Genomic DNA, 72,089 nt, shown 5'->3' on the forward strand with positions numbered 1-72,089 from the left:
TTCACATGCAACACACAAATGATCTCTATCGAACTTGAGCAATGGAAGATCTCGAACATGACCTCCAGTGACAAGTTTGTTGATATCTTTAAAGTTGAGATGAGAGAGTCTTCGGTGCCACAACCAGCTTTCGTCAGATTGTGCTTTTTATAACAGGCATATAGCTGGGTTTCCTTTAATGGGTTTGAGGTTTAGAGGAAACATTTCACCCTTACGCTCCGATTTGAGAATAACTTTCTTTGTTTTCTTCTCAATAATTTCAGAACCTTCATCGTCGAATGAGAATTTGAGACCTATACCTCCAACAAGCTGAGATACACTGATGAGGTTGTGTTGTAGCCCTTCCACGTATGCCACCTTCCTTATAGTGAAATCACCATTGGTAATCATTCCGTATCCCTTTATGGTGCCGAAGGAGTTATTTCCAAACTTGACGTTGCCACCATTTGTAAGAGACCTGTATTCCCTGAGCTCTTCTTTCCTCCTTGTCATGTGACGCGAGCAGCCACTATCGATGTACCATTTTTCGTCAAACTACTCGTCACTTATAACCTGCAAAAATTAAGCAGATTTAGGAACCCAAAGTTTCTTGGGTCCACGTGAGCCTTTCACAGGTATAGGAATAGTAAGAGAGATGTCAACAAGATATGTTCATTTTATTAGTGTTGTTTCATCTTTCTTTTTGATGGTAAAAACTTTGATTTTATTAGGATTAGGTGCGTTCGGTTTAGACTCTGGTTTGGATGCAGAAACCTTCTGCCTTTTTGTTCAGCTGACGAATGAGATTTTTGAGAATGAACATAATGAACTTTAGAGCGAGATGGAGATGAATTGGAAGAATTAGAAGAATTAGATGAGTGAGATTGAGAGGGCTTAGATTGAGATGACTTCTTGGCTGGAGACTCTAGGTGGCCTTTTTGCCTTTGATTATTGGTGGAACTGACCTTAGATTTTTTATCTCTTTTGATTTCAGAACCGAACCTTTGCTTTCGGTTGGAGTCATCCTCAGAACCGAACCTTTGCTTTCGGTTGGTATTCTTTTCTGAACCGAACCTTGGCTTTCGGTTTTTGTGGCTCTCGTGCTTTTTAACAGGATTATTCTCAAACTTTAGATTCTTGTCTTGATGTGAGAAATATGCATTCTGGGATTGCCAGAATTGTTTCCTTTCGGAGAGATTCTTCCTGTATCTCTGGTTCCTTTGACGTTTCTGATTCCTCATCTGCTTCGGTTGATGATGGATGTTGGCTTTCATTTTCGGTTTCTCTTTGGCTGGTTCACTTTGAACTGTGGAAGTTTCACTTTGAACTGAGGAAATAGAGGGAATGTCTTCTTTTACCAAACTTCCATTTTCTTAAGGAATGTCTTTCTTACCACTGGTACTTGGCACATCGAAATTATCTGGCTTGTTCAAGGGTTCTGGTACGTATCTACCTTTACTTTTCCATGAGGTCCTTTCAGATAAGCCTACCGTTTCATCAGCATTATCGATAGGAGCTGACCAGAAGAACTCATCACAGCCATCAGCATTGTCTTCGTTTACAATTGCTATGAGTTCAGCAGTCTGATGTTCGGTTACTCCTGTGACCTTGTACACTTGATTTGGAGTGGTCCTAACCTTTTGATATACAACAACTTTCTTTGCTAAGGTCGGAGACTTTTGTTGGGACAATCGAGCGAACTCCACTGAATTTTCTGAAATTAGATTCTTGTGGTTTTCAGGTTCGCTTTTCACAAATTCTGAGCAGTCAACCATGTCCTCTACCGAAATTTCACTCATATTGTCGTCCTCATTAAGCTCAGATGCATTTTCAACATCAATTTTGTTTTCTGAGCTCAAGTTGGTGTTTAAAGAGTCAAATTTTTGTATGGTTTCGGTTCTCAGTTTAAGTCTATCATTTTCATCCAAAAGGTTTTTAAGCATGTCCTTATGGTCCTTGGATTTAATGAAAGATTCTATTTTGTCCAGTCCATACATATAGGTCAGATTGACGTCATCAGATGATATCACACTCTTACAATTATAAGCTTCAGCATCAATTTCATCCTCCTTAAACTCAAGGAAGGGCAAAATCATGCGATGAATCTTTTGTCCTATTTCACAATCCAAGTGAAGCTGAGTAATATTAGTGTAAAGACGTTTGGCAATCAAACAAAAAACATTTCGCTGTTTTAAAAGCTTTAAATTGTCTCTTTGTAAATAAATGTTTTCATCTTTTATTTTGACTAATTCTGACTCCTTCAATTCGATCCACATGCGCCGTTCCTCACTCTTCGAAGACACCCTGCTTAATTGATCAGTTAGGTTAGAATTGGTGACTCGAGTTTGAGTTAAACTACTATCTAGATGAGAGATTCGTGAATTAACACTTTTTAGTTCTTTTTCATATGAGCATTGTGGTACTTTAAATGAAACAAAAACCGACTGTACCTTTTTGATCAGTTCATCGAGTTCGTTGAACTGCACACTGAGCGGTTTGGCTGTAAAGCACATATCCTGCTGCTCCTTCGGTTCATTGCTTCCACCATCAGTGTTGTATCCCCTCATCTGAGATACTTCGGACACCATCAAGCACCTTCCTCCACTGCTCTCCTCTTTTGCCACACAAGCCTTTCCATGAGAAGGCTTCCTCACTTCATCGTCTTCAGAGTCGGTTGACCAAACTTCCACGCCACCGAACTCGTCATCAGCAACCGAACCCTGCACAATTAGAGCATTCATGGAAGGGTTAGCGGTAGATTTCTTCTTCCTCATCTCATCAAGCTTTTTCTGCAGCAAAGCTTCCTCATCCTTTTCCTCATCCTTTTCAGCCATCTTTTTGAGGACACAATCCTTTGCATAGTGGTTTTTCCCTCCACAGTAGTAACAACTTACTCCAGAATCACCCTCTGCCTTCGGTTCCTTCTTAGACTCATCAACCTTCGGTTCATCTTTAACCTTTTCTGAACTATAACTCCCCTGCCAGTTTCGGTTTTTGTTGCTGGGGAATCTCTTCTTAATGAACCTCTTGGGGTTAGACACCATCATAGCATAATCCTCAGCCGTGAGGTCATACTCCTCCAAGTTGAGGTCTTCGTCCTCCATCACAGCTTTACTTTTTGACAAGAGGGCCAGCGAACCTAGGCTTGAGACAACATTCTTTTCCTGCAGCATAATTTTCTCCTGAGACTTGAGAATACCCACCAGTTTCGCCAAAGAATATGATTTAAACTGCTCATGGGCTTTAACTGTAGACACCACTGCTCTCCACTCTGATCTTAGACCATTTAAAAACGTAACCTTCTGCTCGATAAGCTTCCTTTCGATGTCATGTTTGATCATCTTGCTGAGAAGATGATTGAAGCGATCGAACGTTTGGGTCACAGTTTCTTCGGCTCCTTGCCTGAATTCTCCAAACTCAGATAAGAGTAAGGTTTGGATAGAGTGTTCAAGATCCTCTTCTGTAGAGTACAGTTCACGAAGTCTATCCCAAACTTCCTTTGCCGTCGTGCATGAACTTACTAACCTGAAAGTGTCGGACTGAAGGGCGAATCTGATCAATCTTAACGCCTTGATATTGCACTGGAATTTATCCTTTTCATCTTGCGCAATATCTTTAACATCCTTCAGTAGATCATTATACTCCTTTTGAGTTTTAATAATCCTTGACGTTGCAGAGTGAGAAAACAGTCCATTAATAATTGCTTCCCAAATGAGGTATCCATTATCCTCAGATCCTATAACATAGTCTTCAAAGTGATGCGCCCAGACTTCATAATCATGGGTGTATAGGATGGGAATCTTCGTGGTTGATCCAATGCTGTTGGAAATATTGATAGGATTCGATTGCGACTCGTCCATAATGATCGAATAACCTGTTCAAAGATCAGACTTGTAATAAATCAGATTAGGGCAAAACAATAAATATCAAGATACATCAATGATGAGATGACGGCTCAATAAATATCAGTAATTTCGGAAAAACCCTAATTGAAACCTTTTCACAGAAAAGAAGTGTATCGATTACACAGCCTCCTGCTTTGATACCAATTGATGAGATTAAAACTTAATCTTGAAGATCGATTAGATCTTAAACAGGTAAATAAAGATTAAACAGCAAGAACACGAAAACAATAAACAACTCAAGAATGAATCAAACGTGTCGAATGATTATAAAACAACCCTCAGAAGAGCTCGACAAAGAACATCAACTGTAGAGGGTTAAAAGGTTTACAGGAACGATAAAGAAAATCAAAGCTATCGTAATTCTCTTCTATTGTATTCTAGATCGTTAACCTAATATGCATGCAAGCATATACTTATATAGTAAACCTAACAAGCTCACGGTTGGACAGGCCCAAACCGGAGTACAAAATAATTGGACAAATAGCCGAGCCCAATGACGCAATACTTAAACGAATCTTCAACCCAACAGGTTGCTTGTTTGATGCTTGCTAAATTCGAATTTTATGTTTCTGTCTGATGGACTCGGCGAGTAGGCTCGACTCGGCGAGTCCATTGGGGTACTCGGCGAGTCCAAGCGTCAGAAAGAGCAAATATCGGGATTTCTTGTTGTTTATCTTTGAGATACTTGCCATTATCATATTAGATCAATATAAATCCGATTTTATGATATATATGAGTATATTCTTGATCTAACTGAAGATATTTATCAATTAATAAAATATTTATTTCCTTATGTGATAATTGATTAATTATTTTGATTAAATTGGTAAATTGTTTTGCAAGAAATTATTAAATAAATAAAATATGGATAATTATGTGATTAAATGTTAATTTAGATTATTTGTTATTTGATCCCCTATGTTTTGAAAAGTTTAAAACTTGCCCTCAAGTTTTGAAATTTATGTTTTGTGATTAAAAGTTTAATTTAGACAATTTAAATTTCAAACCCTAGAATTTTACAAGTTTAAAATTCAACCATATACTAATATAATATTACAAGATTAATATATATATATATATATATATATATATATATATATATATATATATATATATATATATATATGTGTGTGTGTGTGTGTATAATTAAAACGCTAGTCTTACTGTTAGTAGGCCTCATTCACGAAGCCGATCTATAAGGTGGGTATAAGGTTGCTGCCTATAAAATGACGCTTAATGGGTGTACACTCACACCCACCACTTGCTTGATCGGTGGAGGGTCGTTAGCCGAACGGGTAGGATATGGCAACCTAATCTTCTCATTAAAAGTATAATATGAAATACAAAGTAACTACATGTTTTTCAAAATTCCCAATCTTAGTTACTTTAGGAAAAGTGAATTGATGCAATCCCATGAAATTACACTTTGCATCCTTGCTAAGAAGTTAGTGGAGGATGTGTGGTTTACCGGCACACTAATTGGTTCTAAACAAAGGTGGCAAAGGGTGATTCATTGTTTATCATTGTTTGATGGAGCGTGTGTGGTTTACCGGCACATCGAATAGGTGATTGTTACAATGAAGGCACCATGTGAATTTGCATGGTAATTCACACCCACTTTGTGATCCTCGGTATCCCAGTCACAAACGAGAGGGGCATATCGAGATTTAAACATGCCATTGAAAAGTTTTAATGAATCTCATCTAAAACTAGGAATTCTCAATACATTTAGAACTTAAAGTTATGTTTTCATGGTGGAGAATTAGTGAATCGTCATTCACTTACCTTCAAATTGTTTGCATGTTAGATTACGGCATCCCTTTTCTAATATGTAAATATTGTTGTTGGATCCTAGCCCTAATTTTCTTATTGGGTGATTATTAGGGATTCAAATTCTAATCTATCTTTGTCATTTCTATTTGTAGATGTCGAACGCGAACAACGCTGCTGCTAGCTCGTTCACATTGATGAGGCTTTGCCAAAAGGTGACTTTCGATGGGACGAACTTTAGCGAATGGATAAGATACATTCGCACAAGTGCTCGCTACGAGGACAAGGAGTATGTCCTCGATGAGAAGCTCGAGAAAATCAACCCAGAAATCGCTACTCCGGCTGAAATGACTGCTTTTGAGACTCATGAACGTGATGCAATGAAGGTCCATTGCATCATGATAGCCACAATGAACGCCGAATTCCAAAAGTCCTATGAGGACATGTATCCGTACGAAATGCACCAGGACTTGTTGGAGAGATACCACCAAAACGCGAGGCAGGAGCATTACGAGATTTTCACTAACATGATTTCCGCCAAAATGGGTCATGGAGAATCTCTAACCGTGCACCTGCAAAAGATACAAAGGTATGTCGATCGTCTTCGCAAGTTGAATTTTGACTTTGGGGAAGACTTGGCGATTGACATGGTGCTTCACTCTTTGCCTCCGTGTTACAATCAATTTAGGATGACCTACCACATGAACAAAGAAGAGGTCACCCTAAGTAAGCTCCAAGGTCTCCTTAGGGTTGCTAAAAGCAACCTCAAGGACAAGTCTATTGCACCCACTCCTAATCCACCCGCTGCTCCTGTTTTGGCCATTGGGCAAGGAAGAGGCAGGAAGAGGAAGGCTCCGTCTAAGAGCCACGGAAAGGGCAAGTCCCGAGATGGTTCCTCTTCTAGCGGGACCAAATTTGATCCCGCTAAGCCTAACCATAACCCGAAGGAGGCAGAGTGCCATCATTGCCATAAAATAGGGCATTTGAAGAGAAGCTGCCCAGACTACCTGCAAGCCATAAAGGAAGGAAAGATCAATCCGTCTTTTGCAGGTATATATACAATTAAATCTAATGATTCATCTCATGCTCTTTCTTGGGTCCTTGATACCGGTTGTTGTTACCACATTTGTTCTGAATTGCAGGGACTAAGAAGAAATAGGGATGTGGAGCATGGAAGAATAAATCTAATCATGGGGAACAAAAGATCGTCGCCTGTGACCAAGATTGGAGTGTATTTTTTAGTTCTTAGGAATGGTTTGTGTTTAGATTTGAACAATTGTTGCTATTTGCCAGAAATGGCAAGAAACATCATTTCATTTCATGGTTTGTTTAGACAAGGATTTGGATTTTCTTTTAATAATGAGAATAGTTCTATTTGTGCTTATCTAAATGGTGTCTTATGTTTTGAAGCAATACCATGTAATGGAATTTATGAAACTGTTATGATTGTAGATAACTTAGGAAATGATGTTTTATACATGGATTCTTCCAATGGTATGGATAGAGCATCCTTGTGGCATTGTTGTCTTGGACATATCAACAAGAAACACATAGCCCAACTCCAAAAGAATGGAGTGTTGGAGTCATTCGACCTTAGGGAAGATGACACATGCGAGTCTTGTTTGCTTGGAAAGATGACTAAGGCACCCTTCACTAGTACGTGTGAAAGGGGTGAGGGTCTATTGGACCTCATACTAACCGATGTATGTGGACCGTTTAGATCAACCACAAAGGATGGGAACCGCTTCTATGTGACTTTTACCGATGACTATAGTAGATATGGGTATATTTACTTAATCAAGCAAAAGTCAGAAACGTTTGAAAAGTTCAAAGAGTTCAAAAATGAAGTGGAGAATCAATTGGGCAGGAAAATCAAGATGTTTCGATCCGATCGAGGAGGAGAGTACCTAAGTCTTGAATTCCATGACTATCTCAAGGAGTGTGGAATAGTTTCACAATTGACGCCACCTAGGACACCACAATTGAATGGTGTGGCAAAAAGGTGTAATCGAACCTTGTTAGACATGGTCCGCTCTATGATGAGTCGTGCTTCACTAACTATCTCATTCTGGGGGTATGCCTTAGAGACTGCCGCCCATATCCTTAACCGAGTCCCTACTAAGAAGGTTGCCAAAACACCTCACGAGATGTGGATAGGGAAAGCTCCCTCATTGGCACATATCAAGGTTTAGGGTTTTGAGGCTTTCATAAGACGAGATACTCACGTCAAGCTCGAACCTTGTAGTGAGCGATGTATTTTCATCGGCTACCGTAGAAATCCTTTGGATATTTCTTCTATAGACCGAAGGACAATGTTGTATTTGTTGCGAGGAGAGGAGTTTTCCGAGAGCAAGAACTCATAAGCCAAGGAGACAGTGGGAGGCAAATCGAGCTTGAAGAGATTCAAGAGTCGATAGATGAAGGAACCTATACCGATGGCACTCAACCCGAGGAGGAAACTCCGGTTGAACCGATTGACGTGTCATTACCTTTTAGACGTTCCGAAAGAGTTAGAGTTCAACCCTAGTTGTACGGTTTTCATATTACTACCGAAGGGGACACGTATATTAGTGATAGTACACTAATAAATTTAGATGAACCTAATAGCTATAAGGAAGCCATGGCAGGCCCGGAGTCTGCGAAATGGAAAGAGGCAATGGACAACGAGATCCAATCCATGTATGACAACCAAGTTTGGAATTTTGTTGATAATGTGCCCGGATGTAAGACCGTTGGGTGCAAATGGATCTTCAAGAAGAAGACCGACGTGGATGGAAACGTACACACATATAAGGCATGATTGGTTGCGAAGGGCTTTACTCAAACTCCCGGAGTTGACTATGATGAGACCTTCTCACCAGTTGCGAAGATAAAGTCTATTAGAGTGATGCTAGCTATTGCCGCATTTCATGATTATGAGATTTGGCAAATGGATGACAAAACCGCTTTCCTTAATGGGAAGTTGGCTGAGGATGTTTACATGGCTCAGCCAGAGGGTTTTGTCGATCCGAAACATCCAAATAGAGTGTGTAAGCTTGCGAAGTCCATTTATGGACTTAAGCAAGCATCTCGCAGATGGAATCTTTGCTTCGATGAGAAAGTCAAAGAGTTTGGATTTGTACGAAGCGAAGATGAATCATGTGTATATGTCAAAGCCAGTGGGAGTATAGTAAGCTTCCTCGTTCTGTATGTCGATGACATACTACTCATAGGAAACGACGTCCCGACTCTGCAGGAGGTTAAGTACTCGCTCGGGAAGTGCTTAGCTATGAAGGACCTCAGAGAGGCTTCCTATATTCTGGGAATAAGGATAGTGAGAGAACGAAGTAAGAGACTAATAGGACTTAGTCAGAACACTTACTTAGATAAAGTACTGAAACGTTTTAGTATGGAAAACTCGAAGAAGGGAGAATTACCGATACAAAGTAATGCCAAATTGAGTAAGACTCAAAGTCCGAGTACCAAAGCTGAAATAGCAGAAATGAGCCGAGTACCATACGCTTCCGCAGTTGGCTCAATCATGTGTGCTATGACTTGTACACGCCCTGATGTAGCCTTTGCTTTGAGCATGGTTAGTAGATATCAAGGGAACCCTGGCAGAGCCCATTGGATTGCGGTTAAGAATATCCTCAAGTACCTTCGGAGGACAAAGGAATGGTTCTTGGTCCTCGGAGTGAATGATGACTTGAAGGTGCGAGGGTATAGTGACGCCAGCTTTCAGACCGACAGGGACAACTACCGTTCGCAGTCGGGCTGGGTCTTTACCCTGAATGGAGGAGCAGTAACTTGGAAAAATTCCAAGCAGGAAACCGTAGCTGATTCAACGTGTGAATCAGAGTACATTGTAGCGAGCGAAGTGTCGAAAAAGGCAATATGGTTGAATAACTTCATCGGTGATCTTGGAGTTGTATCTTCCATAAAGGAGCCCATGGAGATTTTCTGTGATAATGAAGGAGCGGTCGCCTTGACCAAGGAACCGAGGGATCATGGGAGATCTCGACATATCGATAGAAAATATCACTTTATTAGACATCGTGTATAATAAGGACAACTCGTGGTGAAGAGGATATCATCAAAAGATAACCCAACAGATCCGCTTACGAAGGGACTGAGCAGGGTTAAGCACTTGCAGCATGCTAGGAGTATTGGGCTGAAGGATGATATTAGTATAGATTAGATAGTAGTAGAAACGTGTAATAGATAAATGTAATTAACATTTGATGACTAAATAAAAGAGTATTATTTATGAGTAATGTGACTGTCTTATGTTAATTGTTTAACTATTGTTTCATTTTGCATGTTTTGACTTCTAGAATAATTGAGCTTATTAAGAATAATCGAATTATTCAAATTGTCCACAATCGTTCATATGTTGGAAGTAGATATGAATGAAGATTGTCATGAATTGGTGTGTAGATTGTCTAAATGGTATTAGACATAGCAAAAGGTTGCTGCAACGTTTATGAGTGCTTATGAACTAGTTTTGAGCATTGGAACAAACCCGCGCTTGCTGGAATCACCTTATGGAATGTGATAAAAAGGGTGATCGCATGACGATAATATCATATGGTCTTAAAACCAAGATATATGATTTGTTATTTGTTAATTGGTTGTACATTGATAATGCGAAACCGCATCAGTAACTTGATGTTATAAAATGCATTATTGTGTATAGTTGATTGATGAATAAGTAAATGCATATAAGTCGAAGTTTATTTGTTACTTTTATCCTAAGAGGGTAAAAGCGATATCTCGTCCGCTCGATGATTTGATTTGACTTATGTGTCGGGCCCGGTCAGAACTGAATTGATGTGTTCGATTAAGTTCTATGTCAAATAAATCTGAGATCGAGAAACCAAATGCTAGACAAATTGGTTCCATAGAATTGTCAGCATGATATCTAAACAGAGGACTGTACGATCCCTTATCTGAAGGAGAAGATTGATTAGATCAGAGTTTGACAACATCTTTGAGAGCTACGATTGCTAATCGGATTATACTTGTATATATAGTTACTAGACTTCTCCAAGTGGGAGACCGTTGGAATAGTGTCTAAGGTTGCAACTATATTAGGCAAGTATTTGACCCGGTTGTGCATGGTCCTTTTGGGTTGCCTTCACCATAGCAACTTGACAGGATGATTTATTGTGAGAGAAGAAATATTATTAATATATTATGAGAATAATATAAGGAATAATAATATCATTATTTGATTAATATAAGTCATAAATTAATTAGGAATTAATTTGGTGACTTAAAGAGATTAATTGAATAAAGGGGCATAAACTGTCAAATGTTTGATAGTTGTACTTTGGGCTATAAATCCCTTATGGATAAAGGGGGATGGTTTTAAGGACTATGGATAGGCCTTGAAATCGTCCAAAGGCTTATCAATTAGGGTATTGGATTGCTTAGGGCCTAAGTTATCCAATTAGGGTTTAAGGGTGAAATCCTAGGAGCCTCACTAGTATAAATAGACCCTAAGGGTCAAGGGAAGTCGGCACTTATGTTTTAGAAGAAACCCTGGCCGATTTTGATCCCCTCTCCTCTCTCTCAAATCATCCTCTTGCTAGTTGGTGTTTGTAAGCCATTAGAGGAGTGACAATTGTGACTCTAAAGGTCCAAGGACAAGAAGATCACGCAAGTGATTCAAGGTAAACTTCTAATTCTGATTTATTATTGTTTTTATAATCTATTAGCCATTAGAAGTCTTGGATTCAATGCATGTTCAATTAGAGAAACCTAGATCCAAGCATTAGGGTTTGCATGTGCACATAGGAATGTTCATATGGCTAAAACCCATCATTAATATCATCAATATTATTTAAATGTAATAGGATTAAATTTGTTGACCAAAAATGATATTCTTAAATATTGAACAAGTTAGGATGGTGCAGAGTGCACATTTGTTCAAGTTTTCAAGATTCAAAGTACACTGTTATTTAGGGGTGAGGCCCCTGAACGAATGGGGTCCAGGGGCTCTTAGCTGGTTTTGTTATGTTGCTATATTAAAAAATGCATCAAAAATCTGATTTTTAGAAATTGAACTCATTTTGACCCTTTTCACTGAGATTCGTTTTTTATGACAGGTTTTGGTAGTTTTATGATAGTTTGTAATTGTCTTGTGACAGTTTTCAGACAGGAATCATATAGCCATTTTTTGGTCATTTTTCTGGTACACTTCTTTAAGAACATTTTACATACATTCTCTGATTTCGTAATCTCTAAATTTCATCCAACTGAGTGTTCGATTTGTACCATCGAAATACTTCAATTTGATAGTGATTCACGACTTTCAGAGAATCCAAGCAATATGTTCATCCCCTATTTCTAACAATATCTTTCTTTTTCCCTAAGATCGACCTTATGAGCGGTTGAATTTCCCATGAACAATTAATTATCATTTTCAAAAACTTAGAAGTTCTTGAACATCTCCTTATTTAAGCATACATGCAAGATTGCACTTGTGTCAACACTACTCAGGTTTGAATCCATGATTGTAACTTTAGAACATAATACTGTAAGTTTTGATGATATACACATCTTGAGTGATGTTTTCCACAATGTTAGCCATGCACCTTAGCTTTTTCCTAAAACATAGACTTGAAATTTGCATAATGGTGGCCCTATCAGTCACGCATGTAGAAATTTACTTGGAACTTGTTTTTGAAATTTTCTTATTTTTGGTCTTGAATTCGTACCTTTTCATATCTCTAGGTTTTTCCATCTACAAACTCTTTCTTTAGCGATGATTATGTTGGAATTTCAATAAATATAGGAGTCATAGGACTTTCCTTATTTACATGTTTCCTTTGCATATTAGAAGTTATCTAATATTAGGAAACATCTCTCTATATATGCATTACCGAGTTAGGGATAATACATAGAACCAACTGTAATTTGAGTTTTGAGTTATTTTCTCAATAAAATTATAGTCATTCTAGTTATACTTCTTCCAAGTTATTTATTCTAGCTCTTTAATTGGTATCAGAGCCTCAAAGATCACCACCAACATTGATAAGCCATGATTAGTGATGTACCTCCTTCAAGTGGGAAAGAACGTGGAACGACTTCCGTCCAGTGTCCCATGCTTATGTCTACGAACTACATCGTCTAGGCAATACGTATGAAGGTTGTACTGCGAATCCACAAGGCATGGGATACGATTGATCCAGGTACCAGCACTGCTAATGTCGAGAAGAATGATCTGGCGATGGGTTTGTTATATCAATCTATTCCAAATGCTTTGATCATGCACTTCGGTGAACAAGCAACGTCGAAAAACCTTTGGGAAGCGATCAAGGCACGACATGTTGGAGCTGATTGTGCGAAAGGGGCCCGTTTACAAACCCTAATGTCTGACTTTGACGATCTCAATATGATAGACAATGAGACAATAGATCAGTATGCTGGAAAAATGTGACGCCCGTGTTCTAGTTAGGCATTAATGATGATGTAATAGTCTAGGCCAACCTTTGTAGCTTTTTTTTGAAGTAATAAAGATGTATTATTTGATTATTATGTGTTATATGTTTAACTATTATAATATAATGAATTAAGGGTAAAATAAGCGTCGAAAATAAATGTTAGATAAAGCCGATATCTATGAAGAAAGTTGTGGTGGTTAAAATAAGGATTCCGGAGATATAAAGAATACTGAAATCCGAGTTATAACGAAGAAGTTATAACTTGTTGAAGTTTCGCGACAGAACCGACCTGACGCTGTGTGACGTAAAAAGTGAATTTACGATAAAGTGCTTTTTAGCCTTAGCGATCTAAATGAAAGTCGTAGTGTTCGTTAAACCGAGAGCGTGCATAGAAAGAATGCCTAAATCTGAATTCGTATGAGGAAGTTATGATTTTTCTAAGTTTCAGCTTAGCAGTAGACAACTAAAAACTCGAATTTTAGATTGAATGATTTTTAGCCGACACAATCTAAACGAGAATCGAAGGTCTCGTCAATAGTAGTACAACGGTAAAAAGATAGACAAAAATGGATGTCGGATGAAGAAGTTATGAATTTTTAACGGATTTTCCTGTACCGGTCTGTAAAAAATAATACTATTAAAAATAAATTCAAAATTAGCCGACAGAGTCTAAACGAAAGTTGTAGAATTTAATCTCGCCTACGCGTGCATATAAAGAACGTCGAAAACGAAAATCATATGCGAAAGTTATGAATTTTTGAAGTTTGGGACACAAAATCCAAGAATTTTCGCAAGGACTAGGCCAAGGTTCAGCCACGTCGCCTCGCATGCGAGCCTGCTCCATGTCCGCCTGCTGATTCGATCAAAGTGAGGTCCAGTCCGAAGTTGCCGCGTGTCTCGGTATCGCCACCTGCCTCGGTTCACTGTCCAACACACGCTTCTCCCTTCCCCCTTCGATCCGAGGCTTCACCCTATATAAGGGAGGTGCAAGCCCTCCCGATTTTGGTTGGACTTTTACATAGTTTTGCATCCTTTTTCACTTCTTTCACCTCCCTAAACTTCCTTACAACCCCCCAAAGACCTGATATCATACCCAACACCCAAAGAACGTCCCGAAGTGTCCGAAGACCCCGAGAAATTTATCTTTTCGGTTTGAAGCCCAACCTTCGCAAGGCCCAGTTTTCATTAAAGCCCCCGATTTCATCGGAGACGATCATTTTATGAAACGAAGTGCTACCCGATTATCGTTAAATCAAGTGAGTGTGTAGTCACTTTCATTTTACACATGGATATGAAGTATTTTCTATAAAATACATGCTATGTGAAGTATTTTCTATAAAATACGTGCTATGTATAATTATATTGTTTGTTTATTTGAGATGGGTGTTGAATAAATGTTTTATACAAGTTTTAAACTGTATATGTATTTTTATCTACAAATATGTTGGGTAAAACATGGGTAGATGAAATAGTTGATGTGTGTTAAAATGATGAGAGGCCTCGTTGTTGTTGTTGTAGTCATCTAGCGGAGTATAGATGACGATCACATACCTTTCTAGATAGTCCAGTGGAACGCTAGCAGGTTCGTAGCCTGTAGGTGTTGGTGAACTGTATGTTCGCTGGTGTACTCCATCCCCCTCATGGTTGCCTTAAGGACATGTATGGTTGAGGAATCCCCTTTGTAGTAGTGTCCCTCCCGATGATGATCCTTAGGGTAGGTCCCTTATGATAGGTGTTTAGGGACGTAAAGTGAGGATATTGGGAACAGGTAATCAGGGTTATTGTTGGTTGATGAAATTAATAAATTTATTGTTGTTTGATTAAATTAATAAATTTATTATTTGTGGGTTGAAAACCCTATATGCTCACCAGACTCCCAAACTTGACCCACTCAACTTTTTATATTACAGGTAGTGGACCTAGAGCATAGTTCGGATGATGAAGGGGGATTTTTTGGTTTATAGGCCAGTAGTTATAAATAACTGTTGTAAGACTTATAATGTACTATTTATGCTTTTGGTCTGTATCGGAACAGGACATCCCGAAGTTTTGATATATAATGAAAATACTTATTTCTTTAAGAAATGTTTTAATAAATATTTATCATGTTTTGTTTTGGGGACAAATTTCGAAACATCTTTTAAAAGATTACTCTGTTTTCTTATTTTAAAAGCATAAATTAAATCTGTCTTTTTAGGCCGAGAAACTTGGGGATGTCACAGTTGGTATCAGAGCATTAGTTTAAGCGAAGTAGGAATTTGTAGGATTTCTAGACTTAAACTTAGAATGCTAAGTGATGATCGTGAGATGAATGTCTACCATATTTTAGACACGAGCACTAGTATATTTTAGGAAAGATGCCTAAAATGCTTTAATTTGCGAAATGCTATATGTTTTCCATATATAATATTATTTGTTCGGATCCATGGTCTGTTGCCGACCAGATCTAGAAACCTTATGTGTTTAGGATTCTAAGCATATTACTACGATATTAGAACTAGCATGTAAACATTTAGGAGTGATAAGGATAATTTAAATATCTATCGTGAATAAAGTGTTGGTTATGAGCATAACATCATTCATATGGTGTTCATGCAACCCTAATTGCTTTGATCTAGGTTTTTCTAATTAAACATACAACATTGAATACCAAAGAAATAAACCCTAGATCTAGCATTCAATAATCAATATTATCATAATATAGGGTTTATATCTTACCTTTGATTGTTATGTAGCAATAATAATCTAATCCTTCTTGTAATTGGCTTCTGAAAGCTTAGTGTCATAAGTGTCATACCTCTAATGGCTCACAAACACCAAGAGCAAGAGGATGACTTAGGAGAGGAGAAAAATGGCACCAAAAACGTCCAAGAGAATCCAAGGAATGCTTAGCCACGTTTTTGGGTGCCCTAGGGGTCTTTATATAGTGAGGCTATTAGGGTTTTGAGCTAGGAAACCCTAATTTGACTGCTTAGGCCCTAAGTAGCCCATGGACTCCCTCCTTAGAGGCCTTGGACGAATTCTCATGGGTTTCCCCATAGATTTCGTCCACTCCAACTTCTATGGAGTCCATTAGCCCAATATCCAACTATCACACAATTGACAGTTCTAGCCCTCTTTATTTAATTAATGTCTTTTAGCCACACAATTAATTCTTATTAATTATTGACTAATATTAATTAAACAATATGATTTCTCTTTTAATATATTATTCATATAATATATTAATAAATCATAATTAATCTCTTTCTCCACAAATCATCCTATCAAGTTGCTTTGGTGAAGGCAACCCAAAAGGACCATGCTCACAATTAGGTCAAGTACATACCAAAATAGTTATGGACTTAGACACTAATCCAACAGTCTCCCACTTGGATAAGTCTAACAACTATTCTGCGTATGACTTCAAATCTGACCAGCAATCGTAGCTTTCAAAAGCCGTTGTCAACTCTGATCTTATCTGAAGCGTGTCCTTTATATAAGGGATCATATATTCCCCCATTCTAGATATCGTATGAACAGAGACATGGATTTTAATCATAATCTCAGTTCATATATTGTTTCCCGACTTCCGATTTATGACGATTGACAACAGACTACAATTGAACACATCAACTTAGTCCCGGCTTGGCCAAGCACTTAGGGTATCATCACTAAATCATCGAGGGGCCAATAGAAATCGCTTTTATCCCACTTTGGGTAAAAGGAACGGATAAACTTTGACTCAATGCTCTCTTGTACTCACTCACCGAATCACACACAACAATACGTTTTATAACACCAAGTTACTGGTGTGTTTACATATTATCAATGTGTAACCGACTCGTCAGATACAACTCACACATCTCTGTTTCAAGAATATAAGATATTACTCTCTCACAAATCACTCGTGATAAATCCATGAAGCGATCCAAGTGAGCGTGGGTTTAATCCAATACTCTAATCTTATAGCAGCACTCATGAACTCTGCAACAAACTTGTGCTATGTCTAAACACTTTAGACAATCTACAGACGGATTCATGGCAGTCTTCTTTCATACCTATTTCCAAAGTATGAGAGACTGTGGAGGGTTTGAATAATCTTATTATTCGGGAATTCAAAACATGCAAAGTGAAACACAAGAATAATACTAATACTATATGGCCTCAAACCTTTGAGCATAAATAAAACACTTTTATTTAAACACAATATTGATTACTCATTATTTGTTGTTTCGGGTAATCAACCTCTTACTTGAATTATAAAAATAATTGTCCCATGTTCTTAGCATGCACACTATGTTTTCCTATGGTCTTTACTTTGTGAAATAGATCAAATGAACACATTTCAGAATGATGCTCATGTGGCCCGGCTGTGTAATACCCCGACTCCCAGGTATAAAAATTTAAAGCTTATAGTCATATTCTTAGACCTACTCGGCGAGTTGGATGCCCCTAACTCGTCGTGTAGAAATGATTCAGGCCACGTGAATTTAAGGGGTCTACTCTACGAGTTGGAGGACCCCAACTCGACGAGTAGGAGCTGGAAAATAAAACCCTAATTTCTAGGGTTTTGCCCCCTATTTAAAGGGGCATTAGCCTCCCTCAGCCTCCCTTACCGTCCCTCTTGAGCTCAAAAAACCCTAATCTCGCCTACTCTCCATTTTGTGTGTTAAGAAGCTTGGAATGTGGATTTTGTGAAGAAGGCTTGAAGTCTAAGGAGCTTGGAGCAAAAGAAGCTTGTGGATCTAACTCTACTTCATCTTGGCATTATATTGAAGGTAACAAGTCGTTACCTTGACTTATCTTTAGCTAGATCTCTTCATGCAAAGGTTTAGGGCCATTTTCTAGTTGGTTGTGGGTTATTTCGGGTATTGGGCATGATCTGAAGCTGTAACTTCAGATCTGGACTCCTCTAAGACCTTATAGTCATAAAATTTCAGTCTTGGGCAAGTTATGGCCTTCCCCTTACCTAAAACTTCTCCCTTAGCTTGGTTTTGGCATTTAGGACCTTGTATGTACGTAAAGTTTGCAACTTTACGTGGAAACCATGCCATAGGAGGTTAGATCTGCAATTTGGAGCTTTGGGGTAGCTTAAAAACATTTGGATGAGAAATGGACTGAAGGGACTCGACGACTTGCATGGCCAACTTGACGATTCAGATGATGATTAAGTGAGAAGACTCGACGAGTTAGTTAGGAATTTCCCAACATTTGAAAATCGCATGGACTCGACGAGTTGCCTGGAAACTCGGCGAGTCAACTAGGGTTTTCACAATTTCTCGAGTTTTGGAAGAACTCGACGAGTCAATGGGCTACACTCGAAGAGTTGGGTCAACATGGACTATTGACCTTGATTGTTAACTTTGACTTTGACCAAGGGTTGACTAGTTTGACTTCTAGGGGTATTTTAGTAATCTGGGAATTTATGGAAGTGGATCATTGGTTGATGTAGGTGTTTGAGTTGGAGCTGTATTTGGAGGAGTTGACGTTATTGATTTTTATTCGGGTTTATTGCATGATATGCTTATTGATTTGCATCCTGGTAGTTAGGATGGTGATATGCTTAGTGACCTGGTAGGTCGGTATCCTGGTATATAGGATAATGCTATGTTAGTGACCAGTTAGGTCTGTATCCTGGTTATAGTATGTTGCTATGATTAGTGATCTATTAGATCGGTTTGACTGTTATATATGCTAGCGTATGATATTTATGTGCACATGATTTTTGATTCGGGGGTTAGGTTGAGGCGGACCTGCTTTGTGTTGAAGGCCAACATACCCTGGGCGGATGGATATACTGCAAACCCAAGAGGGCATACTAGTCAGGCCGAAGGCCAAACGAGCGGTCCGGATTGGCTGAAGGCCCTGAGAGGCGGTCCAGACGTGCCGAAGGCCCGGAGAGCTGTCCAGACAGACCGATGGACCTGCGGGGCGGTCCAGTCAGGCTGATGGCTCCTTATGCATGCTGTTTGTTTATATGATATGATTATGAGTGTATGGCATTGGTATTTTAGGGGAACTCACTAAGCTTCAGGCTTACAATTGTTGATTTTGTTTCAAGTACTTCTGATGATTGTAGGAAGGCGAAGGCGTGATCATACACCTCCTTATGTTTTCATGATTTGATTATGGAATACTCTAACACTAAACTACTTTGAAAACAAATTTTGTAATAATTATTAGTTTTGAATGTTTTAAAAAGTTTAAATTTGGCATGATTTTTATGGGTGTTACAGGTTGACCACATGTATAACATACCGGGCCCGTCCCCCGACCAACTCCATTGTGCGGTTTCCGACACTTAGCACACCGGCCACGGCCATGCTGGCCCCTACCCAAAGAATCAGAGGTCTTAGGCTTTTTAGCTTGACGCACATCTTCCTTAACCTGCTCTGGCTTTTGCTTAGTGCGAAGCTCCAACTCTATCTCCCGCTCTCAGGCCTTCTCCACCATCTCATTCAGGGTCTTGCACCCTGTAAAGCTCACGAACTCACGGATATCATCCCTCAGCATGGAAAGATACCTAGTCCTCCTCATATCCTCATCCACAACATACTGTGGGATCAATAGTGCTCGTTCCCGAAACTTGGCGGTGATCTCTGCCATAGTCTCGGTGGTCTGCTGGAGCTCCTAAAACTCCCTCACTAACCGTTGCATCTCAAGAGATGGTGCAAACTCCAGATCAAAGCGTTTGACAAACTCGGTCCATGTTATCTCAGCCACGTCGGCTGCTCCCACCTGGCTAGTCACCTCCTCCCTCCAATCTTTGGCTCGGTCCCTCATCATACACGAGGCAAACCCCACATTTTCCGCATCAGGGCAAAAGCTCGTGTGCTGGGCATTCTCCATGTCTACTACCCAACGTCGACTAGCTATTAGGGTCCTTGACCCCGAAGAATTCAGGCACTCCACACGCCTTGAACTCCCTGAATGAGGGAGCTCGGGCCCCAACCTGGCCCGCAGAAATCTCGACTCGAAAGGACCTGAGCCACTCCTCCATGATCTCCATCATCCCTTCCTTGACTGTCCCAAAAATCACTAGGGTAGCATCAAGGATGCCCCTCGTAACCTTGGCTTCAATACAATGGGCTCGGTACCATTGCCCGACCCAGATCCGGATCCTGATCCTGATCTCCCTGCTCCATGTCGTGTCACCACCATACTACATTGCAATACCATAAAACATAATGATCAGGATGTCCAAAAAGGGGATCCTTCCACACCGATTCTCCTTAGAGCTTCCAGATCAAACATTAGTCGGGTACAGGTCCTGTTCTTTTAGTAGTATGGGCCTAATACTACCTTCCACACCTACCTGTACCTTCCCCAAGGCTCTACCTGATAAATCTAATTCGTCCCCGAACAAAACATATCTTACAGGCTACCACTTAGCTCAAATCCTAGGCTATCCTAAGATTTGCTCCATCCATATCAAACCATAACTCAATCATAATAGGTTGTCTTATGCATGCAAATTGTACACAAAACAGGATCAAATAGACTTTCGAATAACAGACTCCACTCTAAGACCACAACCAGACAAGGAACATGAAATAAGGCCAAATCAATCATTCTAAGGGCCTAACCGTATACAGTTTTGAAAGCATACACATAGCAAGATTCATATGATTATTGTGACAACCCGAAATTTCCATTCTGTACTACATACCAAGTCAATAGAAGTCAGAATAGTTACTGTTAATTTTCAGACTATTCGGGATAAGTTTGGGTATTCTGTGATTAACACTTTAGGAGATGCCAGGAGAGGGGATGTCCTAGGGTTTATTATGCAACAATAACATTTCATACTTCAAGAAATTGGAAATATACGACCCAAACATGGAGTTTGCAGTCCAAAACCCAAGGGGTATGTATATGGTCCTTAGCCATATTTATTCATTTGTTCCATTTCCAACTAGAGAAAAACTTGATTCTCTCTCAAGGATCTTTAGCTTTTCATTCCAAATCACAAGTCCTTCTATCTAAGAGTGTTATAGGGCTTGTTATGTGTCTTAGCATCAAGAAATCACAAGGAAAAATCAAGATCAAAGAGTTTACGGCCCAAGAACACCTTGGACCGTAAACCCTTCTTTAAGGGCCAAAAGTGTGCCCTAGTCCCTTCCCTTCCTTGTGAAACTAGCCTAGACTCATACCTTAATGTGTATAGGACTTGAAAGCCCAAAAATACCATGTCCATGAGAGATTACAGCTGCAATCCCTAAGGAAATTGGTCTTAGGGCTGTGAACTCCTCAAAGGAGGTAAAGGGTGCCCTAATCTCTTCCTAGGACTAAACCATCAAGTAGAAATACTTCTAAGGGACGTGTAACGCTTCAAAACATAAAATGACCAAAAGCTTAGGAGATTATGGCCGTAAACTCATTGTGTTATGGTCCTTGGGGAGTAAACTCAAGAAAGGGGTCCTTTGGAACCCTAAACTCAATAGCCTTGTCCTACAAAACTTAGATGCACTCCTTAGCACTTATAACACTTATATAAAGTGTTTATCATATCCTAAGATGTCTTAACTTTATCAATTAGTAGTTTAAAGACTAATTGGATACATATATGTGTGATGATATGTTAACTAGGATCTTTGAGTGTGTACAAGTCTTCACTTGACACTTAGCAATCCTACATCGTTCAGTTCATCCAAACCACCATCTACAGGTGAGTTCATACACCTTAATCAATGTTTTAAATGATTTTAAAATGCTTTAATAGGGGAGAATACAGGTAGAAAACAGCATGCTATAGAATCAATCATATGTGATTCATAACTGTGTTTTCATCCAACTGATTTCACATGCTTCAAAATGTGATACATGAAATGGTTTTTTGTCTTAAAAATGTTTTGTTATCAAATGAATTACTTTCGAAATGTTTATAAAATGACATCAAGTCATTGTTATTTATTATTCAAAACTCTTAAATGTTTTACAAAACCTTTTTCATATCCTTGGTCAAATCTATATGTATACACTTATGTTCATATATATATATATATATATATATATATATATATATATATATATATATATATATATATATATATATATATGTATTGATATGACAACTTTCATTCTTCATTCAGTTTCCCACACTCTTGAGTAGCAAGGGTGTATAAACCTTCTTGGAACAGAAATACATTATAGTAAACTATTATAGGGATAGTTTAGGGGATACAAAACTTTATTCCTATTACAAGGAATCACACCAGAGTCAGTTCATTCATGAGTCTAATACTAAATGCTATATGATGAGATACATTTACATGGATCCTCTTACATGGATACACTTACATGGATACTTGTACCTAGAAACTATATGATGAGTTACTACTACATACTATATGTGTAGATTAGTTCTGTATATCCTAGTACAAAAGGATACTATACGGGACTAACCATTTCGAAACCCACCTATTAGCAGAGGTAATGAACATCTACGGATGCATACGGTTAATACTTATACTAGGAGTACCTTTACGGGACTAACCATTCCTACACCATGCTGTTGGATACAGAGGATAATGAACATCTACGGATGCCTACGGTGACTAACCATTCCTACACCCTGCTGTTGGATAGAGAGGATAATGAACATCTACAGATGCCTACGGTTAATACTTATATTAGGGGTACCTTTACGGGACTAAACATTCCTACGACCTGCTGTTAGCTACAGAGGAAAATGAACAGCTATGGAGGTTCAAGGTTAGTACTTTACGACAGTTGCGATGTCAGGTTTATCCTAATACAAAAGGATAATACTTATATTGCTATATTTTTCCTATTACTTTTATTTTGTGATACATTCACATAAAAGATGAAGTAGACTATTTATATTGTTAAGAGTGGTCATACGAGGGAAAAACCATCTTTGTTACATTCAGGTCTTGGTAGAAGACTACATTCAAAACATTCAGGTCTTGGTAGAAGACTACATTCAAAACATTCAGGTCTTGGTAGAAGACTACATTCAAAACATTCAGATCTTGGTAGGAGACTACTTTTAAAACATTCAGGTCTTGGTAGAAGACTACATTCAAAACATTCAGGTCTTGGTAGAAGACTACTTTCAAAACATTTAGGTCTTGGTAGAAGACTACATTCAAAACATTCAGGTCTTGGTATCAAATGTTTCAATCAAAAATTTACATGGCATTCATAACAGCTTTCCAAAACAGAGTAATGACACTTAAATACTTATGAATTCACCAGCTTTATGCTGATACTCGCTTTCAAAATAACTTGTATTCTCATCTCACCAGTAGACAGGTACGATGACCAGGTTTTTGAGAAGACGGAGCACATACAAGACTCGTCTTTTATTTTGATTACATATTTTGGTGTCTTATTACAAATAAAGAACACACATGTATTATAACTTTACTTTTAATGCAATGGATGATGTTGTTTCTTGTTTACTACTTCACACTGTTATGATACTTCACATGACGTCCTCCACCCCTGAACGTTTCCGCCATTCTTGGTTTTAGGGTGTGACAATTATCATAATCCAAATGTCAGTATAGCATGGCTAACATATTGGGGAACTACTTACTTGAGCTTGGCCGATTACGCGCGTTGTACTCTCCCTTTTTCCAGTTTAAGAAGTTTTAACTTTGATTTTTGAAAACAGTTTTACCATTTCCTTAGTTTGAGTCCTGATACACCCGAGAGTGTGCCTAAATCCCTCAAACAAAGGCTATGATACCAAATAGTAACATCCCAAATATTTAATATATATATATATATATATATACATATATATATATATATATACATATATATATATATATATATATATATATATATATATATATATATATACATTTTTTCATTTTTAGATAACAAAAACATTCCCATAAATATGAAATCTCAATAACAACTGTTTTCAAAATTCATAACATCAAATATTTTTATATCAGAGTGTCCCAAAATGAAATCGCCAGAGAGAGTGCACGATGCGCCAGCGAACAGGGACCTTGCCCTTTGGCTCTGAAGTACCTGAAACAAACAACAAACTATAAGCTAATGCTTATTTAGGTCCCCGGAGCATACCCCACACAAATCACATAATTACATAATCCATAATAGCTATATAAGCTACACATAATATGTAAGCCATGCATACAAACATATAAGGATTCCATGAAAACCTTCCAAGGTCTTATACCAAGTGCCACTAGAAATCCCACGTGGTCTTAACTATCTGCCATGGGAATCCCCCACATGGTCTTTGCTAGCTGCCACTGGAACCCCCACGTGGTCTTGGCTACCTACCATGGGAACCTCCAAACGGTCTTCACCAACCATAGAAATAACATATGAGATAAACATGGAAACATACTAGGAAGCCATGAAAACCCTCCAAGGACTTATACCAAATGTCATAGGAACCCCCTCATGGTCTTAATCTACTGCCATGACCCCCCGAGGATTTCCATACAAATGTAATAACGACATATCACATAATCAACTAACAATCCGTATATAATGTAATGGGCCGGCCTTGGTCCCTTGGACCCATTGGTATGGTGAGAAGACTCACCTCTGTCTGTGGAATCCTAAAGCTGCTCTCCTAACAGTCCGTAGCCACTTGTGTTGAACAATAATACCATTAACCCAAGGTTAGGTTGAATATAATCTAAGTAAAGAACCCAAGCCCCAAGTCCTTTTATAATGGCCCAAAAGTCTCCCATTACTAATGGGCCTAAAGTCCATGTACAAAATCATTAATGGGCCTCATGGCCCAATAAAGCCCAACATAGTAACCATGGACCAAAATAGATAAATTGGTCCACTAACTCAAAACATGACCATGCCTAACGACTGATTAAGGCCCAAAGGGCTTACAAGCCCAAAACAAGGCCAAGCCTATCTGAGTCCGTACGTCTTGTGTACCACTCCTTTACGCTCAGCGTACTTAGTCCTTGAGCTGTACGCGCTACGTATGCTATACTACGCCCAACATACAAGCAGATTAAGAAACTTCTTCCATTAAGTGCTTAAACGTCCAACTTTAGATCTGAGTCCATTAAGACGTCCTAAGGCATAAAGTTGGCAACTTTATGCCTTTGCATGTTTCATATGCTCCCAACAACCCATTAAGACCTTTCCAAGAGTCTTAATCCATGCATGAGTTCAAAACACCCATCAAGACACCATTTTTATGGCATGAATGAGTCAAGGGACCTTAAATCTACTCTTACTAAGCTTTGGAGTTGCTCCAACTCTCTAGAGATGGTTCATGAACACAAAAAGGGACAATATAGAAAACCCTAGCTCTAGAAATGATAATGATGACCAAGGTGAAAGCTTTTTACCTCCTCAATCTTCCTAAGCTACTCTAAATGCAAGATCCAGAAACTCTTCCTCATTCAAGCTTGTTTCCTCCTCTTCCTTGTAGATAACACACCAAAAAGGATGGTGTTTAAACACTCCCAAGCTTAAGAACACACACTCTAATGGTTTATGGGCTTTAGGGACGTTGGAGGGTGAAGGAGGCTAGTTAGGGTGAGGCTCAAATGAGATAAGGATGCTTATTATGTCCGTAAATTAGGGTTTGAACATTCGTCATGTACGCCCCGCATACCCTTTGTTACGCCTAACGTACATGCTGCCCCTCCACGATCATTCATGCATGGTATGCTAAGCATACCCTGAAGTACGCCCAACATACTTCAGGGACCATTATGCAATATTTATAATTTCAAGGGTTCCAAAGGTAATACCTAATTTGGAGTGTCACATTTAGATTATAATAACATAAAATATTAGTAGCCTTTAGGAGCATGGGGAGCATAAGAAGTATGTTGACAAGCAACTTCTTCTCTTATAAAAATGATTTTGGCCATGCTTAAGAAGAAGACAAAAATCGTTTAGCTAGTTTATTAACCATGGTATGTCAGCTCACTAAATTAATCATGGTTAACCAAAGCGTCCAAAAATTTGTACATGACTTATTTAATCATACCATATGATATAATAACTAGTTATACTCTCTTTTAATTAGTATTTTTTTAAAAAAACAATAACTATTCCCTAATTAAATACAAGTATTGATATTATTTATTAATCACATTAATAACAAATATACAAAATCTGACAACTGGATAAAGGTGTGACCCTATAGGATCATATATTATTAACAATATTACTCAATAATGATTCTTAGGAATATAGATTATACAATCTCCTACTTTCACAAGATTCATTATAGACTGACATAGACAGTAGCTGGCGTCTAGCAATGGGCTACTGCCCCTAACAACATATGAAGGGTGCGATCTTATCAACAACTAATTCCAGGAGCTCTAAGGTACAATTGTTACTAAGGGTGTGGTGTCAATTATTCCTTTTGAAGGTTTGTATCGATCGAATACACTTCAAGTATAAAGAACGAACATAAAGTTAATCTAAGAAAAACAAAGAACGGAAAGTAAATAACACAGGGAGTGATCCAAATTGTTCTTTCACCATGAAAGGGGTTTGTCTTCACAAAGAAGACGTTTTTTTTCACAAAGAGGATGATGAAACCAAGGCATATTAACATTAGGGTTTCACCATAATGTTCAATATACACTAATCTATACAAGTATATCTCTTGATTGAATGGATTGTATCTTATCTATACTAAGAACTAATCCTTAGCACAAGGATATCGAATCTGCTATCTATTATATATATATATATATATATATATATATATATATATATATATATATATATATATAATTACCTTACATAGAATAACTATACTACTAACTGACGTTGATAGGCTTGATACGGTAGTGCTGACGTTATGGACGTTGACATTGACAGATAACATGTATGTGTGTTTGACTCATCAGATCATAAGGTGTGACCTTACAATCTCCCCTATTTGATGAAGTCAAAACTAATCTTCTTCTTTTGATTCATCAGAAGAACCATTGTAGAATTTGTCAACTTCTTTCACGATCTCAGGCTTGACCCATCTGAATCAATCAATTTTAAGTTTGTCCAGTCTTCTACTAAACTCCATAGATATCAGAACGCGATATCCTCTTTCCAGTTCATAGTGACCAAGTCTTTCCATGAAAAGATGAAAAAAGTGTTCAGTGGGAGCAGGAGGAAGATCATCAGTGCGTTGAAAGCACATGTGATTTTGACTCTCAAGATAAAATATCGCATGCTCCGGTTCTACAATGAACATGTATTGGACTGGTTCAAAACTCGTTGTCAATTCATTATTGATGTACTGAGTACCATAAGGAAAAAGAAACTTGGTATTCTTAGACTGTTTGTGTGACAACCCTATATTTTTCCAAAGCGATGTAACACTCAAAAGTCAAATACAACGAAACCATTTGGAATCAACGAAATTAGCCTAAAAAATAAAGTATTCAAATATCTAAATTCGGATGCATCAAATGTTAGATATCGTGCCAAGGTTTCCAAAAACATAAAGAACCTTCGAAACCGGGTTATAATGAAGAAACTATGACCACTCAATTATTCACGATACACCTGGTAAAACATTATTTAACGTAAAAAGTGAAATTCCAATAAAATGCATTTTAGCCCTAAGTATCTAAACAAAAGTCGTAGACTTCGTTAAACTGAAAACGTACATAAAAAGACCGCCCAAATTGGACCTCGTATAAAGAAGTTACGAATTTTCTAAGTTTCGTAACAGCGGTAGAGAGCTAAAAACTCGAATTAAAGATCAGACGATATTTAGCTAACGCAACCTAAACGAGAGTTGAAGGTCTCCACAATAGGAGTAAGATGATAAAAAGACAAACGAAAACAGACGTCGGATAAAGAAGTTATGAATTTTTAACGGACTTTAGCAGTCCCCGCCTATTAAAAACATAGTATTAAAAATAAAGTCAAAACTAGCTGACGGAGTCTAAATGAAAGTTGTAGAGCATAATCTCACCTACGTGTCCTTATAAAGAACGCGAAAAACGGAGCCTGTACGCGAAAGTTAAGGAATTCAGAAGATGAAAGCCAAAATGTTGCCCAACGTAATTCAAGAGTACGCCCCGCGTACTCAGGTGCAGGGCCGAGTCCCATTCGCTGCAAGCTCTACGCCTAGCTAGACCCGAGTTGTAAGCCATGACGCAAAGTTATGCCCAATGTAACCGAAGTGCGCCCAGCGTAACGCGTATGCCTAACGTACTCCGGTGGTACGCCCAGCGTACTCGCGCCTTCAGCCCTATAAATAGAAGGCATAAAATCCGGATTTTGGTACATCTCTCTCAAACTTTCACACACTCTCACACACTCTTACGCACCAGAGGCCATCCCGACACCCTCGATTTCCACACTCGAGCGCCCGACGAAGGCTCTACGCTACCGAGATCCCCGAGAAGCTCGAAGATGCAGCTTTCCGCAGTTGAAGTTCTGCTCGACTCCAGTCTCACTCTCTTCAAACCGAACAAGTGAGTTCATACCCCTACTTTTCAAGTCTTTTCATGTTTTAGGGGGGGAATACAAGTACAATACAAGAAAACGTATCACTTTATAAACGCAACATCTATTTTATTGTTATTCGATACCAACATCTTATTTCATAAAGTTTAGTATTTCACCAAGTTATCTTCACCAAATGGAACATACTTTTAGAAAAACTATAATGAGTATAGTTTGCGAGTTATTCATATATTCTTACGTATACATCTTGAAAAACAAATTACTTTCATCTAAAGTGAATTAGAGTCTTTCTTATCGTAAATCTATTTATACTAAGTGATGTGAGATATTCAACTTCAACGTACTTTTAAGTATGCATTTCAAGTCCTGTATTATAAGCCATAATCTCTGGGAAGGAGAACGTGATACTTGTGTATAGATCTATACGGGATTGACAACCCCGCACCTAAAATGTTAGCTACAGTTAGACCGGCAGGTCTGGGGTGACAAATGTCATAACACTACAACACCTGAAGAATGTTGTTACAGGCAGTCTGTGTCAATAGTATGGTTATAAGGCTCACACGAAAGTATAAAAACAAGCTTGATTTACGAGATTCATATATGCATTCAGTATTTACATTATTTTGAGTACAAAACTTATCTTTATAATTTAAGTACGAAAGATACTAACGCCCTCCAACCTTGGGAACTTTTCAAACTATATGTGGAAAATATTGGATTTTCTGAAAACTACGTTCATCTATTTTCTTCCAAAAAGACATAATTTTTCAGTACAAAACACTTATGAACTCACCAACTTTATTGTTGACACTATTTCAAAACCATTTGTATTTCTCAGGGAATCACTAATACAGGTAACTACCAACTTTTGAAGAAGGAACGCTAAGGCGTTTATTATCAAACATTTTAAATCATCATATTGTAATATTCTTTTGGGAAACATGTATAACACAACAATGTATGTTTTTATTATATATGATGGTTGTGTTACTTTCTTTACGATATTCAATTGTTATGATGCTACGTGAAGTCATCTACCCCCGAATGTTTCCGCCATTTTGGTTTGGGGGTGTGACAGATTGGTATCAGAGCATTGTTTATAGTGAACTAAGTATATCGAACCACATAAGATATACAAACTATAAATGCAAAGGGGACCAAAAACCCTCTGACAAAACATTTTCGTAAACAATATATTTTCTTTTAAAAATATACATTTTTACACGCATGCATCGGTCTCGTATCATAACAAAGTTTTCTAAAAAGTATTAAGGCAAGTTGCGACACTACGATTGGGCCACGAGGTATGTAATCAAATCTAGAATAAATATAGCCTGATCAACTATATTTATCTTGGATTTGACCAACGTACGTCGAGGAATGGTCGTAGTGGACAACAAGCCAAAAACTTACCAAATAAAATTTCTAGACTTGCAAATTTGAAATACAATAGGAGTAGTTGTTATAAAATATAAGGACAATGAAAAACCTACACACCACAAGATATAGTTAAACTTAGGATGCCGTTAAATAGAAATTTCTTTTCTTATAAAGTTCTTATACCTCTATCTTAGTACAGACAAAATGGCCGGATTCCATATACTAGGAGATCCCTACTACCCAAACCAAGGTAACGGTGGATGGATAGAGGATGATCCGGAAGAAGATCCAGAGGAAATCGAAGAGGAAGTCGAAGAGGAATTCGAAGTCGAAGAGGAATTCGGAGAGGAATTCGAAGTCGAAGAGGAAGTCGAGGAGGAAGAAGAAGCTACGGATGGAATAGACTCCGAGACGGAAGTGATCAACCCTCCCGCTCCTCGTCCTCCCGAAGTCAGAATAGGTTACCAAGGTCCCATTCCCATTTGGGGAAGCCATCTCTACCATTGGAGCCGTCAACTAGGTGTACGCCCTCCCTTTGGCATATGCCGGGAGTTTTACAATGTCAGTGGGGGAGGCTCAGCTGATCGAGCACTTCCCGTTATTGTGGGCACAATAGCCACCCAGAACTACCAGTCGGACATGCAAGCGGCCAGAATTCGTGAGATCAATGTTGCTACACAGGGTAACGCCGCGGACATCCATCGTCTGGACGGACTAAACGAAAGTACCCAACTCCACACAGGGATGATTCAAAGCCAAATGGTGATAGCACTTACAGAAATAAGAGAGATGAAGGAACAACAAGCGGTTCTTGAGAGGCGCTTAATGGGAGTTAAGCAATCGGATGCCGAGTCTAGCTCCAAACGCACTACACGCCGCAAGTAGGACTTGCCCAACTCCAACAGTTTTGATATAGAATAGGACCTCGGATAAAGTTTTTCTTACTTTCTTTGAACTTGTAATCGGAGACCTCTAGATAGGTCAAAGTTTTCCTAAACACGAAGCATAATGTAACGCACCGTATGTGTGACATATATATAAATATGAAGTACTTCTTTACATACCTCTCGAAACTTATAGGAATTACCTAAATTGCTATATCTACTTTGAAACCATAAACTAAAGTCAAAACAAATTACAAGATACAACTAACCCTCTAGTGCACGATTGTCAAATCATTAGAAACTTATAGTGTTCATTATTATTTCTTTACCAGAACATGCCTCCTCGTAGATCATCACGCATAAACTCAGCTCCAACACCACCTCCTCCACCTCCTCTGACTATGGATGCAGCTATGTTCCAAACTGCTGTAACAGCCGCTGTAACCGCATCGATGGCACAAATGAGTAACAACGGGTTAGGAGGAGGAATAAACAGCTTTACAAATGGCCAAATCCAAGGCCGTTCCGGGGTATGTACTTACAAAGACTTCACCAACGGCAAACCTATTCCCTTTTATGGGACTGGGGGAGTGATGGCTTTATCCCAATGGATAGAGAAAACGGAAGCTGTGTTCGAAATTTGCGCATGCCCTGAGGAAAGCAAAGTAAAATTTGCTGCCTTTACTTTCTCCGAACGAGCACTGACGTGGTGGAACAACCACGTCAAGACACTAACCCTAGTGGTGGCAAACTCCATGGATTGGGAAAACCTGAAACGAATGCTCCTGCGAGAGTACTGCCCAAGAGGCGAGATTCAGAAGCTCGAACAGGAACTGTGGGGCCTTACAATGGTAGGCTCGAACATCGCAGGCTATACCAACAGATTCAGTGACTTGATAATACTTTGCCCAGGGATGCTGATCCTAGAAAGCTAAAAGGTGGAAAGGTATATCTGGGGACTATCACCGCAACTTCGAGGGAGTGTGTTAGCCTCCAAACCCATGACGTTCGACAGTGCCAAGGAACTGGCGCAATCTCTCGTTGATCATGGTGTCTGTCAGGGTGTCACGACCGTCGTCGCTGAACCAACCAAAGGAAGCAACAACAGCGACAACAATGCCAAAAACAACAACAATAAGAAGTTCTTGAACAAGAGAAAGGGGCAAACTTTGCAAGAACCTTCAAAGAAACAAATGGTGGCAGTCCATGCCGCTATTGCCCCCACTACAAGTCCTGCTATCCCTGCGCCAGCAAAACAATATGATGGGAACCTGCCAAAGTGCAACAAATGCAACTACCATCACCACGATAATTGCCGCGAGATGCACTGTAAAAACTGCGACAGGAAAGGGCACACTGCTCGTTTCTGTAAGGCACCGACGCGACCAATCACTCAAGTTCCTGGTACTGGAATAAGCCAGGCATGTTATGGGTGCGGAGAAACTGGGCACTTCAAGAGGGATTGCCCCAAGGCAAAGAATGCTGGCAGTGTTGGGAGAGTGCTGGCGATAGGACAAAATGAAGCAATAGCTGACCCCATGGTGGTTACGGGTACGTTTCTCCTCGACAACATTTATGCATGCATACTCTTTGACTGCGGTGCGGAGAGAAGTTTTGTAAGTCATAAATTCAAACACCTACTTAATCAAAAACCCCAACCACTCAATAAAATATTCACTCAATAAATGCAGGAACTGTCCAGTCAACTGAACGAGCTGCTGAGCAAAGGCTTCATCAGATCGAGCTTCTCACCATGGGGAGCATCGGTCCTATTCGTGAAGAAGAAGGACGGATCTTTTCGCATGTGCATCGATTACCGGGAGCTGAACAAACTCACGATCAAGAACCGATATCCCTTACAACGCATAGACGATTTGTTCGACCAACTACAGGGAGCAAGCTACTTCTCAAAAATCGATCTAAGATCTGGTTATCACCAACTGCGAGTGCTGGAAGGAGACATCCCCAAAACGGCATTCCGAACACTCTATGGTCACTACGAGTTTGTAGTGATGCCCTTTGGATTGACAAATGCACCAGCTGTGTTCATGGATTTGATGAACCGGGTATGTCGTCCCTTCCTGGATAAATTTGTGATCGTGTTCATAGATGATATACTGATCTATTCAAGAAGCAAGGAAGAACACAACCAACACCTCCGCCAAGTCTTGGAAATATTGAGGGAAGAAAAACTATACACAAAATTTTCAAAGTGCGAGTTTTGGATTCGGGAAGTAGATTTCCTAGGTCACGTAGTAAGCAAAGAGGGGATACATGTGGATCATTCCAAGATCAAAGCAATAGAGAATTGGACGACTCCAAGAACCCCAATAGAAATCTGGCAATTTTTGGGACTCGCCGGGTATTACCGAAGGTTCATACAAAACTTTTCGAAGATTGCTAAGCCACTTACCACCCTAACTCAGAAGAGTGTGACCTTCGACTGGGGAGAAAAATAAGACATCGCGTTTCAAACACTAAAGCGAGCCTTATGTAGTGCACCCATTCTAACCTTACCAGAAGGAACGGAGGACTTCGTGGTCTATTGTGATGCGTCAAACCTAGGACTTGGGTGTGTCCTGATGCAACAAGGGAAGGTCATCGCCTACGCATCAAGGCAACTAAAGACGTACGAAGTAAAATACACAACACACGACCTCGAGCTAGGAGTAGTCATTTTCGCTCTAAAGATATGGAGGCACTATCTCTACGACACAAAATGTACAATCTTCACCGATCATAAAAGCCTCCAGCATATCCTCAACCAGAAAGAACTCAACATGAGACAAAGATGGTGGGTAGAACTACTAAATGATTACGAATGTGAAATTCGATATCATCCCGGAAAGGCTAACGTGGTGGCTGATACACTCAACAAAAAGGAATACTCGGGCCACCGAGTGAAGTCTCTAACTATGACAATCCATTCACACCTGTCCACGTAAATCAAGGAAGCCCAAATAGAAGCCTTAAAATCCGAAAATATGACAGGGGAAGCCTTAAGGGGAATGGATAAGAATCTTGAAGTCAAGAGTGATGGAGTTCGTTACTTCATGGATCGGATCTGGACACCGAAGTTGGTCGGATTCAGAGAAGTCGTCATGAACGAAGCCCATAAGACATGATACTCCATACATCCCGGCTCCGATAAGATGTATTTGGACCTCAAGAAACTGTACTGGTGGCCGAACATGAAAGCTGAAATTGCTACCTACATGAGCAAATGTCTGACGTGCGCCAAAGTCAAGGTGGAATACCAAAAGCCCTCGGGATTGCTACAACAACCAGAAATACCCAAATGGAAGTGGGAGCGGATAACCATGGGTTTCATAACCAAATTACCTAAGACAACAAGCGGACTCGACACCATCTGGGTGATCGTCGACAAGTTAACTAAATCCACGCACTCTCTACCAATCAAAGAAACGGATAAATTGGAGATGCTAACTAGAACATACCTCAGAGAGATTGTACGGATGCATGGTGTGCCCATATCCATAATCTCGGACCGAGATAGTAGATTCACCTCAAGGTTTTGGCAGTCGCTGCAAAGATCTCTAGGAACAAGACTGGACATGAGTACTGCTTATCACCCATAAACTAACGGCCAGAGTGAGAGAACCATACAAACCCTAGAAGACATGTTGAGATCTTGCATAATCGATTTTGGCAAGGCATGGGACACCCATCTACCATTGGTCGAGTTTTCATACAACAACAGCTACCACACTAGAATCAAGGCCGCCCCGTTCGAAGCTCTCTACGGCCGTAAATGCAGATCACCTCTGTGCTGGGCTGAAGTGGGTGACACACAACTAGCAAGAGGACAAGCAATAGACAACACTCTCACTAGGCCAGAAATCATAAGGGAAACTACGGAGAAGATTGTTCAGATCTGGGAACGACTAAAGGCATCAAGGGACAAACAAAAGAGTTATGCGGATAAAAGACGAAAACCCTTGGAATTCCAGGTTGGATACCGTGTCCTACTAAAAGTCTCGCCCTGGAAAGGATTAATACGTTTTGGAAAGCGTGGGAAACTAAACCCAAGATATATTGGACCATTCGAGATCCTTGCCAGGATCGGTCCGGTGGCTTACAAACTTCGATTACCTCAGGAACTCCACAACGTACTGTTGTATTAATGTCTAAGTCCATAACTATTTTGGTATGTACTTGACCCGATGGTGCATGGTCCTTTTGGGTTGCCTTCACCAAAGCAACTTGATAGGATGAATAATGGAGAGAAAGGATTAAATATGATTTATTAATATATTCTGAGAATAATATATTAAAGGAGAAATCATAGTGTTTAATTAACATTAGTTAAGAATTAATAATAATTAAGTTTGTGACTAAAAGACATTAATTAAACTAAGGGACTAGAACTATCAATTGTATGATAGTTGAATATTGAGCTAATGGACTCCATATTAAAGGGGTGGACGAATTCTATGGGGAAACCCATTAGAAATCGTCCAAGGCCTTTAAGGAAGGACCCATGGGTTGCTTAGGGCTTAAGCATCCGAATTAGGGTTTCCTTGTTAGATAACCCTAATAGCCTCACTATTTAAAGAACCCTTATGCCCCAAAAACGGGGCTAAGCTTCCTTATAGGGTTTCCACACATTTTGGGCAGCCTCCATCTCTTCTCCCCTTCATCCTCTTGATTTTGGTGTTTGTGAACCATTAGAGGAGTGCCATTTGTGACTCTAAGCTTTCTAAAGTCAATACAAGAAGGATTTGAGATTGTTATTGCTACATAACTGTGACAACCCGATATTTCAACTCTTTGTAATGACCAAAATGGGTCAAATATTGTATTTGAGTAATAAAATTTACTTTCATAATAAAATGTACAAATAGTTCTATTTAATTTCCTTCTATGTTTAAATGTCTTGGAACCATGATCGTACGTGAAAAGAACGCCCAAATCCGACTTCATATAGCGAAGTTATGATTTTTCCAAGTTCGGCTCAGCAACAGACAGCTAAAAACTCGAATCGGAGATCGAGCGACTTTTGGCCGGAATGACCTAAACGAGAATCGAAGGTCTCGACAATGGTATTCCAGCGGTAAAAAGTCTGGCAAAAACCGACATCAGATAAAGAAGTTATGAATTTTCAAAGAAGTTCCTTAAACACGATGGGTTTATATTAAATAATAAAAAAAATAATTTCGGAATTTGCCGACGGAGTCTAAACGAAAGTTGTAGAGCGTAGTCTCACCTACGCGTGGATATAAAGACCATCGAAAACGGAGTTCGTATGAAGAAGATATGAATTTTTGAAGTTTATTAAATAAATTGTATATTTATTTAATTCAAAAATCGGACATTATCCGAAGGGGAGTCAACGTCCTCATCCGAGGTACGCGCTGTGTACCCCTGTACGCCCAGCGTACTCGAGGGACTTGGCCTCTGATCGTCTACGTCGCCCTATCAGAGGAATCCGACCCGTCCGACCCGTCCGAAGCGCCGACCCGTCCGACCCGCTGTCCCGTCCGACCCGCCTCCCCAGCGACCCGTCCCATCCGAAGCCGAGGCGGTCGAGGCTTCGGTCATGCATGACGTACGCGTACGCGCTGCGTACGAGCGTACGCCCCGCGTACCGAGGAGTTTCAGCCTTCCTATAAATAGGATGCGAGGGCTTCCGAGAAAAGGGCTCAATTCTCTCCTCTCTCTCACAATCTTGCCTCGTTTTCCGTGTCTGTTCAAACCCGAAGCTCTGGTCTTTTTGGCTCAAGTCCCGAGGGTTGATTTTACTCCCGAGATTCCTGAGAATCCCGAGGAAAATCCGTTTCCCGAGACGAAACTTTGCCCGGTTTTCCACCTCGCTATCTCCAAAACTTTCAAGTGAGTTTCATACCCCTTAATCAACCTTTTTAAATATTCTAAATGCTTTTATATGCTTTTAAGGGGGGGATTACAAGTAAAACACACGAGTATTATCGTGTGTTACATAAAGAAACTCTTTTATATGCTATTATATATCCAAATCACATGCGATTTATAAACCTTTAAGGAACTTTTATATATATAACATATGTTAAAATAGCATTCTATCTTTTGAAATATAAATTTGTTGTAATGCATGTATAAACTAAACTTTTCTTAGATTATTTTTGTCTATCCTAGACTATACACCAAAAATCTATGCTTTCATAAACAAGTGATTCCTTTTCTAGGTATTTCTAAACAAACAAGACACACTTTTAGAAAACTATAATAGGTATAGTTTTACGAACAAATTTCTAACTCTTATGTATTAGAAACATGAATTTCAAGAAGTTTACTTTCGTATACAAGAACAAACGTAACATTTTAACAAGTAGATCTGTTTTTATACCACGGTTTTGTGAGACACTAACTTCATGTACGTTCGAGTACACATTTCAAGTCCTGTATTATATACCAGAATCCCTTGGAGGGGGATCATGGTGTTTGTGTATAGATCTATACGGGCTTGACAACCCGCGCCCTGACTGTTAGTTGCAGTCCACCGTTTGGGGTGACAAACGTCATAACATTCCAACGCCTGAAGAACGTTGTGTATAGGCATTCCGAGTCAATAGTATGGTTATAAAACTCACAAGGGGTATTAAAAATGCATTGATTTACAACGTTTTCAAACTCATTGGTTATTTTACACTTACATACATTTTGGAGACAAACATTGGTCTTGAGTGAAGGCTACTTTTATACTAGTAGAAAATATAGGATTTTCTAAACACAAACAAAAAAAGATAAAACATTTCATTTCATTCAAACATTGTCACTTAAATACTTATGAAATTCACCAGCTTAAATGTTGATCTACTCTTTCAAAATTACTTGTATGTCCCAGGAAATCAGTAATTTCAGGTATTTATTACGCTTTTGATGAAGGGATGCTGCGGCGCTAGTTTAATCTCGTATTTTTGACATCATATTGTAATTGAGTTTTGAACATGTAACTTTTGAAAAATGTAAACTTTCAATTATATATATGATGATTGTATTGCTTTCTTTATTATGCATTCATTTGTTACGTTACCACATGAAGTCATCCGCCCCCGAACGTTTCCGCCGTTCAGGTTTGGGGGTGTGACAGATTGGTATCAGAACAATGTTTATAGTGAACCAAGTATATCGAACCACATAAGATATACAAACTATAAATGCTTAAGGGACTAATACTCTCTGACAAAACAAATTTTCTTTTTTTCGCTTAAGCAGTTTTGCGTTCAACTTAAATTGATAGTTCATTTAAGTACAATTACATGCATACCACAAACTGTTTTCATGTTATACAACTATACAAGTATTTAGACAAGTTGACACTACGATTGAGACTCGATATATGTAATCAGATTTTGGACAAATATAGCGTGATCAACTATATTTGCCCGAGATTGGACCAACGTATATCGAGGAATGATCGTAGTAAGCAACAAGTCAAACCTTACCAAACCATTACAAGAATCAAACACAAGAATTTAAATACTATAGGAGTATTTGCTATCTAAACTAGTTTAACTTACATATTTTGCATGTTCCGACTTTATTCAATTCTTATAACCCTATTTCTCGTACAGTCAAATGGCTGGATTTCACCACCCTGGCGACCCCTACTTTCCCAACCAAGGCAACGGAGGATGGATCGAAGATGATCCCGAAGAGGACGAGGAACCCATAGAAGTGGGTGATGACTCCGGTACCGACTCAGAGCCGGAAGTTATCGATCCACCACCCATTCAACCTCCCGTCTTCGTAAGGAACTTTCAAGGACTGACTCCCGTATGGGGAAGTCACCTCCACCATTGGAGCCAATAGCAAAACCTACGCCCTCCCTACGGCATGTGTCGGGACTTCTATGATGTCCGCGGCGGAGGTTTGGCTGATCGAGCACTCCCGGTAATGGTGGGTAAGTTAGCCAATCAGTCCTATCAGTCTGGAGTTCAAGCTAGTCGACTCCGGGATATCAACGTGGAAGTGCAGGTTCACACTTCTGACATCCGTAGGCTGGACAAGATGCAAGACAACGCTCAATTCCAAACCGAAGCATTTCAAGCACAAATAATTGCAGCCCTCGCTGAACTGAGGGAACAACAAGCCGCTTTCGATAGGCGTCTAATGGAGTCGAAGCAATCAGATGCGGAGTCAAGCTCCAAGCGCAACCTTCGACGCAAGTAGTGCTTGTCAAGGACTCAAATTTTGTTATAGCTTAGGACCTCGGCTAAAAGTCTTTAAATTTCTCGAACTTTGTAATCGGAGACCCTTATAGGGGTCAAATTTTCATGATCGTTGTAACAACTTTTATATTAATATAAGTGGCACTATTACTACTATGTTAAGTATTTCGTTCAAACCTTGAATGGTCTTTGTGAAACCAAATACTTGTTTCATACCTTCAGTCTTAAAAATAACTTTCATTCTTCTATTTTAAGACTCATACTATCATCTGTTGTTGAACTATAGCGATTTAGTTCATGAGACACATACATTTTCTATTCTATGAAATTCTTATCCTTGTCTTTTCAACCTATAGTTGAAGGATGCCTCCGCGTAGGAATCCAAGGCGAAACAACGGTGAGGAAGCACCTGTACCACCACCACCTCCACCACCCTAATTTGATGCTGTAATGTTTCAAGCAGCAGTCACCGCAGCGGTGGCAGCTGCCATGTCACAGATCAATAACTCGAGTACAAATGGCTCGGGATCTGGCACACACCTATGCAACCATGGCGAGAGTCATGGACTACCTCGAGAATGCACCTATAAGGACTTCACTAATGCCAAGCCCCGGATGTTTTATGGAACTGGTGGTGTGATGGCCCTGAGGCAGTGGATTGAAAGGACGGAGGCAGTCTTTGAAATCTGCTCCTGTCCTGAGCACAGCAAGGTCAAATTTGCAACTTTCACCCTTCTTGATAAAGCTTTAACTTGGTGGAATGGCCACGTTAAAGTACTTACCCTAATCGTGGCAAACTCCATAAGCTGGGAGAGCCTGAAAGCCATGATGATGAGAGAATACTGCCCACGGGGAGAGATTCAAAAGCTTGAACACGAGCTATGGACTCTCGGAATGGTTGGTACCGACATCGCTACTTATACCAACAGATTCTGCGAGCTGGCAATTCTTTGTCCAGATATGATTGCTCCAGAGAGCAAGAAGATAGAAAGGTACATCTGGGGACTGACGCCCCAAATGCGATCAAGCGTGTTAGCTTCTAAACCTGACACCTTTGAAAGTGCTAAGGAACTGGCACAATCTCTGATTGACTACGGAGGTCATCAGAACCCAACCACTTCTGCGCCAGCACCACAGAAAGGAAACAACAACAACAACAACAACAACAACAACAACAACAACTATAGCAAGAAGAGGGTGTGGAATAAAGGGAAGGGTGGGTCTTCCCAAGAATCCGCAAAGAAACAACTGGTTTCAATGAATGCTGCCATTGTACCTACTGCAGCCCCTACAAATACCTACCCAGCAAAGCCTTATGTAGGTAACCTCCCAAAGTGCACCAAATGCAATTACCACCACCATGGACCTTGTCGAGAAATGCAGTGCGCCAACTGCAACAGGAAAGGACACACAGCCCGTTTCTGCAAGGAACCCGCAAAGCCGATCACTCAAGTTCCCGATACGGGTGTAGGGCAGACTTGCTACGGTTGTGGCGAGGTGGGCCACTACAAGAGGAACTGTCCTAAGGCAGCAGGCACCGAAGGTGTGGGTCGAGTTTTGGTAATAGGCCACGACGAAGCTGTAGCTGACCCAACTATAGTTGCTGGTACATTCCTTCTCGATAATTCATATGCATGCATATTATTCGATAGTGGAGCGGAGAGAAGCTTCGTGAGTCAAAACTTTATTCATTTACTTAAACCTAAACCTAGCAAGTTAGAAAAATCATTCACTGTAGAGATGGCCAATGGAAAAACCGCAAACACTAATTGCATATACATGGGCTGTACGTTAACGTTAGACGGCCATTCTTTCCCAATCAATCTCATGCCGGTTCAAATTAAAAGTTTCGACGTCATAGTCGGCATGGATTGGCTGAGTCTCCTTCGCGCCAACATCATGTGCTTTGAGAAAGCAGTCCGTCTTAACCTCCCTAACAACAAAAAATTAGCTATCTACGGCGACAAATCTAGTATAAACCTTCGCATCATTTCGTGCATCCAAGCTCGAAAGTGCTTGCGGAAGGATTGTCGAGCATTCCTAGCACACATCGTTGATACAAGTCAAGAAGTGAAGGACATCAAGAGCATCTCGGTAGTACGCAACTTTCCCGATATCTTTCCAGAAGAACTACCAGGATTACCACCGCAACGCCAAGTCGAGTTCAGAATCGACTTAATTCCAAGAGCTACCCCAGTAGCGAAGTCGCCTTATCGTCTTGCGCCAACAGAGATGCAGGAACTTTCTAGTCAACTTAATGAACTCCTTCAAAAAGGATTTATAAGATCAAGTTTCTCACCTTGGGGAGCACCGGTCTTGTTTGTAAAGAAGAAAGACGGATCGTTCCGTATGTGCATCGACTACAGAGAACTGAACAAACTTGCTGTCAAGAACCGCTATCCTCTACCCTGTATCGACGACCTATTCAATCAACTTCAAGGGGCGAACTACTTCTCCAAAATAGATCTACGATCCGGATATCACCAATTACGAGTTCTAGAGGGGGACATTCCAAAGACAGCTTTCCGAACTCGTTATGGACACTACGAATTCGTGGTGATGCCGTTCGGATTAACCAATGCACCAGCAGTATTTATGGACCTAATGAATAGGGTATGTCGCCCTTACTTGGATCAGTTCGTCATCGTCTTTATCGATGATATACTTATCTACTCTCGAAGTGAGGAAGAGCATAGTCAGCACCTACGAAAAGTCCTAGAAACACTGCGAACGGAGAAACTCTATGCGAAGTTCTCTAAATGCGAATTTTGGATTCGAAGAGTCGAATTTTTAGGCCACGTTATTAGCGAGAAAGGTATACACGTAGACCCCTCCAAAATTAAGGCCATCGAGAACTGGTCGACACCAAAGACACCTACAGAAATTCGTCAATTTCTAGGTCTAGCTGGCTACTATCGCAGATTCATAAAGAACTTTTCGAGCATTGCGAAACCTCTTACTGCATTAACCCAGAAAGGTGTGGCCTTTGACTGGGAAGCGAAACAAGAGAAGGCATTCTAGACACTAAAGCAGGCCTTGTGCACCGCACCGATACTATCCCTCCCCGAAGGGATAGAAGACTTCGTAGTGTATTGCGATGCATCAAATCAAGGACTTGGTTGTGTTCTTATGCAGAGAGGGAAGGTTATCGCTTATGCCTCCCGACAGCTTAAGACACACGAAGTGAACTATACGACACACGATCTTGAGTTAGGAGCAGTGGTATTTGCTCTGAAGATCCGGAGGCACTACTTATACAGAACAAAGAGTACTATTTTCACCGATCACAAGAGCCTTCAACACATTTTCGATCAAAAGGAACTCAACATGCGACAACGACGATGGGTTGAGTTACTGAATGACTACGAATGCGAAATTCGTTATCATCCTGGCAAGGCCAACGTAGTAGCCGACGCCCTCAGTCGAAAGGAATACACTGGTCGGAGGGTCAAATCTCTGACCATGACTATCCATTCCCACTTATCCACACAAATTAAGGAAGCACAAATGGAAGCTTTGCAGCCTGAAAATGTGGCGGGTGAATCCCTGCGAGGAATGGAAAAAATCTAGAAGTCAAGGGTGGCGGAGCCTACTATCTCATGGACCGAATCTGGACCCCGAAACATGGTGGTTTCAGAAATGTAGTCATGACCGAGGCTCACAACTTAAGATATTCCGTTCACCCGGGTTCAGATAAAATGTATCTGGATCTTAAGAAACTGTACTGGTGGCCTAACATGAAAGCAGAAATTGCTACCTTCGTGAGTAAATGTCTTACTTGCGCTAAGGTTAAGGTCGAGTATCAGAAACCGTCAGGATTACTACAACAACCAGAGATACCAGAATGGAAATGGGAGCGGATTACTATGGACTTCATAACCAAGTTACCCAAGACGACAAGTGGACTCGATACCATATGGGTCATTGTCGACAGATTGACCAAATCCGCGCATTTCCTACCCATCAAGGAGACTGACTAAATGGAGAAGCTTACAAGAACTTACTTAAGGGAAGTAGTGCGACTGCATGGTGTTCTGATATCCATTATCTCCGATCGAGATAGTAGATTCACTTCATGATTCTGGCAGTCACTACAAAGTTCCCTGGGAACTAGGCTAGACATGAGTACAGCCTACCACCCACAAACAGACGAACAAAGTGAGAGAACGATACAGACTTTAGAAGATATGCTGAGAGCCTGTGTGATTGACTTTGGAAAGGCATGGGATATTCATTTACCCCTTGTCGAATTTTCATACAACAATAGTTATCATACATGCATAAAGGCTGCTCCGTTTGAAGCCCTCTATGGTCGAAAGTGCAGATCCCCTCTGTGTTGGACTGAAGTTGGCGATACCTAGTTAGCTAGAGGAAGAGTTCCTGAAAGCACTCTCACCGGTCCGGAAATCATACGAGAAACGACAGAGAAGATCGTTCAAATTCGTGAACGATTGAAAGCCTCTAGAGACCGACAGAAAAGCTACGCTGACCAAATGAGGAAACCTTTGGAATTCCAGGTAGGAGACCACGTCTTATTAAAGGTCTCACCGTGGAAGGGTTTAATACGATTTGGAAAGCGTGGGAAACTAAATCCAAGATACATAGGGCCTTTCGAGATTCTTGCCAGAATCGGCCCTGTGGCTTACAAGCTTAACCTACCGCGCGAACTTAGTAACATCCATCCAACCTTCCACGTCTCAAACTTGAAAAAGTCTCTGTCCGACGAGACTCTTGTTATTCCACTCGACGAGATCGAGATCAACGAGAGCCTCAACTTTGTGGAAGAACCAGTAGAAATCATGGACCGAGAGGTCAAACAAACAAAACAAAGTCGCATACCCATCGTGAAGGTTCGCTGGAACGCCAAGCGGGGACCCGAATTCACATGGGAACGCGAAGATCAGATGAAACAAAAGTACCCTCATCTCTTTCATGTTCACTAGTATCTTTACTACTTTAAATTTCGGGAAGAAATTCTCTCTAACGGGGGGATGATGTGACAACCCGATATTCCAACTCTTTGTAATGACCAAAATGGGTCAAATATTGTAACCACTTTTGAGTAATAAAATTTACTTTCATAATAAAATGTACAAATAGTTCTATTTAATTTCCTTCTATGTTTAAATGTCTTGGAACCATGGTCGTACGTGAAAAGAACGCCCAAATCCGACTTCATATAGCGAAGTTATGATTTTTCCAAGTTCGGCTCAGCAACAGACAACTAAAAACTCGAATCGGAGATCGAGCGACTTTTGGCCGAAATGACCTAAACGAGAATCGAAGGTCTCGACAATGGTATTCCAGCGGTAAAAAGTCTGGCGAAAACCGACATAATATAAAGAAGTTATGAATTTTCAAAGAAGTTCCTTAAACACGATGGGTTTATATTAAATAATAAAAAAAATAATTTCAGAATTTGCCGACGGAGTCTAAACGAAAGTTGTAGAGCGTAGTCTCACCTACGCGTGGATATAAAGACCATCGAAAACGGAGTTCGTATGAAGAAGATATGAATTTTTGAAGTTTATTAAATAAATTATATATTTATTTAATTCAAAAATCGGACATTATCCGAAGGGGAGTCAGCGTCCTCATCCGAGGTACGCGCTGTGTACCCCTGTACGCCCAGCGTACCCGAGGGACTTGGCCTCTGATCGTCCACGTCGCCCTATCCGAGGAATCCGACCCGTCCGACCCGTCCGAAGCGCCGACCCGTCCGACCCGCTGTCCCGTCCGACCCGCCTCCCCAGCGACCCGTCCCATCCGAAGCCGAGGCAGTCGAGGCTTCGGTCATGCATGACGTACGCATACGCGCTGCGTACGAGCGTACGCCCCACGTACCGAGGAGGTTCAGCCTTCCTATAAATAGGATGCGAGGGCTTCCGAGAAAAGGGCTCACTTCTCTCCTCTCTCTCACAATCTTGCCTCGTTTTCCGTGTCTGTTCAAACCCGAAGCTCTGGTCTTTTTGGCTCAAGTCTCGAGGGTCGATTTTACTCCCGAGATTCCCGAGAATCCCAAGGAAAATCCGTTTCCCGAGACGAAACTCTGCCCGGTTTTCCACCTCGCTATCTCCAAAACTTTCAAGTGAGTTTCATACCCCTTAATCAACCTTTTTAAATATTCTAAATGCTTTTATATGCTTTCAAGGGGGGATTACAAGTAAAACACACGAGTATTATCGTGTGTTACATAAAGAAACTCTTTTATATGCTATTATATATCCAAATCACATGCGATTTATAAGCCTTTAAGGAACTTTTATATATATAACATATGTTAAAATAGCATTCTATCTTTTGAAATATAAATTTGTTGTAATGCATGTATAAACTAAACTTTTCTTAGATTATTTTTGTCTATCCTAGACTATACACCAAAAATCTATGCTTTCATAAACAAGTGATTCCTTTTCTAGGTATTTCTAAACAAACAAGACACACTTTTAGAAAACTATAATAGGTATAGTTTTACGAACAAATTTCTAACTCTTATGTATTAGAAACATGAATTTCAAGAAGTTTACTTTCGTATACAAGAACAAACGTAACATTTTAACAAGTAGATCTGTTTTTATACCACGGTTTTGTGAGACACTAACTTCATGTACGTTCGAGTACACATTTCAAGTCTTGTATTATATACCAGAATCCCTTGGAGGGGGAGCATGGTGTTTGTGTATAGATCTATGCGGGCTTGACAACCCGCGCCCTGACTGTTAGCTGCAGTCCACCATTTGGGGTGACAAACGTCATAACATTCCAACGCCTGAAGAACGTTGTGTATAGGCATTCCGAGTCAATAGTATAGTTATAAAACTCACAAGGGGTATTAAAAATGCATTGATTTACAAGGTTTTCAAACTCATTGGTTATTTTACACTTACATACATTTTGGAGACAAACATTGGTCTTGAGTGAAGGCTACTTTTATACTAGTAGAAAATATAGGATTTTCTAAACACAAACAAACAAAGATAAAACATTTCATTTCATTCAAACATTGTCACTTGAATACTTATGAAATTCACCAGCTTAAATGTTGATCTACTCTTTCAAAATTACTTGTATGTCCTAGGAAATCAGTAATTTCAGGTATTTATTACGCTTTTGATGAAGGGATGCTGCGGCGCTAGTTTAATCTCGTATTTTTGACATCATATTGTAATTGAGTTTTGAACATGTAACTTTTGACAAATGTAAACTTTCAATTATATATATGATGATTGTATTGCTTTCTTTACTATGCATTCATTTGTTACGTTACCACATGAAGTCATCCGCCCCCGAACGTTTCCGCCGTTCAGGTTTGGGGGTGTGACAATCTTTGTGTGAGGCGGCCCGAACCATGCTAAGTTTTGCTTCTTTACCTTTATGTTTTTGGGCTGATGCTATTGCTGCAGCATGTTTTACGCATAATAGGTCCTATCTCAATAAACGCTTTAATCTCACTCCTTATGAGATCATCAACAACAGGAAGCCAAATGTTAAATTCTTCCACGTATTCGGCTCACGGTGTTTCATCTTCAATTCTAAAGAACATCGTAACAAGTTTGACGTGAAAGCCAATAAAGGGACATTTCTGGGATACTCTCTCACTTCGAAAGCATACAGGGTTTTGAACAAATGGTCGAGGAAGATTGAAGAAACTTATTATGTGACTTTCGATGACTGTTATGTCAAAAAGCTGAAGGCCTGTGAAGACACAGTAGGAGAAATTTTTTCTCAAACAGGCCAAGTCACAGCCTCGATTGCAAATCTGTTTGAGAAGTTTGTTGTATTATTCGATGAACCAGAGAAGGCCACTCTCTCGGAAGCTAGTGCAGCAGACAACAAAGTAGATCATCTGAAGCAACTCATCGAAAATGCTGCCAAGCAAATGAATGAAGGAGGATCAAGTTCCAACGACCCTCCATAGCACGATGCTTCAATTAAGGGGGAGGATCCACCTTCTTCTTCACAGCCGGGCTCACATGTTGATGGGGAGAACTGTTCTCCAGCTGCTCCCGAACGCCCATCTGTACCCGAAAGCCAATCTGTACCCGAAAGTCCTGTGGTATCCAAAAGCTCAACACCACCCGAAACTCCTGTAGCTCCGGAAAGTCAAGATATACCTGAAATCTCATCTGTCGAGGGGGAGAATGCTGATATGTTTTATGACGATGATAGTCAATCTGATCTAGAAGAGATGGTAAATGCTGAATTGGATCCATCCTATGATCCAAATTACCCTCCTCTTGTAAAATGGACTAGAGATCATCCTGTTTCATAGGTTGTCGGTAATGTCTCTGAAAAGGTCCTGACCCGATCTCAACTAAAGGCAAAGCAAACTTCCTTATTTTCAAAAGTAGAGTTCTGTATGTTTAACTCCTTCGTCTCAAAAGTTGAACCAAAGATAGTTAACACTGCTCTTGATCACTCCGATTGGGTTCAAGCTATGCAAGACGAACTTAATGAATTCGAAAGAAATAAAGTTTGGCGCCTCATTCCAACTCCTCCAGATGCCTCGGTTGTTGGTCTCAAATGGGTCTTTAGAAATAAGTTGGACAAGGAGGGCAATGTGATTAGAAACAAAGCTCGTCTAGTGGTGAAAGGATACTGCCAGGAGGAAGGAATCTATTATGAGGAAACTTTTGCTCCTGTGGCTAGGCTGGAATATGTTCGAATATTTCTTGCCTATGCTGCACACAAGAAATTTGAGGTCTACCAAATGGACATAAAGTTTGCATTTCTAAATGGAGAGCTTGAAGAAACGGTGTACGTGGAGCAACCTCCTAGATTCGTCAATGAAAAATATCCCAACCACTGTTATATTCTGGACAAAGCGGTATATGGACTGAAACAAGCACCGAGGGCCTGGTATGAAACGCTAACCAAGTTTTTAAAGATGTCCAAATTCAAACAAGGTTCGGTTGACCCAACCTTCTTTCGTAAGAAGGAAGGTAACCACCTGATGATTGTTCAAATCTATGTCGATGATATCATCTTTGGCTCAACGAATCCTAGCTTAACGGCTGAATTCAGAAAGTTAATGGAGACTAAATTTGAAATGAGCTCAATGGGTCCAATTAACTTTTTCCTTGGTTTAAATATTAGACAGGGACCCGAAGGCATCTTTATTAACCAGGAAGCTTACACAAAGACTCTCCTTGCTAAATTTAGCATGATGGGAGACTCAAAGGTTAAAGTTCCAATGGCGTTCGGCACCAAGCTCACTCCATCCTTGGAGAAGCCAGCAGTCGACATTACGCTATATCACCAAATGATCGGTTCTTTAATGTACCTTACTGCTAGCAGGCCTGATCTAATGTTTTCTGTTTGTTACTGTGCTAGATTTCAGGCAAATCCTCGTGAACCTCACATGCTTGCAGTGAAGAACATACTCCGGTATCTTAAGCGAACTACCTCTCTCGGCTTATGGTATCCATCCAACTCAGGTTTCTTCGTTCAAGCCTATTCAGATGCAGACCTTGGAGGTTGTGGACTAGACAGGAAAAGCACCACTGGAGGCTGCCAATTCCTTGACGGAAAGTTGGTTAGTTGGCAATCAAAGAAACAGACCTGTGTGTCTCTGTCTACCATTGAGGCAGAATACATCGCAGCTGCCTCCTGTACTTCTCAAGTGATTTGGATCCAAAGCCAACTCAGGGACTATGGACTCAATATGAAAAAGTTCCCACTATATTGCGACTTTGAAAGTGCAATTAGGATCTCTCATAACCCAGTGCAACACTCGAAGACCAAGCACATAGCACTGAGGTATCACTTCATTAAGGATCATGTGGAAGATGGGAACGTCGAAATACACTTTGTTCGAACTACTGATCAACTGGTTGACATCTTCACCAAAGCTCTTCCTGAAGCATCTTTTAACAAAATACTACAAGGGCTAGGTATGATGGAATCAGAGTCAGTACCAAAAATTACCTCTTAAAGCTCAAAAGCAAGAAGCGAAATAGACCGAACGTTCGGGTTCGGGTCTTGTGCTAATGTACCGAAATGAACCGAACGCTCGGGTTCGGTAGCATTATCTGTTTTTCGCTCATCACTCAAAGGTAGTTTCCTTGGTTGTAGATCTTATGTATAAATTTTCCATATTCGTTTCTCTTATTGTCAAAGTTATTCTCTTTTTCAAATCTATTTTCTTTGGCGACCGAAATCAACCGATCGTTCGGGTTCAGTTCCAAAAATTTTCTCACCCGAAATAGACTGAACGCTCGGGTTCGGTTCCAAAGTTTTTCTCAACCGAAATAGACCGAACGCTCTGGTTCGGTTCCCAAATTTTTTTTGTGTGTCTTAATTTTTTTTATTTTTTTATTATCAATAATTCCAAAAATATTTTTTTTCTTTCATAAATTCAAAAACTCCGAAAATATTTTTTTTATTTATTTAGCTTGGCTTTCATTTTTTTATTTTTCTTTATTCATTTTTTGTGTGGGTATATAATTTCATTAGCTAAGTGTCCCTAGAAGCATGCTGCTCTATGTGTCCAAAGCCTCACCTGATTCTGAATAATAGGCCTTACTGACTTGGTATAAACAAACCTTGTCTTCCCAATTAGGCTTTCTTATTTATTCTAATCATGAGCTACCTAACTCTCTTCTCACATGAGATATGAGTTTTCTGCTTGGTCCTAATCTTTATAGCAGTGGTACTTTGATTTCTTTACACCATCTATGTTGCATTTCTCCATCACATTCGCTTCACAAACATAACCCTTGAGACTCTCAGAAATTACCACTGAGGTTTATGGTTGCACAATTTCTGTGTTCATGATCTTAGCTTCGTGTCACTACGTGCTAAGTGAAACCCAAAATTCAATACCCATTATGCATTGACGGTGAACAATTAATTGTCTGAAGCTTTCACTAATGAATTGACGAAGGTACCACATGAAATCTCTAATTTTCTTTTGAGTGATTCCTATGAAATTGTTAACACCAATAACATTTCTTCCCTTGGAATCCAGTTTTAATTTTTGTTGAGATTTTATAAATTTCCTTGCCAAATTAACATTATCTCCAACCTACTTGTTCAACAGACTACACCAGTCTCACAAGTACTTCATTCGATTTCTCTCTTATATCAAGATTAGGAATTTTGAATCGCAGCGATATCCACCCTCATAAGTCTAATTAAAAGAAGCCTTTCAACACTTCTTAATAAGTGTCTGATCGTTATTCAACGGCAAACCACACAAACACTTTAAAGTCTCTCTTGATTTTGAAGGAAGAGATTCGTGCCCGGGATCATTTGTTTCGTGTCTTTATTGACATCACATATTTTCCCAAAAGTGTTGCTTTATTTCTTTTCTTTTACACCCTAAGCACGAAAATATTTGATTTTCCTAACTTCAGGTTCTATTAATTTCAAGAAATTTTAAATGGTGTGGTGATTTATTAAAGGATGTGGTAAATATTGATCCACGTGGGCGAATTTTTTTTAAGATGTTGTTTTATTCTAAAGAGATAAGATGACGACATGATGACTCAGGCGGGAGTCTAATCGATTTGATTTCAAACGGCGCAAGAGGGACGCGTGCGAATCTGAACCGTTTCATCTCCAAACGGCGACTGATGGGAAGGCGTGTTATTAGGAGCCTGGCATTCTCTCTCATGCGTGATCATCGGCTACCCCAACTGTCACGCATCAATCCACTCCGAAAAACCCTTCGTTTTTCAATAGAAGATTTGGGAGGATCTTTCTCTCTCCTTAAACCATAGTATAAAAGGCAACATCCTCCACCGTTTACCTCTTTACTGCAATTAAAATTCCTAGAGAGCAAACAATCCCTCAAGCTTCTCTGTTCATCATCTCCTCCACTTTCATCATAGCAATGGCAGATTCTTCCTCAGTTCATGCAACATCCCACATTTTGCCCATCCGCCCATAGCAAAGCTTGATCATTGATTTAACTCCTCAATCGTATGACGCATTCATGTTCCCCATCATCAAGTGTCTGAAGTTTTCTCCAATCGCTCCTACACTTACCAAGGCTAAAACTGTTCCGATGGAATTCTTGTCACAGATCTTTGCCACCGCTCACTACGACAAGGTTGTCGACAGAATATTCTTTGATATCTTTGAACACAAGGCGTCAATTTCAAAGCAGCGATTTTGCTCGTTGTTAGGGTTTGACGCAGATTCTTCCAGGGTCAATCCGGAATCCATCCCCATGGGTCATCTGTTCAACATGTTCTACAACATGGGATACATGGAGGTGCTTTCTACGGTGATGAAATTCAAGAAGTCGTGCCTACCTCCATAGTGGAATGGGATGTTCACTTTCATCATAGCAATGGCAGAGATTTCGTATGCTCGATTCTGGATTATTATCACGAAATGGGTGATGGAAAAGTACCACGTCCCCATTGTCGCTGGTGCTCCAATGTCTTCGATTGGTACCTTCCATACCACGAAGATCATTGTGTCGGATGCTTCAAAATTTCCATTCAACGGGTCTATTCCGGAAATGATGTATGGTGATGTTCCGGCTGACAGCAGGATCATTCAGACGTATAAAGAGTTCAGACGTTCTGGTCCGAGGGATCTTACTCCGGAGATGCTGAAATCCATTCATGATGCCGACAAGCCTGCTCCAAGAGGCAAGAAGGCTGATAAGGGAAAACAAGTGGCCAAGGGGGCGAAAGGCCCGTCTCCAAAGAAGAGGAAAGCCACCAGAGCTGCTCAGTCTCCACAGCAGAAGAGGAGAAAAACCCAACCGCGACGAAAGTTGATTATCGCTTCTTCCTCAAGCGAGTCTGAGGGTGATAGTTCTGATTCTGAAGGCTATCAACATGGTAACACTCCACCACGATCTCCAACTCCTGAAGTTCATGTCTCTACTTCTCCAATTTCCTCTCCACCTAAAACCATTCCTATTTCTATCCCCCCATAACTTCCACTACTCAAATACCACCAACTTCCATCCCAATACCAACACCAATATTCACCGAAGCAACCACAACAACCACTGCAGATGTTAGAACCAACGTATCTGATACGGGGATTCATATTGACGCACCTAAATCTACCCCAGCACCCGAAACCACCCCAGCACCCGAACAAACAACCCAACCCGAACCTACCCATACTACCGAACCACCAGCTTCACCACCACCATCAGAGGGAGAAGAACCATTCCTTGGCGGGGAGAATATGACTTTTGACTCGGTCTACTATAGCCCGTTTCAAGTACAAAGTGATGACGATGATGACACTCCTGTCACCAAAAGACATCTCCAGGAGCTCCATGATAAAATTGACTCACTCATCGCCTCATCTTCCACTTCTCAGTCATCCCTATCTGAAGTTGCAGTTCAAAAAATTGTTGACGCTTTCTCCAAAGCTCAGCAAGCTTCACTTGCTTCTACAACCACCGCCATAGATGCCTCTACCCAAGCTTGTCAGGCAGCGATCGAAAAAGTTGATAAACTATTTACTGATACCTCTTCCTTATTGAAGTCTTTACAGGAGAGTGCCAACACTGCCAAGACTACGTTGGAACCGATTGTCCACCAGCTAGCAACATCAGTCGCAACTGAGTTGAAGTCATTCGCTTCTCTTCATCAAACAATTTCTAACGACAACTCAGCTTTCCGAACAAGCATCGAGGAACGTCTCTCCAAGCTTCGAGAAGATTTGGCTGCTGAGAACACTCTCATGGATGCTCTCGCCAGGAAGACTACTGCTCTGAAGGTCAAGAGCATTCAACTCTCCAACTCTCAACAGGAGATTGAATCTCTTCGATTTGAAAGGGAGGTCATCAAATCGTGTGTTTCGGATGTCCACTCTGCCATCTCCAACATCTTAGAAGCACATGATCCAATTCTTAACTATACTGTGAGGCGTGACCTTGCAGAGAAGCTCGCTCCTGCCCTCTCCCTACTCAGCAAAATCGAAGGGCTCCTTGATTTCGTGTCCATTCCGAAACAAGGGGGAGAGAAGGAAACAATGTCTCAGCCACCTCCTACTTCCACAGCTACTCACACTACCGAACCTCCTCCAGTAGGCCAAGCCTCTGGTTTCGGTGTGAAAGACAAAGGCAAAAATATTGTTGAGGAAGAAGAAGAAGAAGATAAAGAAACAATCGCCGACTTGTTGAAGCGTAAAAGTCGATGCAATGAGGCTGACATCAGTGCTCGTGTGGCAAGAGAGGCTGAAGAAGCCGAACGTAAAGAGAAGGAAGCCCACGACCTTCTTGAGAGCAGGAAAACTCTGTTTCCTTCCTGGACTCTTGAGAGGATGATTAAAGAAGCCATTGACACACCGAGTATCTTGTGGCTGGAACCTGTGATCTCTTTAGATAGTTCCAATACTGTCGACTCACAGTTCGACATGCCACTGACCCGAAAGGCTTTTATCTTTCATGCCTTTTCCAACGTTGCAGAATTCCCTCATCCTCATCCTCAGGTTGATCGGGATCTAATTGATTTCTATCTGAAGGCTGCTCAACCCCAATATCAGACTTGGAGCGCTCAGAAAATTGTCAACATTTGGGTCTTGAAGCCGTACAGTGAAGGTAACTTCATCAACGTTCGGTTCAAGGTACTTTGGGGATCTGCCAAATCAGAACATACTATTTCCCTTGCAGATCTTCCCAACCTTAATCCCCATGATTGGATTATCTTGCACAACATCCTTCTCACCAACGAAGCTTAATACGGTCCGATCATCGACCATTTCAAGAGGATGCTTGTGTGCTACATCATGGAAGTTGCATTGATGGATCAGGAGATTGCAAGCGTATTTAAGAAGAAACCTACAATATCTCCTGTTGGCTCTGCCAGTGATCTCAAAAAAATGCAGATGGGGAAGATTGACTCGAGGAGGAATTCGGTCATGTTTACCAGAAACGAAGGACATAAATGTCTTTTCGCCTTGGCTGACAAACATCTCTATACCACTGCATGTTTGGAGCACGTTTTGGGGATCATCCACAGATGCAAGCAGAACACAGCGGATGATATCAAGTACTTTGATGATATGATTCAATGGTACATTCGGTTTAGACAGACTATTCTCGCTCTCATCACACGTCTGTTTGATACTGTAAAGAAGGCTCCCACTTCTGGCCCGAAGAAGAAGTAGTCTCGCTCCAATTTGACGCAAAGGGGGAGATTGTTGGGTCGTGTTTTGTGTAATGAGTTGCGTCTATTGGGCTCGTTAGCTAGTCCATTTTGTATCTCCGGTATGGGCCTATCCATCCGTGAGTCTAGTAGGGTTTAGTATATATATAGGAGCTTGCATGCATCCTAGAATGTAACGATAGAATAGAACGATCAGAGTATTATTTCAGCAAGTTTATCGTTATCGTTCTTGTAACCCTAATATCCTCTACAACGGAAGTTCTTAGTCGAGCTCTACTGAGGATTGTTTGATCTAATCATTCGACACATATTGATCCATACTTGTGTTATTTACTGTTTTTGCATCCATCGCATTACCTGTTAAGAAGATCTAATCGATCTTTAAGTTTATTAATAACTTATCACCATCAATCACATGTAGCGTTCAACTTTTAGTAAGACCTTAGATGTCTAACTCTCAACGAATAGGAGGAACAAATCCCATCTTGACTACATACGCCCATCATTGTAGCTCATGTCGTACCTAATGAGGGTCCTTATGACTGCCTTTTACGGAACAACATTAAACCATGTCAAAGCACAACAATTCCTACACTTCAAGTCCCAAATATGTATTTCAGGTCTAAGTATACAAAGATACAACCTTGATCAAAACATTACTCATGACTACGATCTGTAAAGTGATTTTGATGCAGGTTAGGTCCAATACTTGTCCTCCTAATCAAGTACATATGACGTTGGTAGCAGCTCTTGCTATTTTCATCTCCATGAAAATCAACCAATCCACTCATATTATTCTTACCTCATAGATGCTGCTACAACTATGAACGACTATGAACATTTAGAATAACCTAGCTATGCAAGGATTTAAACATGCTAATATAGAACACAACATTTATTAACTAAAAGACGTATATACAATATATTAATTCATTAAAGTATATGTTGCTTGTACTGTTGCAATATCCAAATGCTAAATTTCAATCAAATACATCTACTTATATCAACAAGGCCCTATAGTAGCAACTTGACTTTCATGCTTTAGCTAATGAACGATTTATTTTAAGTAGATTGGACAAACTTGATTTGTATAAACTTTGCGAATACAAAAATTTTCATAAATATAACTTAGATACCAATACTTGCATAATAGGATTAATCTTAGTCATAATGAACTATACATTAAGCATCTTTGTATGTGGTTCCCCGAACAACAACATACTCTAACTTTGATGTGTAACTGTAGTTAAAAACTACATGGAACCACTATCCATGCAACTTTCGCTTCATTTATAATGAGGACACGCCTGATTGTGATTGAGAGTCATCTCAATATATTTGGAAGTTCAAGATATGTGCAACAACTTAAACATAGCTTTCTTTCAAACACTCTGTAGATTAGGAATATTTCTTTAGTTCTCGCAAGTACTTTAGAATGTCCCTTTAAGTCACACTGTGACTTATTCTCATATTATACTGGTATCATTCGATATGCTATGAGCATACGACTTATATAGCCTTCTTGCATAATCATGAAATATATGATTAATCTAATTGAAGCAGCATATGGAATACAATTATATTGTCTAATTTAAAACATGTTGTTGGATTTTGAAAAGTGATCAAACACATGTAATGTGGTATTTGACAAGATAACTCTCCTAGAGTCCTTTATCTTAAGCTCTTTAAGATCCTTGACAATCAATGAAATTTTACTTAATCCTATAAGTTGTCATGATCTATCTATATAGATCTTTATTCCAAGAGTTAGCATGTTAATCACATATAAGACTAGGAATGTTACTATACTCCTACTAGCTTTATAGAAAACACAAGAGTCATCTTGATTAATAATTAAATCACACTATGTAATTATCTTATGAGAAAGAAGATTCTTACTTTGATATGTCAACTTAAATTTGAAAAGATTTTCATTCTTGTATGTTTGATCCTTTGAAAGCTCACTCATGCTTTATATTCGCCATATATCGAGGAAGATTAATTAATCCCATACTTGATAATCATATATGAATGCATATCTATGTGTTTCGTTAGTTTCTGATAAACTATTAAGAAGATTCAAAAACAGTTTACAAACTTGCTTGTTCATAACTATGATGCAATTAACTTATTCTTCTTTAGCTCTTAAAGTTCCATATTGCTCCCACTAAGAAAAAGAACTTTCTAAGTCCTTTTCTTCTAGAATGACCATCAGTGGGATTGTAGAAAATTCATCCTAAACAATCATTTAGAATAGTCTACATAAATGTAGTTAGTAGATGCTAGAGTGGATAAGCTTATTTTCAAACATAAGCTCAATAACTTTATACCTTTTAGATAACGATAAACCATTACATCATGAGTCTAATGAAAGTGTTTAATCTACTTCTTTGGTTGGAAAAATATATATTCAATATATATTTGTTGCAGTAAGCATAATTCCAAAATATTTATAAAGTAAATAGTTCTTTAAAATATCATATGATAGATTGTAAGGTCTATGTTTTATCCTCTTCAAAAACTTGTACTATGAACATTCAACCAGTGGCTAGGTGACCCTATCCCACCAGAGAATACAAAGGCTACCTTGAACATCAAAAGACAGATCAAAGTGACCAGGTGATTATATACCATAAGAACTATACGAATGACGAGTGAGTGTTTTTTGACGGAATGAGTTGTGAATCAATTCCACAACTTTTAATATGTTCCAAGAAGACATGGTTTACAAAACTCATTTTCTTTATCAAAATGAAAGGTTAATGATGGTCTCATTAACTTGTGTTTCAATCTTCACTATGAAACAATTTGAGCAAATGAAAAGTTTCAACAATAACAAATAAAGTTCGCCAGTGAAATTGACTAAGTAGCTATCACCAAATCTATTGTTGGATTGAAAAGATTACATACATGACTTTTGTGTAACTCTTTGTCAAGCCTCGTGTTCTTTAACTACTGATAGCTAAAGACACTTGTAAATCATTTTCCCATATAAATAGGATTCACATATATCAATTTAATGAAAACTTATATATTTACTTATATGGGAAAATGATTTGATTATATATGGGAATCCTATTTATATGGGAAAATGATTTACAAGTATCTTTATCATAATGTTATTTATCTATGTTCATATTTATATAGTCATGATGATTATGACATTGATAAGTTTGAATCAAATATCATTTAATTATATATGTGTTATCTTTAGAACTATTAAATTAATGAAAACTTATATATTTACTTCATAAATAACATTGTGAGAAAATATTCTATAACACATAATACATCGCTTCAAAACATGAATGTGAACATCCATTAAACAAGAAGTAAATCTATATTTATTCATAAATTACAACTGTTACATGTTCCTATAAATAGTTACAAAACATCCATTGTTTAAATATATACTATGACAACACTTGTTATATCTTCAACACGAAATACCATTCGTTTGTAATCAGTTGATTATTTCTTCCAATCATCAACACATAATATCAATTATTAGTGTCACTTAAAGTGTAACATACTCAAGTGAATGACAAAAAAATAAATAGTTCTATTATATAGATATCTGAAGTATGTCCAATTCATACTTCCTCAGCTTGATGAGATTTAGAGGATCAATTCCTTTTTCAATGTCCAGTTTCTTCTATAATAGAAACAATACTAATCCTTATAGTCATTCCTTGATTTCTTGCATTTATGTTGTATTCCCCTTAACTGAACTATAGGTATATTAGATTACACAATCTCTTTAACTTCCTTTATTTGGGAGAATTTCGTATATACCCTTATTAAATGTCTAACTATCATATTTTCCTGACTTCAACTCTAAATATCATATTTATCCTTCCTAATGTTTTAAAATATCATATTTGACCAAATTTATTTTTTAAACAATTTTTATTATTTTCATATTATTTTTAACAATTTAAAAATATTAAAATTAAAAAATTAGTTAATTATACCATAATACCCTTACCATTCAAAATCGTAAGAATCCTTTCAGGCGAGTAGGTTTCTGGTCGTCTTCATCAGGATCACTGGTGTTTACCCGTCTTCTTCACAATCTCTTGTGGTCTCGTTGTCTTGTTTTTTGCCATCCTCTGCTTCTTTCTTGCAATTACTAATAAGCACTAGGTAATTATGCCATTTTCCTTGTATCAACTTCTTTATTGCAACTGAATCAACACTTATGCATTTGAAATATCGAATTCTTGAAGCCCCTGTCTTAAGAACACAATGATTTCCATATATTCCCTTTTTAGGAACCACTAAAAATCACAGGTTTAATTTTGGTTTGCACTTCGATTTCGTTTATACCAATGTGCATGGTTTTGATTTGGTGTACATGTGTTGTTTATAATTTCTTTTTTTTCCTTGTTTGTTGCTTAGACTTTACTATCCGATAATAGTATTTCACCATACGTCAAGCTTAGACTTAATGAAAAAGTTATTAGTTCAATATATTAAGAGATCAGCGAATAAATTCATGATTGGTTGAGTAGTCTGCCTTACACTGATTATAATTAAGCAAAAGAAGTCAAAAATGGATTCAACTTTTCAAACCATTATCTAGATAATGAATTTGTAATCAAAAAATAGCTTGAGAAGAACCAGCCTTCTACAAATAAACTTAATTGTTTTGTAAATCACTGAACTCTGATTCTTTTATTTCCAATGGAAAATATGTATAGAAAAAAAAAATCACTAAACTCCGATTCTTTTGGATTCAAATTTTGAAACCATTGTCTAGATAATGAATTTTCAAGATTCTAGAGGTTTAAACTCAATATTCTAAAAGATTAAGATTCCAGCATTCAAGATACATGATACATGGGCTTCAATCATTCAAGATTCCAGATGCATATGTCTCCTAGTTGCTTATGTTACATAAACGAACGGCATCTATGGAAAGGATATTGCTAAATATCACATCAAATCAATAATAGGGAAGTTTAAGATCAAGTGCAAACATAACTTTCATGACATTCATGTGGTAAAATTGATCAACATCATGTATGAAGACTGGGAGAGGGAAAATAGGAAGAAAAACATAATGCTTAAACTCAATTGCAAGAAGGAAAAAGGCGAGAGGGCAGGACGGAGGACAACGACAGGTTAACACTGACGATTGAAGAAAGCAAGAAGTAATATAAAAATTATTATAAAAAAAATATTTGGAAAATTTTGATATTTAAAAAGCTTAAGAAGGTTAAATACGATATTTGGATGTTAGACTGGACAAATACGATATTCTAATGTTTAATAAGGGCATATACGAAATTCTCCCCCTTTATCTAATGGTTGAATAGGTTTGAATCATGTTCTACTATTCTGATTGAATGTATGATTTACTTGATGAGATATATGATATGTTTCATAACTATCTAAGACTTTCTACAAGTTAAGGTTACTTACTCCAATGTGATGTGAGACACATCAATATCATCACAATAACTGTAACACCTTGATCCATGTATTTTCCATTTATACCCTTAGTAGGAAATTTATTTGCAAAATTGGTCCTTTGGATCATTAAGTGAGATCACGTGTTTCATCTAGTACGTTGGGCATACTCAATGTACGCAAGGCGTACGTGGCTGGGGGTTAAACCCTAATTTTTAGGGTTTGATCTGTATTGAAACATCATTATCTTTTCAAGACCTCTTCCCTCGTCAGCATCTACCTCCCAAATCATTCCTTGCTAACCCTAATTCATTGTTTGAGCATTATAAGCTTGAAAGTGTGCTTTTGGAGATCTTGAAAGAAGAAGAAAGAAACGGAATCAACTTGGAAGTTCGAGGCAACTTGGATCCAAAAGTATCTTGCCCTCAAGCATCATTTGGAGGTATAAAGCTTGGATCTTGATGTGTTATTTGCTTAGATCCTTTTAGTCTAGAGTTTGTATGCATTTTTGGTCCCATAGTTTGGTCTATTGGAGTATGAGCTACTCCAGGTCCTTGAAATGTAGTTTCCTGTAGTTTTGAGCTCAAGGATTCATAAAAATGAGAGCTTGGACACTCTCATTGAGCGATGAAAGAGTTTTGGGATTTTGGATGAATTTTGGACCAAGGATTTAAGTTTTTACCCTCTTGTATGATTCAAAATGGATAAAATCAGAGACTTTATCCATTAAAATGTCCCTTTTTTACCTGGATCTGAAGTTTCGTGCCTTTAACTTAAAAAAATAAGAACTTAATGGAAAAGTAAGGATTTAGCTCTGGAACGTTGGTCGTACCTGGAGGTACACAGTGCGTACTAGGGTTCGAACTCCTGTTTTGGAAGGACACCCTCTACGCCGGGCGTAGAGGGGAGTATGCAGGGCATACTCAGCCTAGATGGAATCTTTGAATTTTTGACTTTGACTTTGACTTTGACCATGATTTTGACCAAGTTTAACTTAGGGGTATTTTGGGTATTTTGAGCAGTAGTTTGAGACTAGGTCATTGTTTGTTGTATAGATGACTTGTAGAGTCAGCAATTGGAGCTGTGATCTATTTAACTATGCTTTCAAATTGTGAGGTGAGTTTTCCTTATTGTACTTGTGGGTTGAAAGCACCAATGTCGGCCCACTAGATTATGTATCCTAGTATATTGGATTGATGTTATACTAAGTTTGTTTAGAATGGAAGATCTGTATAATTACATGTGTTCACTGATTATACATTAGATTGGTAGATCTTTATGATTACCTATGTTGTTGGTTATTGATTGTGATTGTATTTGTTGACATGTGATGGTTTGTTGTGTTGAGGTAGTCCTGCTTTGTGCGTAAGGCTAAGATACCCGGGGCGGTTCAGATAACTGAAGGCCTGCGAGGTGGTCCAGTAAAGTCGAAGGCCCGAAGAGCGGTTCAGATAGGTTGTAGGCCGTGTGAGGTAGTCCAGTCACGTTGAAGGCTCATATATGCATTTTGTTATCTATATTAATTGTGTGCGGTAATTTGGGGGAAATCACTAAGCTTTGGCTTACAGTTTAAGTTTAATGTTTCAAATACTTCAGATGATTGGGAGAGCAAAGGCGTGATCACACACATCCTTTGGTGACATGTTTTTGGAGATTTTATGATACATTAATTTTGAAACATTTGTACTTGATCTTGGGTTTGATTGAAAAAAAATGATTTCTATTTAATTAAAATGAAAATTTTTATTGTGATTTTTGGATGTTACAATAACACTTCCATTAAAGCATCATGATCAGACTGATTGGTTTGCACATGTTGTTCAGGTATGGGATCTTTCAGTATATACAATTTCTATTTATCCTTAAGGAAGAACCCCAAGGTATTATACCAGTTATAGAAATTATAACCATCAAATGTTACTATTTCTTAGAACTCAACAAGAGAAAAACTTTTACATGGGTGTGAGAGTATTAACAGTTATTAATGGAATTTAACAAAGTTTCATTTAGTATTTTCAATATTAAGTCTTTAAAAATTAATACCTTTTATTATTTCTAAAACATTAATTTAGTAAAGTCTAGGATCTAAGTAACAAAACAAGTAAATGGTAGGTGACCTATTATTCCATATACTTAATTAAACTCAGCAGGTAGCCATTACTAATTGTATAAAATATGTAACTCCTAGATAATGGGATCCTAAACAACGGTTGTTATACTTGGCATGTTGGATCCCATCTATGCATCGGACCTCGCATTCTTAGGTTACCTTTCTCACAGAAGATTATGAACAAGTTTTCCTACTTGAAAAAACTTGTAGTATTGCAACTAACTAGTGACAAGGTGACCATTTTGTCACTAGAAACTACAAAACTACCCCAAACATCATAAGACAATCCTAGTGGTTAGGTGACTCATCGCTTACTAAGACCATACAAATGATACAAAATGCTTTTGAAAAGGACGACAATGACTTGCATTTTTAAGAAAAGGTTTTATATATATTTTACAATTATAGTAATAAAAAAATATAGACTCATGAATATTTCATGCATCAAACAATTCATGTACCCTTTTGTAAAATTCATGTTCCCTTTTGTAAAAATCATATCACTTGTTATAAGGTTCTTAAGGTACCAAATAAAACTTCATTTTATTTACCATTAGTCGCGATCAATTATAAAACAAAATTTGATAGTTTAAAGTTTATTCGTAGAGTGATTTTAAGAACCGGTAATAGTCTCAATAAAACTTCATTTTATACTTAAGACTTGGAGTTTTGGATGACACTATAAATAATTACTTGTTTTATTATTTGTCATTATAACACTATAAATCAATTTTAGTCTTTTTAATAAAAACCCCTTATTTATTATAAAGACATGGAGTTTATATAATGTTTAAACACCTTTTAAACCATTTTTAATATTTTAGAATTGGATATTTATAAGTTTTACAATAAATCTATTTTTAACAAAAAAAAAATTGATTTTTAACCGGTAACTAGTAAAAACGTTTTTATAAATATCCATCCATTTATAAACATCATATGTTATATTTTAAATATTTTTTACTCAAACTCCAAGAGATATTATTTTATGTTAAAATGTTATTTGACATGTAAAATCTATTTTCATACTTAAAACACAACATACAACAACATAAAATAAACATCACATGCATGCATTATAATGTGTATAAACCAAGCTATGTCTAGTAATAATTTTTGTGAGCCATCGCAAGAATTATTAAGTCTTTACTAAATGACTTAAGATACTCTTCAAATGGTCTTCAGGCTCTCACATGTCAAGTCAACTCTTGCTTGCAAAAGAACTTTAAATCTTCATGTTGTCAATATTGTAACACTTAAACCATTAAGGCTATAATTAAGCCCAAAACCAAGAGTAGAAGCTCATGGTTGGGATTATGGTCTCAAGTTGTAACATCCCATAAATCAAAACAAAATTTTCATTTTTTAAAATATCTCAACATCCATAATTCAAATAAAACATAGTTTCCAAAACCATAAATATAAATCAGGGTAACCTAAAATCATAAGTCAAATAACTATCCAGGATGATGTGTACAATCACGCCGTCAGCTTGCCCCTGTCCTCTGATATATCAAAAACCATAAAATCAAATTGTAAGACAAAGTTTAGTGAGTTCCGCCAAAGTAAACCAACCAAGCCTACAACACAAAGCTGGACCGCCACCGAGCCTTTAACTACAAGTCGGACCACTCTACTAAGCCTACATTCTATTGGACCGCCTCACAAGGTCTACAATAGTTGGAACGCTACCTTGGGCCTTCTGTGTCAATTGGACCGCCTATGTATCTTGGTTTTCAACACAAAGCAGGGCTATGTCAACCCAGGAAAACAATAACATATCGACATATGAAAATATAATCAATAACCAGCAAGTACAGGTAATCATACATATCTACCACTCTAACATATAACCAATGAATATAGGTAATCATACAGATCTACCGGTATGACATATAAGCAATAGAACATTACCCTATATACCATGATACATAACTTAATCGGCCGACATTGGTGCCTTTGTGTGACAACCCGATATTTCAACTCTTTGTAACGACCAAAATGGGTCAAGTATTGTAACCACTTCTGAGTAATAAAATTTACTTTCATAATAAAATATACAAATAAGTTCTATTTAATTTCCTTCTATGATTAAATGTCTTTGAACCATGATCGTACGTGAAAAGAACACCCAAATCCGACTTCATATAGCGAAGTTATGATTTTTCCAAGTTCGGCTTAGCAACAGACAGCTAAAAACTCGAATCGGAAATCGAGCGACTTTTGGCCGGAATGACCTAAACGAGAATCGAAGGTCCCGACATTTGTATTCCAACGGTAAAAAGTCTGGCAAAAACCGACATCAGATAAAGAAGTTATGAATTTTCAAAGAAATTCCTTAAACACGATGGGTTTTTAATAAATAATAAAAAAATAATTTCGGAATTTGCCGACGGAGTCTAAACGAAAGTTGTAGAGCGTAGTCTCACCTACGCGAGGATATAAAGACCATCGAAAACGGAGTTCGTATGAAGAAGATATGAATTTTTGAAGTTTGTTAAATAAATAAATTATTTATTTTAATCAAAATTCGGATATTATCCGAAGGGGAGTCAGCGTCCTCATCCGAGGTACGCGCTGCGTACCCCTGTACGCCCTGCGTAACCGAGAGGATTGGCCTCTGATCGTCCACGTCGCACTATCCGAGGAATCCGACCCGTCCGAAGCTCCGACCCGTCCGACCCGCCGTCCCATCCGACCCGCGTACCCAGCAACCCGTCCCATCCGAAGCCGAGGCAGTTGAGGTTTCGGTCATGCATGACGTACGCGTACGCGCTGCGTACGAGCGTACGCCCCGCGTACCGAGGCAGACCATCCTTACTATAAATAGGATGCGAGGGCTTCCAAGAAAAGGGCTCATTTCTCTCCTCTCTCTCAAAACCTTGCCTCGTTTTCCGTGTCCGTTCAAACCCGAAGCTCTGGTCTTTTTGGCTCAAGTCCCGAAGGTCGATTTTGCTCCCGAGATTCCCGAGAATCCCGAGGAAAATCCGTTTCCCGAGACGAAACTCTGCCCGGTTTTTCCATCTCGCTATCTTCAAACTTTCAAGTGAGTTTCATACCCCTTAATCAACCTTTTTAATATTCTAAATGCTTTTATATGCTTTCAAGGGGGGGATTACAAGTAAAACACACGAGTAATATCGTGTGTTACATAAAGAAACTCATTTAAATGCGGTTATAGATTCAAATCACATGCGATTTATAAACCTTTAAGGAACTTTTATATATATATAACATATGTTAAAATACCATTCTATCTTTTGAAATATAAATTTGTTGTGATGCATGTATAAACTAAACTTTTCTTAGATTATTCTTGTCTATCTTAGAATCTACACCAAAAATCTATGCTTTCACAAACAAGTGATTCTTTTTCTAAGTATTTCTAAACAAACAAGACACACTTTTAGAAAACTATAATAGGTATAGTTTTACGAACAAATTTCTAACTCTTATGTACTAGAAACATGAATTTCAAGAAGTTTACTTTCGTATACAAGAACAAACGTAACATTTTAACAAGTAGATTTGTTTTTATACCACGGTTTTGTGAGACACTAACTTCATGTACGTTCGAGTACACATTTCAAGTCCTGTATTATATACCAGAATCCCTTGGAGGGGGAGCATGGTGTTTGTGTATAGATCTATACGGGCTTGACAACCCGCGCCCTGACTGTTAGCTGCAGTCCACCGTTTGGGGTGACAAACGTCATAACATTCCAACGCCTGAAGAACGTTGTGTATAGGCATTCCGAGTCAATAGTATGGTTATAAAACTCACAAGGGGTATTAAAAATGCATTGATTTACAAGGTTTTCAAACTCATTGGTTATTTTACATTTACATACATTTTGGAAACAAACATTGGTCTTGAGTGAAGGCTACTTTTATACTAGTAGAAAATATAGGATTTTCTAAACACAAACAAACAAAGATAAAACATTTCATTTCATTCAAACATTGTAACTTAAATACTTATGAAATTCACTAGCTTAAATGCTGATCTACTCTTTCAAAATTACTTGTATGTCCCAGGAAATCAGTAATTTCAGGTATTCATTTCGCTTTTGATGAAGGGATGCTGCGGCGACAGTTTAATCTCGTATTTTGACATCATATTGTAATTGAGTTTTGAACATGTAACTTTTGACAAATGTAAACTTTTCAATTATATATATGATGGTTGTATTGCTTTCTTTACTATGTATTCATTTGTTACGTTACCACATGAAGTCATCCGCCCCCGAACGTTTCCGCCGTTCAGGTTTGGGGGCGTGACAGATTGGTATCAGAGCAATGTTTATAGTGAACGAAGTATATCGAACCACATAAGATATACAAACTATAAATGCTTAAGGGACTAATACTCTCTGACAAAACAAATTTTCTTTTTACACTTAAGCAGCATTTCGTTCAACTTAAATTGATAGTTCATTTAAGTACAATTACATGCATACCACAAACTATTTTCATGTTATACAACTATACAAGTATTTAGACAAGTTGACACTACGATTGAGACTCGATATATGTAATCAGATTTTGAACAAATATAGCGTGATCAACTATATTTGCCCAAGATTGGACCAACGTATATCGAGGAATGATCGTAGTAAGCAACAAGTCAAACCTTACCAAACCATTACAAGAATCAAACACAAGAATTTAAATACTATAGGAGTATTTGCTATCTAAACTAGTTTAACTTACATGTTTTACATGTTCCGACTTTATTCAATTCTTATAACCCTATTTCTCGTACAGTCAAATGGCTGGATTTCACCACCCTGGCGACCCCTACTTTCCCAACCAAGGCAACGGAGGATGGATCGAAGATGATCGCGAAGAGGACGAGGAACCCATAGAAGTGGGTGATGACTCCGGTACCGACTCAGAGCCGGAAGTTATCGATCCACCACCCATTCAACCTCCCGTCTTCGTAAGGAACTTTCAAGGACCGACTCCCGTCTGGGGAAGTCACCTCCACCATTGGAGCCAACAGCAAAACCTACGCCCTCCCTACGGCATGTGCCGAGACTTCTATGATGTCCGCGGCGGAGGTTCGGCTGATCGAGCACTCCCGTTAATGGTGGGTAAGTTAGCCAATCAGTCCTATCAGTCTGGAGTACAAGCTAGTCGACTCCGGGATATCAACGTAGAAGTGAAGGTTCACACTTCTGACATCCGTAGGCTGGACAAGATGCAAGACAACGCTCAATTCCAAACCAAAGCGTTTCAAGCGCAAATGATTGCAGCCCTCGCCGAACTAAGGGAACAACAAGCCGCTTTCGATGGGCGTCTAATGGAGTCAAAGCAATCAGATGCGGAGTCAAGCTCCAAGCGCAACCTTCGACGCAAGTAGTGCTTGTCAAGGACTCAAATTTTGTTATAGATTAGGACCTCGGCTAAAAGTCTTTAAATTTCTCGAACTTTGTAATCGGAGACCCTTATAGGGGTCAAATTTTCATGATCATTGTAACAACTTTTATATTAATATAAGTGGCACTATTACTACTATGTTAAGTATTTCGTTCGAACCTTGAAAGGTCTTTGTGAACCCAAATACTTGTTTCATACCTTCAGTCTTACAAATAACTTTCATTCTTCTATTTTAAGACTCATACTATCATCTGTTGTTGAACTATAGCGATTTAGTTCATGAGACACACACATTTTCCATTCTATGAAATTCTTATCCTTGTCTTTTCAAACTATAGTTGAAGGATGCCTCCGCGTAGGAATCCAAGGCGAAACAACGGTGAGGAAGCACCTATACCTCCACCACCTCCACCACCCCAATTTGATGCTGTAATGTTTCAAGCAGCAGTCACCGCAGCGGTGGCAGCTGCCATGTCACAGATCAATAACTCGAGTGCTAATGGCTCGGGATCTGGCACACACCCATCCAACCATGGCGAGAGTCATGGACCACCTCGAGAATGCACCTATAAGGACTTCACTAATGCGAAGCCCCGAATGTTTTATGGTACTGGTGGTGTGATGGCCCTGAGGCGGTGGATTGAAAGGACGGAGGCAGTCTTTGAAATCTGCTCCTGTCCCGAGCACAGCAAGGTCAAATTTTCAACTTTCACCCTTCTCGATAAAGCTTTAACTTGGTGGAATGGCCACGTTAAAGTACTTACCCTAATCGTGGCAAACTCCATAAGCTGGGAGAGCTTGAAGGCCATGATGATGAGAGAATACTGCCCACGGGGAGAAATTCAAAAGCTTGAACACGAGCTATGGACTCTCGGAATGGTGGGTACCGACATCGCTACTTATACCAACAGATTCTGCGAGCTGGCAATCCTTTGTCCAGATATGATTGCTCCCGAGAGCAAGAAAATAGAAAGGTACATCTGGGGACTGACGCCCCAAATGCGGTCAAGCGTGTTAGCTTCTAAACCTGACACCTTTGAAAGTGCTAAGGAACTGGCACAATCTCTGATCGACTACGGAGGTCATCAGAACTCAACCACTTCTGCACCAGCACCACAGAAAGGAAACAACAACAACTACTACAACAACGACAACAACAACAACAACAACCATGGCAGGAAGAGAGCATGGATTAAAGGGAAGGGTGGGTCTTCCCAAGAATCCGCAAAGAAACAACAGGTTTCGGTAAATGCTGCCACTGTACCTGCTACAGCCCCTACAAATACCTACCCAACAAAGCCTTATATAGGTAACCTCCCAAAATGCACCAAGTGCAATTACCACCACCATGGACCTTGTCGAGAAATGCAGTGCGCCAACTGCAGCAGGAAAGGACACACAGCCCGTTTCTGCAAGGAACCCGCAAAGCCGATCACTCAAGTTCCCAGTGCGGGTGTAGGGCAGGCTTGCTACGGTTGTGGCGAGGTGGGCCACTACAAGAGGAACTGTCCTAAGGCAGCAGGCACCGAAGGTGTGGGACGAGTTTTGGCAATAGGCCACGACGAAGCTGTAGCTGACCCAACTATAGTTGCTGGTACGTTCCTTCTCGATAATTCATACGCATGCATATTATTCGATAGTGGAGCGGAGAGAAGCTTCGTGAGTCAAAACTTTATTCATTTACTTAAACCTAAACCTAGCAAGTTAGAAAAATCATTCACTGTAGAGATGGCCAATGGAAAAACCGAAAACACAAATTGCATATACATGGGCTGTACGTTAACATTAGACGGCCATTCTTTCCCAATCAACCTCATGCCGGTTCAAATTAAAAGTTTCGACGTCATAGTCGGCATGGATTGGTTGAGTCTTCTTCGCGCCGACATCATGTGCTTTGAGAAAGCAGTCCGTCTTAACCTCCCTAACAACGAAACATTAGTTATCTACGGCGACAAATCTAGTACAAACCTTCGCATCATTTCGTGCATCCAAGCTCGAAAATGCTTGCGGAAGGATTGTCGATCATTCCTAGCACACATCGTCGATACAAGTCAAGAACTAAAGGACATCAAGAGCATCTCGGTAGTACGCGACTTTCCCGATATCTTTCCAGAAGAACTACCAGGATTACCACCGCAACGCCAAGTCGAGTTCAGAATCGACTTAATTCCAGGAGCTACCCCAGTAGCGAAGTCGCCTTATCGTCTTGCACCAGCAGAGATGCAAGAACTTTCCAGTCAACTTAATGAACTCCTTCACAAAGGATTCATAAGACCAAGTTTCTCACCTTGGGGAGCACCGGTCTTGTTTGTACAGAAGAAAGACGGATCGTTCCGTATGTGCATCGACTACAGAGAGCTGAACAAACTTACTGTCAAGAACCGCTATCCTCTACCCCGTATCGACGACCTATTCGATCAACTTCAAGGGGCAAACTACTTCTCCAAAATAGATCTAAGATTCGGATATCACCAATTACCAGTTCTAGAGGGGGACATTCCAAAGACAGCTTTCCGAACTCGTTATGGACACTACGAATTCATGGTGATGTCGTTCGGATTAACCAATACACCAGCAATATTTATGGACCTAATGAATAGGGTATGCCGCCCTTACTTGGATTAGTTCGTCATCGTCTTTATCGATGATATACTTATCTACTCTTGAAGTGAGGAAGAGCATAGTCAACACCTACGAAAAGTCCTAGAAACACTACGAACGGAGAAACTCTATGCGAAGTTCTCTAAATGCGAATTTTGGATTCGAAGAGTCGAATTTTTAGGCCACGTTGTTAGCGAGAAAGGTATACACATGGACCCCTCCAAAATTAAGGCTATTGAGAACTGGTCGGCACCAAAGACACCTACAGAAATTCGTCAATTTCTAGGTCTAGCTGGCTACTATCGCAGATTCATAAAGAACTTTTCGAGCATTGCGAAACCTCTTACTTTAGTAACCCAGAAAGGTGTGGCCTTTGACTGGGAAGCGAAACAAGAGAAGGCATTCTAGACACTAAAGCAGGCCTTGTGCACCGCACCGATACTATCCCTCCCCGAAGGGATAGAAGACTTCGTAGTGTATTGCGATGCTTTAAATCAAGGACTTGGTTGTGTTCTTATGCAGAGAGGGAAGGTTATCGCTTATGCCTCCCGACAGCTTAAGACACACGAAGTGAACTATACGACACACGATCTCGAATTAGGAGCAGTGGTATTTGCTCTGAAGATCTGGAGGCACTACTTATACGGAACAAAGAGTACTATTTCCACCGATCACAAGAGCCTTCAACACATTTTCGATCAAAAGGAACTCAACATGCGACAACGACGATGGGTTGAGTTACTGAATGACTACGAATGCGAAATTCGTTATCATCCTGGCAAGGCCAACGTAGTAGCCGACGCCCTCAGTCGAAAGGAATACACTGGTCGGAGGGTAAAATCTCTGACCATGACTATCCATTCCCACCTATCCACACAAATTAAGGAAGCACAAATGGAAGCTTTGCAGCCTGAAAATGTGGCGGGTGAATCCCTGCGAGGAATGGAGAAGAATCTAGAAGTCAAGGGTGGCGGAGCCTACTATCTCATGGACCGAATCTGGACCCCAAAACATGGTGGTTTCAGAGATGTAGTCATGACCATGGCTCACCACTCAAGATATTCCGTTCACCCGGGTTCAGATAAAATGTATATGGATCTTAAGAAACTGTACTGGTGGCCTAACATGAAAGCAGAAATTGCTACCTTCGTGAGTAAATGTCTTACTTGCACTAAGGTTAAGGTCGAGTATCAGAAACCGTCAGGATTACTACAACAGCCAGAGATACCAGAATGGAAATGGGAGCGGATTACTATGGACTTCATACCCAACTTACCCAAGACGACAAGTGGACTCGATACCATATGGGTCATTGTCGACAGACTGACCAAATCCGTGCATTTCCTACCCATCAAGGAGACTGACAAAATGGAGAAGCTTACAAGAACTTACTTACGGGAAGTAGTGCGACTGCATGGTGTTCCGATATCCATTATCTCCGATCGAGATAGTAGATTCACTTCAAGGTTCTGGCAGTCACTACAAAGTTCCCTGGGAACTAGGCTGGACATGAGTACAGCCTACCACCCACAGACAGACGGACAAAGTGAGAGAACGATACAGACTTTAGAAGATATGCTGAGAGCCTGTGTGATTGACTTTGGAAAGGCATGGGATATTCATTTACCCCTTGTCGAATTTTCATACAACAATAGTTATCATACAAGCATAAAGGCTGCTCCGTTTGAAGCCCTCTATGGTCGAAAGTGCAGATCCCCTCTGTGCTGGACTGAAGTTGGCGATACCCAGTTAACTAGAGGAAGAGTTCCTGAAAGCACTCTCACCGGTCCGGAGATCATACGTGAAACAACAGAGAAGATCGTTCAGATTCGTGAACGATTGAAAGCCTCAAGAGACCGACAGAAAAGCTACGCTGACCAAAGGAGGAAACCTTTGGAATTCCAGGTAGGAGACCACGTCTTATTAAAGGTCTCACCGTGGAAGGGTTTAATACGATTTGGAAAGCGTGGGAAACTAAATCCAAGATACATAGGGCCTTTCGAGATTCTTGCCAGAATCGGCACTGTGGCTTACAAGCTTAACCTACCGCGCGAACTTAGTAACATCCATCCAACCTTCCACGTCTCAAACTTGAAAAAGTGTCTGTCTGACGAGACTCTTGTTATTCCACTCGACGAGATCGAGATCAATGAGAGCCTGAACTTTGTGGAAGTACCAGTAGAAATCATGGACCGAGAGGTCAAACAAACAAAACAAAGTCGCATACCCATCGTGAAGGTTCGCTGGAACGCCAAGCGGGGACCTGAATTCACATGGGAATGCGAAGATCAGATGAAACAAAAGTACCCTCATCTCTTTCATGTTCACTAGTATCTTTACTACTTTAAATTTCGGGACGAAATTCTCTCTAACGGGGGGATGATGTGACAACCCGATATTTCAACTCTTTGTAACGACCAAAATGGGTCAAGTATTGTAACCGCTTCTGAGTAATAAAATTTACTTTCATAATAAAATGTACAAATTAGTTCTATTTAATTTCCTTCTATGATTAAATGTCTTTGAACCATGATCGTACGTGAAAAGAACGCCCAAATCCGACTT

Source organism: Lactuca sativa, chromosome 4 (assembly GCF_002870075.4).
Source record: "Lactuca sativa cultivar Salinas chromosome 4, Lsat_Salinas_v11, whole genome shotgun sequence".
Taxonomy (NCBI): Eukaryota; Viridiplantae; Streptophyta; class Magnoliopsida; order Asterales; family Asteraceae; genus Lactuca; species Lactuca sativa.